Source organism: Macaca mulatta, chromosome 14, assembly GCF_049350105.2.
Source record: "Macaca mulatta isolate MMU2019108-1 chromosome 14, T2T-MMU8v2.0, whole genome shotgun sequence".
NCBI lineage: Eukaryota > Metazoa > Chordata > Mammalia > Primates > Cercopithecidae > Macaca > Macaca mulatta.
In genome coordinates, this window is record NC_133419.1 from 124,785,364 (window position 1) to 124,857,452 (window position 72,089).

General features: G+C 38.7%; 4 protein-coding genes across 4 annotated transcripts; all 4 read right to left on the reverse strand.

Annotated features, from left to right (window-relative positions):
• Window positions 1–11,881: 11,881 nt before the first annotated feature.
• LOC715587 (olfactory receptor 8C8-like) lies at window positions 11,882–12,838 on the reverse strand. Its single transcript, XM_001105864.5, has one exon. The coding sequence runs from the start codon at window positions 12,812–12,814 to the stop codon at window positions 11,882–11,884; it is 933 nt and encodes a 310-aa protein (XP_001105864.4). The 5' UTR covers window positions 12,815–12,838.
• Window positions 12,839–17,523: 4,685 nt separating this feature from the next.
• On the reverse strand, window positions 17,524–19,943 carry LOC715628 (olfactory receptor 8B3). The gene is made up of 2 exons (XM_015116163.3): window positions 19,818–19,943; window positions 17,524–18,490 (listed from the first exon to the last, which is right to left on the reverse strand). The coding sequence occupies exon 2, from the start codon at window positions 18,471–18,473 to the stop codon at window positions 17,532–17,534; it is 942 nt and encodes a 313-aa protein (XP_014971649.3). The 5' UTR covers window positions 18,474–18,490; window positions 19,818–19,943; the 3' UTR covers window positions 17,524–17,531.
• Window positions 19,944–45,167: 25,224 nt separating this feature from the next.
• Window positions 45,168–46,097, reverse strand: OR8B4 (olfactory receptor family 8 subfamily B member 4). The gene is given in 1 exon segment (NM_001194324.2): window positions 45,168–46,097. A coding segment is annotated over 1 exon segment (930 nt).
• Window positions 46,098–68,582: 22,485 nt separating this feature from the next.
• OR8B8 (olfactory receptor 8B8) lies at window positions 68,583–69,524 on the reverse strand. Its single transcript, NM_001193494.2, is given in 1 exon segment — window positions 68,583–69,524. A coding segment is annotated over 1 exon segment (942 nt).
• Between the last annotated feature and the right edge of the window lie 2,565 nt (window positions 69,525–72,089).

Here is a 72,089-nt window from a genome sequence, read left to right on the forward strand (position 1 = left end):
TGCAGCTCTGCCTTCCCTAGTTTTAGAACTTCCAATGGCTCTCCATTACCCACTGAACAACTGAAACTATATAATCAAAGTGTAAATTTCAAAGCTATTATTCAGTTTCGATTAAAATTAGCAAGGAAATTGAGTCAGATTATAGCTAATGAGAAGCCATGAAAGAACTATTCTGATTAATTGAAGTATTTTGAGCACATCTGGTATTGTATAATTTCTTATTTTTCTCACAAATATGGGAAAAAGAATATTAGACAATGTTCATGTTTCTGAGTTTGTAAGAGTGCACACAAAAAAACAAAAAACACTAGCCAGGGGAGGTTACATTTAAAATTTAATTTTAAATCTTCACAAGCTCTCCTTCTCATCATAATAAATTACAGTGTTTTCTTTTCAATGTTTACATAAAACAATTAAGAATATACTCCAAGATGTTCATCTGTAAAAATGATACGTTTTATTTACTTTCTAAGAAACATAAACTTTCAACCCACGTTATCAGTTAGAAAAAAATTTCTTCAAATTACAGAATCTCTTTAAAATAGGAGCTCATTTCATTCACATAACAATAAATCTAGAGGCAGAGTGTCCCAGTGTTGATTCAGCAACTAAACCCTCTCATCAAAGACCCATCCTCATCCATTCCACTGTCCTCAGTCTGCTGAACTTATTCCTCAGGGTTTTCACTTTATGTTCACAAAACAGCTGTTATAGCTCCAAGAACCACCTGTATCCAAAGAAGAAAGCAAAAAAAAAAAAACAACAAAAAAAAACAATGCAGAATAACTCTCCTCACGTATCCCTCTCTTTTTATTCTGAGCTAAGTCTTCTCCAGAAGCCTAAAAATGACTTCCTTCTATGTCTTACCAGTCAGAAATATGCCACACAGCCAACCTCGTTGCAGGGAGGACTGTCAAATGATTATCTCTTATTTTCAGCCACTATCATGAGAGAAATTTTCTGGCATTAGAGAGAAGGGAAGGAACAATGTCTACTATAGGCAGGACGCCAACATCTTCTACCTCAGTCAGAAAGCTTGTGAAAAATGTTCGTAATAGGAAATTGTGTTTATTCAATTTAACTATAGAGTATACTTGTTATCTGTTAAGTGAGTTACTCTTTGAAGCTTTAAATCAAATCAGCTGCCCTAGCATATTCAAACAATTATAAAAACATTTATGTGAAATATATGTATACATTGAGTTCGTATTTACACACACAGTCCTTATGTAATTAAAAGAAAAAGGAAATCATTGTATGTTTATAGAGGGTTTTTTTTATTAGCCAAAAAGCCACAGACTCTCTGAATGTTTTCCAACTCCTCAAAATAAGGGTCATTCCCAAAGGACATTATTAAGAAAGTAAAAAATCCCACAGAATGGGAGAAACATTTGTGAATTATATAATCTTAAAAGACCTAGTATGCAGAATGCCTAAATAACACTTAAAACTCAATAATAAAAAGACAAAACACTCAATTTTAAAATGGGCAAATGATTTCAATTGACATTTCTCCAAAGAATATACACAAATGGCCAATAAGTACATCAAAAGATGTTCAATATTATTAGTAATTAGGGAAATTCAAATCAAAACCACAGGAAAATATTACCTCACACACACAAAGACAGCTATAATTTTAAAAAAATAATAAAACCACATGTTGGTAAGGATGTGAAGAATTGAAACCTTTGTACACTCCTGGTGGCAATGCCAACTGACTGCAACCACTTTGGAAAACGGTCGTGCAGTTTCTCAAAAGGTTAAACACAGGATTACTATTTCACTCAGAAATTCCTCTCAGTTATATGCATCAGAGAAACAAAAAACATACATTCGCATAAAACCTTTCATATGAATATTTATAGCACCATTGTTTATAATTGTCAAAATGTAGGAAAAAACACCAAATATCTACCAACTAGTAATCTGGTAAACAAAATGTGGTATATTCACACAATGGGATATTATTCTGCAAAGAAAAAGAGTGAGTAGTGGTGAATGAATGAAGTATCATTACAAGTTAAAGCATGATACACCTTGAAAATACATTAGATGAGAAAAAGTAGTCACAAAGACCATTGTTTTATTATTTATTTTATAAGAAAGATCAGAGGCCGGGCACGGTGGCTCACGCCTGTAATCCCAGCACTTTGGGAGGCCAAGGTGGGCGGATCACCTGAGGTCAGGAATTCGAGACCAGCCTCAACGTGGAGAAACCCCGTCTCTACTAAAAATACAAAACTAGCAGGGCGTGGTGGTGCATGCCTGTAATCCCAGCTATTCGGGAGGCTGAGGCAGGAGAATTGCTTGAACCTGGGAGGCGGAGGCTGCAGCGAGCCGAGATCGCACCATTGCACTCCAGCCTCGGCAACAAGAGTGAAACTCCGTCTCAAAAGAAAAAAAAAAAGGAAGAAAGAAAGAAAAGAAAAGAAAGATCTGGAATAGGCAAATTTACATAAAAAGAAAGTAGATTGGTGGTTGCCTAGGGCGCAGGTAGGGAAATAGGGAGGTGACAGTTAAAGATGTGGGGAATGGTGGGGGTGAGAAAAATATTCTAAATTTGGTTATGGTTTTGCTTGCACAATTCTGTGAATAAACAAAAAGCTGTTGAATTTTACCCTTTAAATGTGTGATTTATACGGTATATGACTATTTTGATTAAAATGTCACCAGGGAAAAATAGTAAGCTCTTAAATAACAGAAGATGCAACAGAAAGAAAATCAGAAAACTTTTGGAAGGAAAAGAAAATGTAAACACAAAATATGTGTAATGTGTTGAAATAGAATACTTACAGGTCAATTTATGCCACCTAAGTGCCTACACAGGAAAAGAAGAGAAGTGTCACATTAGAAACTGAAGTGTTCACCTTATGAAACTACAAAAAGAACCCCTAGTTAAATTCAAAACAAGCAGAACAATAAATGATAACGAAAATGACCAAAAAATCAAATGGGAAAAGAAAGATGTATAAAATTGATTAACCTGAAAGTTTTCTTTTTTATATTAATAAGAGTGATAATCCACTAACCAGACGTGTCAGATAAAAACGAAAAAAGACACACATGACTAAAATAGGAAAAATGAAAGCTGTTCCCTCAAATCCCATAGATATCAGAAGAAAAGTAAGGGAAAATTTTGTAATTTTTAAATTTATGCTAATAAACCTGACCACTATTGAAGGATAAATTTATTGAAAGACACGAACTGCCAAAATTCACTAAAAAAAAAGTAGGTAACTGGAATGGCCCTATATATATTTTTAAAGTTGAATTTTCAGGCCAGGAATGGTGGCTCATACTTGTAATCCCAGCATTTTGGGAGGCCCAGGGGGGCAGATCACCTGAGGTCAGGTGTTCAAGACCAGCCTGGCCAGCATGGTGAAACCCCATCTCTACTAAAAATACAAAAATTAACTGGTTGTGGTGGCATGCGCCCGTAGTCCCAGCTACTCAGGAGGCTGAGACAGGAGAATCGCTTCAATCCGGGAAGTGGAGGTTGCAGTGAGCCAAGATCATGCCACTGCACTCCAGCCTGGGTGACAGAGCAGGACTCTGTTTCAAATAAAATAAAATAAAATAAATAAAAATTAAATTTTCAGTTAAAAACTTTTCCACAAGTCAAACTCCAGACCCATGCAGCTTTGCTCTTAAATTCTACCAAACATTTACAGATGAAATAATACTCAGGTTACATGAACTCTTTGAAAAATTAAAAAGGATGGAAAACATTGCAATACATTTTATAGACAAGAATTTTGATAACAAAAGCAGCAAAGTAGTTATAAGAAAAAAAAACAATAACCTTCATAAATGCAGATGCAAACTTTTTTTTAATTTTAGCAAATTGAATTCAACAATGCATAAAACAAAAATACATCATGGAAAGTACATTTTATTTTTGGTAATGCACAGCTGGTTTAATTCTGTATATCAATATAATTCACCATAAAAAAGACTACTAAAAAATACAACTATATGATCATCTAAATAGCTGGGGAAAAAAGCATGAAAAACTCTAAATAGAAGGGGGCTTCTTCAACCTGATGAAGGGCATTTACAGTTAACTTCACAGTTTAAGATGAAAATGAATCCCTTACCCCTAAGAGTGGAAACAAGAAAAGTATTTCCACTCTCACTATTGCTATTTAATATTGTACTCAAGGTTATAGGCAGTAAAACAAGGCAATAAAAATAAATAAATGGCAGATAGATTGGAAAAGAAGAAATAAGATTATCTCTATTAGTAAATGACATGATTGCCTATATTTTAAAATCCCCAAAAGTCTAAAAACTACTACTATGACAACTCATAAGGTATTTTAGCAAGGTCACAAAATATAGCATAATTTTTTTAGTTATTAGTAATAAACAATTGGAAATTGACATTTTTAAAAAGCAATACCGTTTACAACACCAAAAATTTAACCCATAATGAGGAAAACATCAATTTGTAGGAAATATCCAGAAATGACACATTGCTAGTATTAGTAGATATAGACAATAGCAGCTATTACCAATATATCCCATATGGCTATGAAATTGGAGGAAAGAATTAGCATGTTAGTGAAACACATGAAGGAGATTACCAAAACCAGTAAGCATTTCAAGAGATAAAACATAAAATGATTAAAATAAATAATATACAGTATGGGATTAACAGAAAATTACTGCAGAAGAAATGATTAGTGAACTTGGGAGCATAACAAGAGAACACAAAGAGGAAAGAAAGACTGAAATAAATCAACAGAGCACTAGTGAACTATGAGACAATTTCAAGTGACCCAATATATGTGTAATTGGAATCCCAAAAAAGTAGAGTCTTAAAAAATATTTAAATAACTAATAGCCAATATTTTTCAAAATTTGATGAAAATTACACACCTATACAGCTCCAAGAATCTCAAAATAACTCTGAGCAGAAGAAACATGAGGAATACTTCTCCAAAGTACATAATAATCAAATTGATTAAAGCCAATAATAAAGAAAATAATATTAAAAGCAACTGATGGTGGGTAAGAGTTTGGGAAGAATATATTATATACAAAATAATGAAGAGAAGGGTAAAAACAGGGCTTTTGTCAATACAGAATAAATCAGTCAACAGTCATGCAACATCTTTAAATTATTAAAAGAAAAAAACACTGTCAACCTAGATTTCTATACCTAGAAAACATACCTTTCACCAATTAAAAAGAAATAAACAGGCTGAGCACATTGGCTCATACCTGTAATTCCAGCACTTTGGGAGGCTGAGGTGGGCAGATTGCTTGAGGCCAGGAGTTCAAGACCAGCCTAGTATTCCTGGTTTTTCTCAATCCTTTTCCTGGCTCTGCCCCCTCTATATATATTCCATTCTAACCAGGTTTCCTGCTTATGAGTGAGCCATTGAAAGTTCAAGCCCAGGGTTGCTATCCTCTGTCTGGCAAGGGTGAACAGTTGAAAAGCATTATCACAAAATGCCTCAGATTTGCTGAGCCTGATTACCAAGGTTGTAAAGGCCCACCTCACTAAAATTCAAGGAGAGCCAGTGTGACTGTCCTTCCAAATCAAGGGTTGACTAGAGAATTCCCTGAGTCGGAACAGTAGAAATGAGAAGTCAGTGATGGAGGCAACTTAGGAAGAGGAAACATTTTTAAAAGAGAGAGATAATTGTGAGTTGCTCAATAAACAGATAAGCTAAGAAGACTAATGCATTAATTTTAGGCAAATAAGATGGATCCAGTTCACACAGAAATAATAATGTGCATTGAGAAAATCTGGGAAGAAAAGAATCTTTCTAAGTGCTTGCAAAACTATGAGCCCAACAGAAGCTGGAGAAAACTCCTCAGCTCTGGAAACTTATTTTAGGTTGTATATATTTACCATTATTTTGTATTATTTCTCCAACAGCTTCTTTTTGAAAAGTCCAGCATGAAACTGTTGTATAGTGATAATTAATAAAAAGCAAGGTCCCGGACAAACTAAAAAAAAAAGGCTATTAACATATTTTGAATGGACAAAGTGTAATGGTTCAGGTATAGGAATTAAAAGAAGGTGAATCAAAGGGACACAGGAAAATTCAGAGGGAAATACCTGTGACAATATATGTAGCTATCTAATCTCCTCTAGGTATTTTCTGTCCTGTGTACATTATTTACATGATTCTGTATAATGTTAAAGTCTACCAAATATGTAATGGAAAGAGACTTACAAAAACTCACAAAACTGAAATATACAGCACCTCACTTTCTGAATGCTAAATATACAAGTATTTCTTTGGCTATCAACAAAAGTTGAACTACGTAGTAAGCGCACCCAGTCCACTGGCCCTAAATTGGACTAAGCTATTTAACAACTTAACTATCTCATATTGTTGGATTAGGTGTTGGAGACCTAAACAAACACTTGGGGAAAAATGTAGTGAAAAATACTTAATAAAAATGTCTGGCAATACTTTATCAACTCGGTAGTGATTATATTGACTGTTTTCATTATTCATTAAATTATAAATGAATATTTTGGGAAATTCATTTCAATGCATATGATAAATTTGTTGATAAAATAAGGAAACAGAGTCCTTTCAGTATGTATCATATTAATGTAAATTATTTAAAACCCAAAATACACTTAAAATCAGAATTATAATTATTTTACTTTTATTAGATAACATTTTCAAATAAAATATCTTCATAACAGTCAATAAAAATTTGTGCTTGCTTCTGGAAAGTAATTTTTTCTATCAGGTTTGTGAATAAAGCTTGTAATTACTGTATGAGAATTCTTAGTAATTATAACTAACAAATATTTACAATCACCACCAACAACAAATTTGAATGTAAAAGTAACAGAATTTAAAATTGTTTTGAAAAAAATAGCCAAATATTTAAAATTGAAATCCCATTCAAACAAAGCAAATAGTCTTTTCTTTCATTGACAAATTTTATTTTGAATCAGTTTGGAACCAGCTTCACTTTTTTGCTTAATATTTCCAAATAACAAAGATACCCTAATTTTCAGAAAACTTGTGCATTTTTAGACCAGTCATGCTAACGGATGATACTAACAGAATACACCAGCTGGAAATGGGCAGAAGTATCTGATCTGGGAACAGAGAGACCAGACCACAGACAGAAGCATTTAAGGCTGGGCACTGTACTTCTTGAGCACCTGACAACCACTTCAGCAAACCCCTGGGCCTCTTGTTCACAATAAGCTCTGTCACCCTCTGCATGTGACAGTTGTAGCTGGTATCCAGGGGTGAAGCATCTCTTTGGTTGGGATTTTAAAGTGGAGCAATGAGTGCTATCTTGTCTCACTGCTCTTGCTCCTACCAAAGCCGTGGTGTGCCGTCACATCAGACCTCTTTACTCTTGACCACCCAGGAGCCCTTCCCAAGCTAAATCTGCCAGAGCAACCAGACTGAAACTCCCAACCTGATTATCCTAGGCTCAGTACCTTAACCTCAAACCCCTTTTGCCATTCTATCTGTTATACGGTAGTTAGAAAGCTCTGTCCCAATGTATTTTCATAAAGGAGAAAGAATGAGACTTTTGGAAAGCAAAAAGGTACCTCAAAACCTTTTCATTAATAAGTCAGCCTTGGTGCTATGTCAAATCCAGGACCTGATAACATTTCAATTCCTTTGGGTGATGAAATGAACTTGGTTGGTAAATAGGTACCATTTCATGAATCTCTAAATATAATTTCTAATTTAATGTTTTTCCTGAAAGTTAAACCTTGGGATATTGCCCTTTTAAGTTTGTGCAACAAAATCTGTGTTTAAAATATATATAATTAATATAATTAAGCTTTTATGTAAAAAAAGAAAGGTTTTATATGTCTTTAACATATATTAGTATGGTTTTCCAGTTTTAATTGTGTGTATGGAGAAACTATGATACAACAAATAAGAAAGAAGTATTTGACAATATCTATATCTTTACCAAAGTACACATATAAAACTTATAAGCATTCAATAATTTTAAAATAAGCTTATACATTCGAAAGTTATTTTATATCTAATTTTCTCAAACATTAATTTTTTGTTTGAGATGGAGTTTGGCTCTTGTTGCCCAGGCTGGAGTGCAACGGAGCCATGTTGACTCACCACAACCTCCGCCTCCCAGGTTCAAGTGATTCTCCTGCCTCAGCCTCCCGAGTAGCTGGGATTACAGGTGCGTGCCACCACTCCCAGCTAATTTTGTATTTTTAGCAGAGATGGAGTTTCTCCATGTCAATCAGGCTGGTCTTGAACTCCTGACCTCCAGTGATCTGCCCACTTTGGCCTCCCAAAGTACTGGGATTACAGGTGTGAGCCACTGCGCCCGGCCTCATTATATTAATTTTAAAAGATAATAAACTTTAATTTAAACTTTAGTTATAAATATTATTAGAAGTGGTTTTAATTAAAAAGTGAAATCAATTACATTTGCCATGTCAACACAAGAAATTCAACCTATAAAATAAGCCGGTTGACTTCACAGAACTAAGTCAAGCTATTTTCTGATTCATTTTCCATGAGAGAGTGCTGGTGACTATAATACAATACTTAGATCACAAAGTAATTCCATGCCTGCAAATCACATTTTACTTTCTTTTAAGTACTGGGTGGTTATAGACATGAATTTTATACACCTCTTTCTATGTCATTATTAGAACATGAACTTCTAAAATATGTGCTTTAAAGCAAAATCCAAACCAAACAGTTATAAGGTTTCTCTTTAACCAGGCACTATAATGAATGTAGGCAAAAGAAAGATAGAAGCAAATATAGATATTCAGATTCTGCTTCAGGAGTAAAAGTTTTAAACAAAATTAAGTAAGTGAGATAAATATACTAATGAATGTAAAAACTTGACTCTTCACTCTAACACCAATAATTTTAATCACATAGAAGTAAAGTACTTAGCCAGCAATATCATCTTCTAAGGCTATTCTCACAAAATGTTTTAGAACTTTTCAAAAATTATGGTATCTTTGTATGAATATAAAAATTACAATGATAATTAATCATGTCCCCTACCTATGATATATCCTTTGAGGGGCATCTTGCCCTGAGTTCATTCAAGGTAGTAATGATGCAGGATTTTTCTCAACCACTTTGCCAACTGGGGACCTCCATGGCTTGTGACACCCCCTACCCCAAGCCAGGGCCTTACTCAGCTCGTGTCCTGCCACTAGAGGCACCCCACCCACTTGGCCTGCCTATCTTATAGATCGTACCCACATCCAGCAGTTCCTGAGCTCTTGTCCCATGTCCAAGAAGAATGAGGTTACACTGATAATTCAAAGGGTGAGGATGGGCAGAGAAGAATTTTATTGAGTGACAGAACAGCTCTCAGCCAAGGGGGGATGTGGGGAGGTGGCCCCCCACCACTGCATTCTGGTGGTTTCTCTCCCAGTGTAGCTGGATCCAGGGCTTCTTATGGACTCAGAATGGGGAGTGCATGCTGATTGGTTTGTAAGTATGCAAAAAAGATTAAAGCAAAGACACCATTCAAAGGTGGGCAGAAAACAGTGTAGAAAATCAAATGGGAAAGGGTAGGTAAATGTAAAATACATGAAGTGTGGGGATCAATCAGAGGAAAGTGCACTAGAAAGAAAGACAGGTTCTCAATCCAGTCCATGGATTTCACTTGTAGCTTGGCTTTCAAGCTTTAAACTGTCTTTGGCTTGAAGGTAGGGTTTCAACCAGGGACCTGCCCCTATCTGCCTAGGCATTTCTGCCTCCTGCCACTGTCAGTAATAGGCAATAGACAGTTTAACTTCTGTGTGGAGCCTATTTTCTATTCTTTTTGTTATGAGTAACTATTTTTGTTTCTAAATGAAGGCATATTATCTAATAGGCCTGTACAGTACGTACACTACTATGGAAATAGTGACATGCCTTTTCAGGAAGGCTTGACCCAAACTCCTCAGCCTCACCATTCAGGAAATTATCACTATTATTAAAAGATCTGGATGAAACATGTCTTTGGAGCTCACCCTGTTTACCCTACCTTAAAATCAAACCTTTGCAGAGGCAAGTGTATTTTTCTAGTTGGGGATCAAAGCCTTGAGGAGCATCTCTGTGCTGTAGGCATTTTGGCTGAAGGCACCATCATTCCCATACAACCCCCACCTTCCAGTTCATTCTGAAATAACTCCCCAGAAGTCCTCTTTCTTCCCAGACTTCTGTTTTTCAATTTATTTGTGGGACGAACAATAGTTTCAAAAATCAGGCCCTGCATCATAAGCTGTGTGACCTTGAGCAAGTCACGTATCATTTCTTCATCTGGAGAACAAGATAAGAAGATCTAAATGTAAAGGGATTTGTTAAAAATGCAGCACACAGCATGGGCCTCAGATTTCATTTTTTATTGTCAGAGGAAAAAAAAGTCAAATTTACATATTACAAGAATAAATCTCAATCAGGCAAATTTGTGCCATATAATTTTGGTTGCTTTTTAAAAGAAGTATTAGATCTCTTTTTCAATAAGAACCCCTGTTACACAGCTAGGTAGACAGAAAATCTTGACACTCATTATACATGGCACTTTATTCTTTTGCCAAGAATATCATTGTAAAACTTTTAATCACAATCACAATCCACAGAGATTGTGGACATGAATAAGGTGGTAACAATGTCAATTCTATTACAACAAAATGTAAGTTGACCAATGTATTGTCATTATATTGGTAGGATTTGAGAAAGGTGGATAGAGTTGTGAGCCTAATCCATCTGTAAACATCTGTAAGAATAGAACCTTGGTGCAAGAAGGTGTGCAGTTCCATTACAGTTGTGAGGCCAGAAATCCAGAATAAGAACCACTCTTAAAAGAACCCTGAAAAATTCTGGAGATTTTTACAACTTTACCTTGTCCACAATTGTTGTCATCCCTTCTGTCTTTTAATGTAGTTATAAATAATAAAACTAATGAAACAAGAAAGAACTCTATGTAATTGCTTCAGAGAAGGCAAGAAAAAAGTGAATTTGTCAGACAGCATCCACCTCCCTGGCATACCATCGATGAGGGTGACACTTAAGAAAAAAATAGTAGGTAGATAGGAAAGTATATCAGCTCAGCATCTCCATCTGGTATTGTTACTGGCTAATGTTGTGAAATCCCAGGTTCTTGGTGCCATGAACAAAGAATTGGACATGACACACATGCATATAGCAAAGCAGCAAAAGGTTTATTAAGCACAGTATGATCCGCAATGGATCAGGCTGACCCATGAGAGGTATCAGCCCTGGTTTATTACATTTCATGGCCTTTTACATGTTTTTATCATCACTTGCTTAACCTCACCTTCTCTCCTGTAAATGAATTGCTCATCCTTGCCTTTCCCTCATTGTGCCTTAACCTTACTTTATTTCTCATAAGTTAATTGCTCATCCTTGCTTAACCTTACTTTATCCCTTCTGACCAAATTGCTCATCTTTACTTTTATTTCTCACGACCAAATTGCTACAAGTCATTCCAACTCACTTGCCTTATATTACATGTTCCAACTCACTGCTTACTCCCTCATCAACTTGCTGCTTACGCCCTTATTTCGTATGTTCTATTGCTGCTATCTTGCAGGTTTTGCTTTTGCTATTGCTTAAGCTAGCCTACGTCCAACAGGTCCCCTTCACCCCCGACTTCACCCCCAACTTCCTGGGCTATTCTCCTGCCTCAGTATGGGGAATAAAGTTCAGGCTTGGGCCACCTTGGGATGGAGGATGATTCTTCTGTCCAAGGATAGACCCACAGAGTTACATTGCATAGTGGGAGAAGAAAGGCAGAAATCTTGCTAACAAGACTTTAGAAAGAAAGAAGGAGAGAAGGAAAAGAAGAATAGGAGGAAGCAGATAGAGAGGAGAGGAAGACTCAGCAATTGGAAAAGGGGCTAAGGCAGCACCATTGCCTCTACTCAGTTTGTAATTTTCTTTAGGGTTTTCTTTAGAGCAAGTTTAACATCCTTGTTCCTGAGACTATAAATGAGGGGGTTCAGCATGGGTACTACATTTGTGTAAAACACTGAGAGAAACTTCCCCTGACCCATAGACCCATCAGATGATAAATTAACATGAGCGAGCAGCCCAAATCCATAGAATAGGCCAACAGTTATTATGTGGGAGCCACAGGTACTGATGGCTTTGAACCAACCCTCAGCTGAGGACATGTGAAGGATATTGAAAAGAATCAAAGCATAAGAGATTAAGATAATGAGGCTTGATACTATCACAACTGTGCCCACAATAACAGACGTCACCAGCTCATTAGCATAGGTGCTGCTGCAGGAGAGCTGGAGCAGTGGGAAGATGTCACACATGTAATGGTTGATGACGTTGGAGTCACAAAAGATGAGCTTCATCATACATCCTGTATGGACCATGGCGCCAGCAAACCCCATCACATATGAACCAAACATCAGCAGAGAACAGATCTGAGGGGACATGGTGACTGTGTACAGAAGGGGTTTGCAGATGGCCACATAGCGATCATAGGCCATGGCTGTCAGCACATAGCACTCAGAGTGGACAAAAAAGCAGAGGAAAAAGAGCTGAGTTATGCATCCTGGAAAGGAGATGATGTTCCTCTCTGAAATAAAGCTCATCAGCATTTTGGGGGTAAAGACAAATGAATAACAGAGATCAATGAAGGACAGATTGAAAAGGAAAAAATACATGGGAGTGTGAAGGTGTGAATTCAGGCAAATTAGATTAATTAAACTCAAGTTGCCCACCATGGTGGTCATATAGTTCACCAAGAACAGGAAAAACAGGGGCAATTGGAGCTCGGGTTGGTCTGTTAATCCTGTAAGAATAAATTCTGTCACTGAAGAGTCATTTTCCACAGCCATTCACTTGCTGGGTGTGATCTGTAGGAACAGGTGTAGAAAACATTAATAATGGACCCTCACTCTTTATCTCCAGAGGGAGAGCTGAATCTACTGGTTTACAAACCCAAGGGTGTCTGAAGACACATAGCAAGGCATCCAAGGCTTAATACTTTCTATGGTGATTCCTGAGAATTCCCTTTTCCTGCCTTTCTCCCCCATCATGTTGTGTGTCTGTCTGGTGAGAATGCTGGTAGACCTCCCAATGCATCTGCACATTATTCCCTTCCTTCTCCTCAAGTTTCTCTAAGGACTAAAGCTGGAAAAAGCAATAAATTGATGGTATTGCCCCAGAACTTTTGATTTATATAGTTTTGAGCTTGAAAGGAAATTATCAAGACAAAAGTGATTCAATGCTTACCTTTCTATGTTTGGAGGACTAACTGCTGAAGGACCATCAGAGTCCTTCCTACCCACTGTCCTGAGAGGGTCAAAGTTACTGATGATGAAGGCAGTAATTGTCAACAGCATAGACCTCCATCTTCGACATGCTAGAAGAGGTATTCTAGGGAATATGCCATAAAATCTGTTTGAGAATTTTCCCAGAAGGTTCTCCTCTCTTGTATGCAGGAAAACAACCACCTTATAGGAGCCTCCTAAAGTCAGATGACTTGAATAAAAATCTATTTCACGTCCCATAGTTCTGGGAAAGTTGATTAGAAGCACAAAAAATTATTCTCCACTTTATGATTTCCTCCCAAGTTTAATGAGCCCCTTGAGGGTAGATATTACCAAGACTGTGTTTACAACCTGTGTCACAGATCCAGCATCGGCTCCTTTGGGACTCAGTGTTCCACTCAATTTATAATTTGACATCAAGAAGTCCTAATTCCCACTGCAGAAGGGTGAGCGCCTCCCTTCGTAATCATCCCCTGGAGTCTATGCACAATTCTACAGGAGAAATGTCCAGGGCACAGTCACTTGCCATTTCTGCTACCTTCCTACAAGACCCCAGGATTGTGTTAGTAAAATATTAGATCATAGCTTTAACACTATACATGCTTGTGGAAACCAACACAATAGAGATGTAGCCAAATGGTTGAGGGAATGGGAGCAGGGCCTCAAGTCAGGCTGAGTTTAAATCCAGGCTTCTTAACTTTCTCTGAGACCTCAGACAAGTGATAGAACTTCTCTGCCCCTTGTATATGTGTATTTGTATCTATATAACCTATGCATATCTATAAACTAAGGCTAATTTTAAAAAGCTATCTCATAACGTTTTGTGGGAATTACATGAGTTACACATAAAGTGTTAGAAATGTGCCTGACACATAACAAGAACCTGGTTGGTGTTGGCACCCCTGCCCCTGTTACTCGTCCATATGTATATAAATCAGGATTTATTGATCTTGGTGCTTTTTACATTTTGGACAAGTTTAGGTTGTGGGGCTGTCCTGTGTAGCACAGGGCTCAAAGCACAGCATCCCTGACCTTACCCGTTAGATGCCACTGATATTCCCCCCACCACACAGACACACCAATCATTAAATCAAAATTTTCTCCATTGTCAGACATCCCCTGGGGAGCAGCATTGCCCATATTTGAGAACCGCTGCTCTGTCTCTATAGCCTGCACTTCTGCCATAACAGTTTTTTAGAAAGTTCTACTTTATGTCTATTTATGTGTCTCAAGTTCAAAGTGCCCCAAATTGAATTCAGTGTTTTCTTAGGCTTCCCAAGGCTGCTCCTTCTCACGTCATCATTTTATAAATTATTTTTACCACCATCTGGGCATATAATCCACAAACTAAACTTAAGCACCTCCTTCTCCCTTACTATCTCTTCCAGTCTCCAAGTCCCAGAGAATATACCTCTTTGAATGATCTGGACTTTCTCTCAATTCTACAGCTTTCGTAGTCCCTCTTCATCTCAAACTTGGATTACTCTAAAGGTTTTCTAACAGACTCCTTAAAGGTGAGAATTTGGACCTTTCAGGTCTGTCAACACCACTGAAAACACACACACACCTCCTCTTCCTGCCCCCCGTACAAACTCCTACCAATAGGATTATAATTATAAATTCGGTTTTAACAATATACCTGTGTTATGTTATTAAGCCTATTTTTAAACACTATTCACAAAAAATTCATCAAGTACTATAATTGTTTTTCTTTTTTTCCTATAATCCCATATATTTTTCCTTTTTTCTTTATATATTCTTATCTTTTTTTTTTTTTTTTTTTTTTTGTAAATCTCTTCTCAGTACATGCCCTCATGGAGATACAATTTCATATTTATTTATTTATTTTAGACAGAGTCTCATTCTGTCACCCAGGCTGGAGTGCAGTGGTATGATGTCACTTCCCTGCCACCTCCACCTCCCGGGTTCAAGTGATCCTCCTCCCTCAGCCTCCCCAGTAGCTGGGATTACAGGTGTAATCCACACCCACCTAATTTTTGTGTTTTTATTAGAGATGGGGTTTCACCATGTTGGCCAGGCTGGTCTTGAACTCCTGACCTGAGGTTATTCACCCATCTGGGCTTCCCAAATTGCTGGGATTACAGGCGTGAGTCTCTATTCTGTCCCATGGACTTGTTCACCTGACTTTATAACAAAACTAACCTGCGTTGATTGTCACAGCCTTATACTAACTTTTAAAATCAGCTAATGTAAGTCTTCTTTGTCATTTAGGGTCCCCTAAGTAGGAGATGTCAAGAAATGATAAGACCTCCAACATATACTTTGTTATACATGCCTATTAAGGATAAAATTGGAGGAAGCAAGAGTCAGCAACGAAGGCCTCAGATCAGGATGAAAGTCACCTATGAAGGAGAAAGAAATGGAAAGTTCGCATAGGAAAATCTCAGACCACAGAGTAGTTCTAAAAAGTCTTGGTTGGGAGGATAGGAAGTCTCTAAACAAAGATTTCCTATCAGAAAAGATCCATGTGAGATGGAAATTGCCAGCTCTCTTTAAGTCCCACCCGCCCTGCAGAGTCATTGACTGAGGGCATCTCAGAGTAAGAATGGACTCTGCCTAAACACCATGGTGGATCCAAAGAAGTGCAGCTATAGACTTTCAGTCAGCCGTGCACGCCACCGATAGGTCTCTTGATAGGGAGCTGAGCAGTTCTTCTCTGAGGCTATCACAGTTCACCTCTAAAAACATAAATTAAACCCCAATGTTGTTCAGATTTATAATTGTCATTATTTTTATATGTTATTAATTATTAATTAAAATAATACATTTATTGTTGGTGTTCACAAGCAAGGTACTCCAATTCAGCCAGGCACGGTGGCTCACACCTGTAATTCCAGCACTTTGGGAGGACGAAGCAGGAAGATTGTTTGAGGTCAGGAGTTAAATTTTTTTCTCCAAATATTTAAAAATTAGAGAGGCATGATGGTGTGTGCATGTAGTCCCAGCTACACAGGAGGCTGAAGAAGTCTTCTACTTCATGCTATACACAAAAGTTAATCTAAAAATGGGCCAAAACCATACGTACAAAAAAACGTTTAAACTGTAGGCTGAAGTGGAAGAATTACTTCAGCCCAGGAGTTGGAGGCTGCAGTGAGCTATGATTGAGCCACTGCACTCCTATCTGGGTGACAACCTTTATATAAAATGTGTTTCATGTCTTAGTGGTGAGATAAAATTTAAATAGGCCCACAAAATATTTGTAGAAATATAGTTTATTAACATTAATATACATTTCTTATGATAAACCACATTGGATAAGGAAAAGGTTGTATAAAATATTTCTGCTAACTTGATGTGTAGTATTTACCTATAAGGAGTAAAAAAATAACATTTACAGTAGGAACTACATGCTTTTTTCAAAATTGTCAGTGCTGTTTTAGATAGTAATAAATGAAAGTTTTGTAATGTAATCTATATTCCCCGTTATTGGAATCCTGAGGTGCAAATGTATTATTTCTCTAATCATCCTCTGTTAACACTGACTTTGGCAATAAAAGGTGGAGATACACATATTCTTTGCTATATCAAATGGACTGGACTGATAGAGGTTCTCAGAAGCAAACGGCATGTGGTACAAATTTTGCCATTCTCAAAGGGAACAAGAAAAGTCAGAATAATAAAAGGAAAAATGGTGAGAACATAGAACAAAAGGACAAGATCACGGGGATCTGATTCTGCTTTATGCTACCTACATTTGTAACAGAGACATTTCATTAAATCCAGCTGCCTGTATCTGTAACAAAGTTGATAAAAATAAAAATGCTTCTATCATATTTGGCACTTCTGTGTTTAGGTGAGAAAGCCATGACTTTGACATTTTTATAATTCACGAAATTTACCATATTTGTCCAGTTAAGAATAGCCCAGGAGAGAGGAAGTGTATAAAATGATAATGAAAAATATCAGTGCATTATGTTCCTTTTACAAATATGCCGTGACCTATTTAGTAAAATTGTGAGAAGTGCCAGAGATGCAAAAACAAAAAAAAAAGAGACAAGATGATTGCATAAGAGAAATGATAAGACAAGTTTATTAAATCACACTTAACATCATCTGTAGAAGCAACAAAATCTCTTCATGAAAAACCTAACATAAATGACGAGTTAATGGGTGCAGCACACCAACATGGCACAGGTATACATATGTAACAAATCTGCACGTTGTGCACATGTGCCCTAGAACATAAAGTATAATAAAAAAAAGAAAAACACTAATAAAAATTTGAAGTCCTTCAATTGCTTTACATTATTACTGCTTCTAATTAGAATATCTTTCTTCTCTGAATTTTAATCAGAGCTTTCCTCAGTGCAACTTTGACATCCTTGTTCCTCAAACTGTAGATCAGGGGATTGAGCATGGGCACCACATTAGTGTAGAAAACAGAAGAAACTTTTCCCTGCTCTGTAGATCCAGGAGAATATTTAAGATACATGAATGCTGCTGACCCAAAAAACAGAGACAGAGCAATGACGTGAGAGCTACAAGTACTAAAGGCTTTTGATCTTCCTTGAGTGGATTTGATATGAAGAATGCTAATGACAATGAAAACATAAGAAATGAGGATGATAAAACTGGGTACCGTGATATTAATACCCACAACGATGAGAACCACCACCTTGTTGACATAGGTGCTGGTGCAGGAAAGCTGGAGGAGGGGGAGTATGTCACACAAGTAATGGTTGATGATATTAGCACTGCAGAAGGTGAGTCTAAGCATGCAGCCGGTGTGGGCCGTGGCTCCAGCCAATCCCATTGTGTAAGCAGCAAAAGTTAGCATGGAACAGACCTGATGGGACATGGTGACCTTATACAGCAATGGATTACAGATGGCCATGTAGCGATCATAGGCCATTGAGGTCAACATGTAGCATTCAGAGATGACAAAAAAGAGAAAGAAAAACAGTTGAGTCATGCACCCTTCATAGGAGATAATATTGTTTTTTGATACAAAGTCCATTAACATTTTGGGAGTGAAAACAGAGGAGTAACAGATATCAATGGAGGAGAGATTGAAGAGGAAATAGTACATGGGGGTGTGGAGGTGACAATTTTGGCTGATAAGAGTGATCAAGCCAAGGTTGCCTACCATGGTGACAATGTAGATCACTAGAAACAGGAAAAAGAGGGGTTGCTGGAACTCCAGACGATCTGTTAATCCAGCAAGAATAAATTCAGTCACTAAGGAGTTATTGTTAGCCAGCATTTTTTGTCTTCAAAACTCTGGGAAGACAAAAGAAAATTCCATTAGTAGGGAACACAGATTTCTTTTCACAAAATCTCATTCATGAGGAGGGGACTCAGGCTGTAGGAATTTGGGTGAGTTCCTCTTTGTTTCATGGGGTCTGAATGTGCTGAATGTACTGCCACACCCACTCCTCAACATTTCAGTCACTGTCTTTTGTCTGCACAGGGTGAATGTGACAAACAATTGCTCCGGTCCTTACTAGAAGACAGGTGAAGTAGCTGAGGCACAGGCCTACTTGCTGTTGAGCTTGGGTTGTGTGGATGTGTCTCATCTCCCTCGCTTCCACCTGGCTCTTCACTTCCTAGTTTCTTTTTTTTTTTTTTAAGACATATTTTCACTCTTGTTGCCCTGGCAGGAGTACAATGGTGGGATCTCGGCTCACTGCAATCTCTGCCTCCAGGGTTCAAGAGATTCTCCTGTCCAGCCACCTGAGTAGCTGAGATTACAGGTGCATGCCACCACCCCAGCTAATTTTTGTGTTTTTAGTAGAGACAGGGTTTCATCATATTGGTCAGGCTGGTCTTGAACTCCTGACCTCAGATGATCCACCCGCCTCAGCCTCCCAAAGTGCTGGGATTACAGGCATGAACCACTGTGCCTGGCCACTTCCTAGTTTCTCCTTATGTTTCCATTATTCTGCTAGACACTTCAGTTTCCTTGTGATGTCCACCAGGTAAGGGAGGATTCCTTTAGGGCAGAGACCATGCCCATATTCTGTTTCCTAGACAAGGGTCTCCTATAGCATTTCCAGATACCTTACTGTAAGAATCCATGAAGTCACCAGGTGATAACTGAAGACCCTTGGTAGTTGAAGCCTTATGATTCACCACACACAAATCACATAAGTGTTTCTGCACATTCTCCTCTATTCCATCCTAGCTAGACAGAGGATGAAGAAAGGAAGCTGAATGTGCTTCCACAGGTCTTTGTAGGAGGGCATGAGAGAAACATAATTAATTTGGGTACAGTCATATTAGTTGTTAAGTTTGTAAAATTTTACCAAACTGGTATTTTTATGATACTTAAACTCTTCTATATGTATAGCACCTGTCAATATATTTTTTAATTAAGAGACAAATCTCCTTTCCTGACATTCCTCTGTTCTGGATGTTTCACTTGTAACTGCTATTGCTATCTTGATTACCAGGCTAAGAATGAATCCAACAGAGAGAACAATGTGAGAGAAATGCAAGCCCTAGAGTCAGAGCTCCATACCACTAAGTTTCTTGCTATTGAATAGAATTCTTTTCCCCATTTTTCAGCAACATCCAGGAGGGAGAAATAGAAGCTTGATTAACTCACCTCCCTTCCACTGAGAGAACTCAGTGCTGACCCTTGATGTGTGTTTCACCTCCACTGCCCTAGAGGAAGAACTGGCTGTGAAGGTATCTATTTTGACCAGATGTAGTCAAAGAATCTTCTTCTCCCTTCACTGGTAAAAGGATTGAGGATAGATCTCAGACTCTGAATGTTCTGGGAGTCATTTTGAGGTGTAGGTCAAACTATTATTTATAAATTTGCCAAGAGGTTTTGTTGGAAAACCGGACTTCACACCAGAGCTACCATGTCATAGAGCACATGGCATTTGCTCAAGGCTTATAATTCTTTTGGACCTGATTAGATATCCAGCAGCAAGTCTCTCAGGACCTCCCCGACCTGACAAACTCTGCAGGGAAGGAATTATATGCCTGTGTTTACAGCCTAATTTGTTGTAGTAGATGTAAACTTCTCATCAGGGATTATGCAATCCACAGGGCATAGAAGAAAGAGCCTCTGCTCTCATGTATAAAGATGTAAATGTAATGATTGTCAGAATTTTTGCTAATTGTAATCCTATGTAGTGTATTAGCTTTAACAGCAATGTATGTATAATTTAGTAAAGTTTATTATTATGCTCATTTTTAATATTGAGTGATTTTAAATAATCCATTTTTACTTTTGCATACTTCATAGGCAGAAAGAAAAAGGATACTTTTCATTGATTTCAGATTTTTTAAATAAAAATTTTGTTAACAGAATTAACCTTGATTTCATAAAAATGTATTTACCTTGGGTTGCTCTAATTCAACATGTCTTTGCCTTTCGGGTTAAAATCAAATCCATAAGAAAAATCAGTATTCAGGGGCCCTCATTTCAAGACAGTGTGACTTCAGAATTTCCCTGTAGGTAGGAATTTGTGCTTGTGAGAAGGCATGTATTTTTTTTTTTTTTTTTACCTTTTTACTTTAAAATTACTAGAATCACAAGAAGTGGCAAAAGTCATACATAGATTCCCTTGAACCCAGTTTCCTCACTTAGAGACATCTTCCATGACTATAGGACAATAGCAAAACTAGGAAATTGACATAGGTTCAATAATGTTAACGAAACTACAGACCTTATTCAGTAGTTTAATATGCTTGTATGTATGTATGTGTAAATCTATGCAATTCTATCCCGTGTACATATTTATGTAACCACCACCTAAGTCAGGATACAGAAGTCTTTTTTTTTTCTTTTCTTTTCTTTTTTTTTTTTTTTTTTGAGACAGGGTCCTACTCTGTTGCCCAGGCTGGAATGCATTGCTGCAATCACAGCTTACTGCAACCTCCCAGGCTCAATAGATCTTCCCACCTCAGCCTCCCAAGTAGCTGGGACTACAGGCACGTGCCACCGCCATTGGATAATTTTTGCATTTTTCATAGAGACAGGATTTCATCATGCTGCCCAGGCTGGTCTTGAACTCCTAAGATCAAGCAATCCACTTGCCTTGGCCTCCCAAAGTGGTGGGACTACAGGAGTGAGCCACCATACCCAGCCAAAGATATCCATCTTAAAAGAGATGTATAAATTTTTATTTTTTTATTTTTTATTGGTAATTATTTTATATATTTATGGGACACAATGTGGTGTTCTGATAAATGTATACATCATGGAGTCATTAAATTAAGGTCATTAACATACCTATCAACTCACATACTGATTTTCTGTAGTGCAAACACTTACAATCTACTCCCTTAGCAATTTTGAAATATATATTGCATTATTATTAACGATACTCTCCAGTCAGTGCAATAGATTTCAAAAACTTATACCTCCTTTCTAACTAAAACTTTGCACCCTTTGACCAACATCTCCTCATTACCTTCACCCCCAGCCTTTGGTAACAACGATTTTTTTTCTTTTTCTTTTTTATTATACTTATTTATTTAAAATAAATAAATTAAATAATAAAATAAATAAATAGATTAAATAAGATACTTATTTATTTAACAATATCTGAAACCAGGTCTCACTGTCACCCTGGCTGGAGTGGCATGATCTTGGCTCATGGAAGCCTTGGCCTCCTGGACTCGAGCAATCCTCTTACCTTAGCCTCATGAGTAGCTGAGACTACAGGCGCCTGCTACCACACCCAGCTAATCTTTTTTATGTTTGTAGAGACAGGGTCTCACTGTTTTACAGGTTGGTCTTGAACTCCTGGGCTCAAACAATCCTCCCACCTTGGCCTCCCAAAATGCTGGGATTACAGGTGTGAGTCATCACACCCAGCCTAATTTTAAAATTTCTCTAATTTTTATAAGACAATATTCCACAAATATATATATTCATAATTATTAATGAAAATTTGTACTTTCTTTTGGAACATAAAGTCTTTACATCAGGCTTTGTGCTAGAAATAGTTATTTGCAATGCTTTTCAAGAATTTTTAATGAGTGTATCTCTAATTTCTTTTATAGTCACTGTTTTATTTCACATTGACCTGCTATAAGAGAATACCTAAGACTGGGTAATTTAAACAGAATTTTCTGGAGTTGGGAAGTCCAAGACTGAAGTGTCAGCATCTTGCAAGAGCCTTCTTGCTGTGTTATCACATAGGGGAAATGCAGAGAGACGGGGGGAGAGAGAGAGAGAAAGAGACGAGAGAGAGAGAGAGAGAGAGAGAGACTGGAGCTGAACTCATCCTTTTGTAAGGAACCTACTCTTGCTATAAAGGCATTAATTCATGAGAGGAGAACCCTCATGGCCTAATCACCTCTTACAGGTCTCATCTCTTAATACTGCTACAATGGCAATTAAATTTCAAGATGCATTTGGGAGGGGACAAACAATGAAAACACAGCAATCATCATCAATGAGAAATTATATATAAAAAGTGGTGAGAGTTTTCAATAATTTGTACCACCATTTAGAACTTTGCTATTGAAATCAGAGTTTAAAAATATAAGAGGTTTTTTCCTTTCTTTGGCATATTTAATGTTGAATCAGTTTGGAATCAGTTTCACTTTTTTATTTCAAATATTACAAAACAACAAAGAAGTTCTAATTTGTAGAAAGTGTATGCATTGTTAGAGTAACCACATTGCAACCAGCTTAACTGCCACCAAAAGGCTCCATCAGCTGCTATAAGAGAATATATGGACAGAAGTATCTGATCTAGGATACTTGGACAGAAGTATCTGATCTAGGGCTTCTGCCTGGAGCAGTGGCCATAGGATTTCTGGCCTGGTCTCCCACCACCACGGAAGGCAGCACCTAAGGCTGAGCACTGTGCTTCTTGGACACCCAAAACAAAAGCTCCATCAGCAGCTCCATAGGTCTCTTGTCCACAGTGGTCTCTGTCCTTCTCTCCATGTGACAGCTGTAGCTGGTCTCCAGGTGGTGAAGTGCCTCTTTGGTCAGGCTGTGAAATAGAACAGTGAGTACCTAACTTGGCCAACTGTTCTTGCAGCTGAGCAAAGCATACTATCAGATACTCTCCACCCTTTCCCTCCTGAGAGCATCTTTTTAGGTTCTGTAGCCTCTGCCTTTCACATATATTCTTATAGGGCTTCTATATGAATAAAACTTTCTTCCAATTAAAATTGTATTTATACAGCTGGTACAACAGAAGGATAACAAGGATGTATGACAGTACTCCTATCTTCAAGAAAGTCACTAATTTGCAGATACGATACTTCCAAATATCCACAAGTTGGTTTTAAAAATGCGTCATATTCTAAAATAGTCTTACTTCAAATCTCAAATTATATTAGTTTTTAAACCTACATTTGAATATTTAATCATTTCAGTTTTATGTAAATTATAGCTTTAATTTTAAAAATTGAAAATTTTTGCCAGGATGATGAAAAGAGTGGACCTGTAATATAAGTCTGTTGATTCACAGCAGAACTAAGCATTTTGCTGACTTATCCTCCACCAGGGGGTGCTGGTGACACGGATATCGTATTCAGACTGCAAGGTACATGCCAAACCTGCGACTCATATTTCACTTTTGTTAAGTACCAAGGATGTAGTCATGGATGCTGAGCATCTTTGCTTGTCTTTTGTAAAATGTGAAGTTTTTAAAGATGTGCTGTCGAGCTAAACTTAGATCAAACCATTTTAAGCTATTTAATCAGGCATCTTAATGGATGTAGGAGAGAAAACAGTAGAGGCAGCTATGAGGCCTTCAGATTTCTGCATGGTAGAGTAAGAGTTTTAAACAAATCCATTACAATAACGTAAGTTTACCTAATAAATGTATATAAATGATGCTTCATTCTTACAGCAAATTTTTTAGTCAGATGTAAGTAAAGATCTTAACTGGTATAAATACATTCTAAAGCTGTTCTTACAAAGCAGTCTTTTCAGCTTTCTCAAAAGGTAGTAGTATCTTCTGACAAAGATAAAAATTGCACACATAGGGAAGCTCATTATCCGGAATCAGATATGTCCTTTAAGGAGTATTTTTCCTTGAACCTTTTGAGAAGTAGAAACGGACAGAGAAAATTTTTCTTGTGAGTAAGCCACAAAACATGAAGATTTTGTAAAGATTCATTTTCTATGATTTGTGTTATAAATAACTCATTTTTTTCTGTTTCCAAATATAAAAACATATTATAATATGTAACAGACTTTTTAAAGTACACCTGCAATTCTAGAGATTGTGTCTTGCTTCACTAAGGAGCCTTGTCCCAAATCTCTGCAGCCTCACTATTTCTGGAAATAATCACTGTAATACAAGAATATGATGAAATGTTTCTTTGTAGCAGACTTTGTTTATCCCATTCTAAAATCAAACCTTTCTAGGGCCATGTGCATTTTTCTAGTTTCACATCAACAACTAGTCCATTATCTCTCAACTACAAGCATCTTGGCTGAGAACATTATTCCCACAAAGACCCCACTTTTAGGTTCTTTGACAAAGATGTAAAAGAAATATAACTGAATTGGCCATCCCGCAAAAGAGATGATGTTCCTCTCTGAGATAAAGCCCATTGGAATTTTTGTGGTACAGACAAATGAATAGCAGACATCAATGAAGGATAGAGTGAAGAGGAAAAAGCGCCTGGGGGTATGAAGGTGAGAATTTAGGGACATGAAATTATGTTCAAATTCTCCCCACGGGGACTACATTAAGAATGAAACACTGGGGCAGCTGGAGTTTGTTAATCTCACAAGGATAAACTCAGTCACTAAAGAGTTATTTTCTACTGCCATTCATTTCATGATATGATCTATAAGAACAGAAGCAGGCAATAACATTAATGACAGATCCTCCCTCTTTGTCGCTAGAGGGAGAGCTGGATCTGCTGGTTTGTCAGCTCAGGGTTGTCTAAAGACTTACAGCAAGGCATCCAAGGAGGAAGACTTCCTGAGGTGGTCCCCCACGGCCTGAAAGTCCAGATTGTCCTTCCCTCTTCTCTCCCTCACCCATGTCAGTTTTTGTAGGTCTCTAACCAGAGAAAACTGCTTGTAGACCTTTTGCAGTTTCAGCACTTCCTCCATCCAGCCAGGGCTGTCTCCAGAGTATTCCCCTAGAATCTTTGATTTATGGGTTTGGAAGGAAATTGGCAAGACAAAGATGATTTAGACATTCGTCATTTTTCCTAGAGACCCTACCGATGCTAGGCCTCGAGGGCCCTTCTTTCCCATTGTCTGGAAGGGGGCAAATCTGATGATGCAGCAGGCAAGAGCCATCAGCACAGTCTTCAGTCTCTGACAAGCTAGAAGAGTTATTTGGAGAATTTTCCACGACTTCTATTTGAAAACTTGCCCAGAAGGCCCTCTTCACAAGCAAGCAGTAAAACAACTTTTGAAGCCTAAATGGCTTGAATGAGAATTTGTTTCATGCCCTACAGTTCTGGAGAAAGTGATTCAAAGCCCAGAGAATGATTATTTCTATTGCAATTTCCTCTAAAGTTGGATGAGCCTCTTAAAGGTTTATATTACTGAGCCTGTGTGTATATCCTGTGTCATAGACCTACCCTTCAATCCTTCCATACTCAAAGGTCTCACTCAGTTTATAATTTCATGTCAGGAAATCCAGTCTCCGATGCAGAAGAGTGAATGCTCCCTTTGTCACTTCATTTTCCCCTGGAGTCTATGCATAGCACTACAAAAGGAAAGTCCAGGGATACAGTCACTTGCCATTTCTACTACTTTCCTACATGCCTTTGGGATTGTGTTAGTAAAATAGTAGATTATAGCTTTGACACTATACATGGTTGTGGATTTCTCCTCTATAAAGATATTTGTAGCAAAGTAGATAAGAGACCATTTAGCTACTTTGTAGCTAAGTCAGACTATCTCCATTTAAATCTAGACTATTTCTCCACTTTCTAACTGTGAGATTTTAGATGTTACGTAACTTCTTTGACCCTTGTTTCCTCCTCTGTAAGATGAGAATAGTAATTGATTGCCTTGCGGGTTAAATGATTTAGTACCTGGAAAGTATTAGAACACTGCCTGGAATATGGAAATAGTCTGGTATGTGTTTGTTCTCCTCCTCATTCATATTCATCTATATATACAAAATGTGAACATTTTCCCTGCCTGCTCCCTGAACACTTTTATTTTATGTGTATTTATGTGCCTCAAGTTCAAAGTGTCCCAAACTGTAGTCAGAATTTTCTTACGATTTCCAGAACCGCTCCTTCTCTGTTCATTATTGTCTAGATTACTTTCATGATCACCCAGGTTACTAAATCTAAGCATCTCCTCCTCACTCTTCTTCTTCATCCAGGCTCCATGTCCCAGAGAAGCTATCTCTTTGAAATCTTGCTCTGGTCTTTCCTGTCTAATACATTGCTTTTATAAGTCTCTCTTCACCTCCTGATTGGATTACACTTGGTTTACTAATGTGGGTTCTTATGGAATAAAAGAATTTGCTCTTTGTAACCTCCTTCTCACTACACACACACACACACACACACATCTTCTCCTTGCAATATGGTTTATAATTATAAATTTGGCTAGATAAATATTGAGTAGTTGCATTATTAACACAATTTTAAACACTATTTACAGATAATAGATCAGACACCAGAATCATTTTTATTTTATTTCCTTTTCATTTTCCATGAAGCAAATATTTTGAAGGGCTCTCATTTGCTTTGATAGTCTATGATTTCTTTGAATTATCCTCATGACCGCTTCTCCTTTTGTATGTATCTTTTCTCACCATATATAGTTGTCACCATATGATGTTAGCTGATATTTCAAATTTTCATCTTCTCAAAAATCTCATCCTAAGAAACTTGTGACCTACTACAATGTTAACAGGATTCCTCTAGCTTTATTGAAAATCTAACATTTTGAGATCTCTTGTCACCATCTTTCTGGGAATTCTCTTCATCTCATACCTGTGTTAGGTAACCTGTTTTCTTGACTCTATGTTTTCCTGTTTCTTCATTTATCTCTCCATTTTTAAAGTGAACTTCATTTTTTAGAATAGTTTTAGATTTATAGAAAAACTGCGAATATAGTACAGAGAGTTATCATATACCCCACTCTCAGTTCCCCTAATATTAAATCTTACCTTAGTATGGTACACTTATTATAATTAATAAGCCAATGTTGTTACATTATCATTAACTAAAGTCTGTATTTATATAGCCTCAGTGTTTATCTAATGTCATTTTTTCTGTTCCAGGTCATCCAGGTTACTCCCTTACATTTAATTTTTAATTCTCCTTAAATTCCTCTCAACTATAATAGTCTTCTTCCTCATTTTGATTGAAAAATGTTCTATTAATTTCCAGAGAAAATATACATGGAATGCAAATTTTATAGAAATTGCCTCTCTGAAATTGCCTCTCTTTTTTTTTTTTAACCATCTTCTTTGATTGGCAGTGGTAGGGTTTAACTTCCAGTTTAAAAGTTAATTTAAACTTCAAGTTTAAAACTTAATTTTTCTGAGAATTTTGAACATATTGAGACAATGTTTGTACTGGGATTGCATTAAATCTATAGATCTAATAGATGGACATGTTAATAATACTGTATCTTCCATTCCATGAATATCATGTATCTTGCATTTATTTATATTACTTTTTCTTTCTCAGAGCAAGGTTTTAAAGTTTTCAGTTTAGACATTTGCACATATTTCATTAAATTTATTCCTAAGTTAGTTTGGGATGCTATTATAAATGATGTATTAATATAACTTTCCAAATTTTTGTGGCTAGTATATAGAAATACAATTGATTTATGTTTAATGACCTTGTATCCTGAGACCTAAATTCATTTTTAGCTCTAGTATTTTTGTTCTGTAATTTTTAAAGAATTTTCTACATAAGCAATTATTTTAGGTGAACAATGCTTATTTGTCTTCTTCCTTTTCAATCTGTTGGCATTTTAATTCATTTTTCTGTCATATTTCAACAAACTAGGCTCTTCACCAAACATAGAGGAGAGAGAATAATCTTAGTTTGTTTCCAGTCTTTTGGGGAAAGTATTCAGTCTTCAACCATTAACTATGATGCAAGATATAGTTTTTTAATAAGTTTCTTTTGCTAAATTGAGAACATTCTCTCTTCTGTTTTTCTGACAGTTTTATTGTAAGTGGCTCTGTCCATGGCTGAGAGGAATAAAGGTGGAGACACATTTTCATAAGGAGCAGAATGGGGTTTTCTCGTCTAGAGGTGGAGAAATCTGTCTAAGAAAAAGTCACATAGATTCAAGTACATCAGAAAAATTGAAAAAGAGGCACAACCCCTGTGACCCCTTGGATCCAGACAAATCTGAAGCAAAATGTGTCCCTAGGAGGCAGGACTCGACTCCATTTACTATTTTAGGGAGCTGCCCTTCATATAGATTGAAGACTGACTGAAGCAGGAAAGAGGCACCAAAAGCACTTCCCCATAAGACATGTCCACCAGTGCCATGAAAATTTACCGTTGCCATGGCAACACCCAATGTCATCACCCCTTTTCTAGAAATTTCTGAATAACTCATCTCTTAATTTGCATGCAATTAAATGTAGGTATAAAGATGACTGCAGACCTACCTCTGAGCTGCTGCACAGCGCACGCTGCCTCTGAGTAGCCCTGCTCCACAAGGAGCGGTACCTCTGCTGCTGCCATACATTGCCACTTCAATAAAAGGTGCTGTCTACTACCACTGGCTCATCTTGGAATTCTTTTCTGAGCGAAGCTAAGAATTCTACCAGGTTAAGCCCCAATGTGGAGGCTCGCCTGCCCTTCATTACTTGGACTTTCCAATTAAATGAACTTTTTTGTTTAAACTGATTTGGCTCAGGTTTGTTAAATCTGAATTACCAAAAGTAATTACTGAAAAGCAATCACTTAAAATTAAAAGACTCTTAATATATTGCACTATTGTACCTTGTGCAAATTTCTGTGGCAATGCTTACTTCCATTTTTATGAATAGCACTGTAGCAGAAATAAATTTTACATTAAGAAAGATCTGTATTTGAATCCTGGCTCTGTCATTAGTTTTTGCAACTTGGGCAAAAGCATTTAAACTAAGCCTCGATTTATTCCTGTGTAAAACAGAGATACTTGTATAGAGATTTTAAAAGGTAAGTTAATAAAAGAGCTTAGCATTGTTAATACCAGTTACCCATAAGTTGTGCAATTCTGTTTCTTCTGTTGCTTCTTCAATTAGACTAAAGGGCAGATCTGTATGTTATCTCCTTTTATGTTCAGAGAGTCTTGATACTTAAATCCTCTACGGATGTTTATTTCATGAAATGAATAAGTAAAAGTTCCAAAATAATCAGATACCTTACTTGTGGAGTTTAGATCTCAAGGATCCTTTATCTAAGCAAAGGCATATTAACTGAGGAGAGGAGGGTTTTTGCCAATAGACAGAATTGTGCAGGCTTTGTGTGCGCACAGACTTCACCTTAGAAATTTAGCCAGAGGACTTTGGGTTAGAGAAATACAGTTGAACTCATCCATTTTAACCACTGCTACTTTCTGAAAGGCCACTAAAATGTTAATGAAGGCATTAAAAGGCAGAAGCACAAACATGTTTCATTAACTTACTGGGACAAGAACACAGGGGAAAGACAGCAGGAAAAAAAAATCAGAAAGCTGGAAGGCACAGTGATAATCAGTAACTGATTCGGTGATTCCCAGAAAGCTGAATTCAGAGCTCCATAGTGGAAGCAGATATCCAGATTATGTCATAGCATGTCTCACATGCTCAGTAATGTGGTGGCACAGCTCACCTCTGAAAGTAGGGGTGATGGTGAACATAAAAACAGGAGGGCGGCTTGAAAGTCTGTTACAGAAGTAGGCAGATCCCCAGATTCTCTCCTCTACTCCGTGCATCCAGAAGAGTGATCCTCTTACACCCCAGTAGAAGACTGGAGGTTTATTCTGTAGAGATGGAAAATGAAGCATCTCCGGAATAGAATGCACTTGAGTGTGGAGAAGTACTATACTAAAACTGAGGGAAATAATTGGCAGTTCACATACTGAATGTTACTGTATCATTGAAATATGAGTATAAAATAAGGACACTTTCAGACATGCCAGGTGTGGTCAAGACATACAAAGTGTGGGCAGGCTAGATGCTCCACAAACTCATTTTATCTTCTTCCTGATCACAAAACTAGAATACTTTTCCCAGAGTCCCTTTTGCTTAAGCACAGCCATAACTGAGTTCCAGTCATGGAGGATAAGTGGAAATCAAGTGTGTCAGTTCCAAACCCACAAAAAACTTCACTTCCATCTTCTCTCACGATGCTCCCTCTTTGGCCACACTGATGTCGAAGAGCATGTGTTGGAGATGACAGAGCAACGTAAGAAAAGGGTTGTGGGTCCAAGTTTATTATTTTACGGAGCTGCCCTCCATTTAGAAAAACTTACTTTAAACTTTATATGGGTAAGATGGAAACTTTTATTATATTTAAGTTATGTATATTTGCTTTTGAACACCAAATTTTGTAAGTATGGAAAGATGATTTAAACATCAGAGGGAGAGTATTAAGATGAATTTATTTTAAGTACATAGAAAACTGAATGAAAAACCAAAACCATAAATATTCTAGAAAGAACAAAGTTAGTGAAAGAAAAATGATCATAGCACATTATAGTGTTTATATATGCAAAGCATTTACATTCTTATAATTATGTAAACACTGAATATGAATCCAACTAGAAAAAAATAAACTGTATTGGGAGAATAAAGAGAATAGGAAGTATATTTGTGTTGAAGGGAGATAGAAAATGAAGTTAATTCTAATATCCTAAACTGAAAGTCAGTTAACTTTTTATTTAGGCCTAATACTGAAAAATCAAGAAGCAACTGCATATATTTAGTGATAGGGTGATAAAGACCAGAAAAAAAAAGCCAAGATCTGTTTTTAATAGGACCATAGAAAATTATAAACAAGATTGAATTCTTGCCACTAGCATACTAGAGGCCAGTCCTTAGCTTCATTTCATTAGTTTCATTTCTTATGCCCTGATCCTCTTCAATATCCTCCACATCTCATCAGCTGAAAGTCTTCAGCACCTGTAGTCCCCACATAATAATTTTTGCTGTTGTCTATGACTCTACATTATTCACACATCTCAAAACCTTTCCTGCTGATTCTTGGAGCCGGGGGAAATTTTTTACTCTGTTTTTTTTAAATCTCTTGATATCATGAACATGTTCTCATATCAGTAGATATTTTTCTTGAGGAAAGCACTGTTTAGGATGTCACACATTCTCTCTTCCCTCTTAGGCTTTTCACTGTTTCTTCCCTCAATGCTGTTTCCCCTGAAGAGCTTTCTTTTACCACATTCTCTTATCACCACCACCATCTCTCTAAACTTAGCTCGCTCTCTCTCTGTCTATGTGTGTGTGTGTGTGTGTGTGTGTGTGTGTGTGTGTGTGTGTGTATAATCATATTCTATAAGGAAAATACAGCTTCTTAGTATTGTGGGTTTTTTAAAAATGATTTAAGTCCATGATGCAATGATATGGTTCAAAATTCAAACGATTCAAAAAGGATATGCAGCGGAAAGTCTCCTTTATGTCCCTGTCTCTCAGCCAGCTAGTTGTTCTCCCTGGAGGCAACCAGTGCTACCAGTTATTTTATCAATGCTATTAGTGATATTTTGTTGATATACAGTCCTATGTTGCTTAGAGCCTAGGACTATGTTCTGAGAAATGTGTTGTTAGGTGATTTTGTGGCTATGCAAACATCACAGAGTGAATTTACACAAACCTAAATAATACAGCCTACCACACACCTAGGCTACATGGTAAAGCCTCTTGTTTCTAGGCTACAAACTCCTACAGCATGTGACTGTACTTTGTACTGCAGGCAATTGTAACACAATGGTAAGTAATGCTGTATCTAAACCTATCTAATCATAGAAAAGGTACAGTAAAAATACGGTATAAAAGATTAAAAATGGTACACTTGTATAGAGTACTTACCATGATGGAGCTCGTGGGACTGGAAGTTGCTCTGGGTGAGTCAGTGAGTGAGTGGCAGGTGAACGTGGAGACCTAGGACATTACTGTACACTACTATAGACTTTATAAACACTGTACATTTAGGCTACACTAAATTTATCTTAAAATTTTTTCTTTCTTCAATAATAAATTAACCTTAGATTACTGTAATCCCAGCACTTTGGGAAGCCGAGGCAGGCGGATCACGAGGTCAAGAGATCGAGACCATCCTGGCTAACACAGTGAAACCCCGTCTCTACTAAAAACACACACACACACACACAAAAAAATTAGCCAGGCGTGGTGGTGGGTGCCTATAGTCCCATCTACTCGGGAGGCTGAGGCAGGAGAATGGCGTGCACCCGGGAGGTGGAGCTGGCAGTGAGCTGAGACTGCGCCACTGCACTCTAGCCTGGGCGACAGAGTAAGACTCTGCCTCAAAAAAAAAAAAAAAGAAAGAAAGAAAGAAAGAAAAGAAAAGAAAAGAAAAAGTACACTCAAAAATAATGATAAAAGAGTAGAGTATAGTAAGATTAATACATTAACCAGTAGCAGTCATTCATTAGTAAGTATTATGTACTGTACATAATATGTGCTATCCTTTGCTATGACTGGCAGCACAGTAGGTTTGTTTACACCAGTATTACTACACATATGTGGGCAATGCGTTGTGCTATGTCTTTACCTTTTGATGACTATGACGTTGCTAGGGGATAGGAGTTTTTCAGCTCCATTATAATCTTATGGGACTACCATCATATGTGCAATCTGTCATCAACCAAAACATCATTGTGCAGTGCATAACTGTATCATGAAATTCACATGCATTATCCCACAAATTTTACACAAACAGTAGTATACTGTACGCACTGTTTGTCAACTTGCTTTTTATTTCCTATCTATCACTTCTTGAGAAACAACTGAAGAATGAGTAAGACTTAGGACCCAGGAAGAGTAGATTCAGAAGATTAGTAAAGAGGAGTCCCAGATATCTGTGCAGTCACCATACGGACCAACCAGGCTAGACTGGAACAGTGGTGTAAGAGAGATTTTTCCACTTCACAACACCTTTTGGAGATTATTTCATACATAAAGGTAGTCTTCATTTTTTATACACCTAGATAGCACTTTTTGTACAGATATCTGAAAATGTATTTGATCTGTCCTGCTTTAATGAATGAGTAGGTTAATCTCAGTCCTCTGTTATTATTTTTTAATGTAATGAGTAAACCGATACATAAATCATTAGGCATATGTATACGGTTTCCTCTCTGTCCAAATCCATGCACCTATTCTTTTTCTTTTCCTTTATGGTTTGACTCTAGGAATATACTTTTCTTTTCTTTTTTTTTTTTTTATTTTACTTTAAGTTCTAAGGTACATGTGCACAACGTGCAGGTTTGTTACATATGTATACATGTGCCATGTTGGTGTGCTGCACCCATTAACTCGTCATTTACATTAGGTATATCTCCTAATGCTATCCCTCCCCCACGCCCTCCCCACAATAGGACCCAGTGTGTGATGTTCCCCTTTCTGTGTCCAAGTGATCTCATTGTTCAGTTCCCACCTATGAGTGAGAACATGTGGTATTTGGTTTTCTGTTCTTGTGATAGTTTGCTGAGAATGATGGTTTCCAGCTGCATCCATGTCCCTACAAAGGACACAAACTCATCCTTTTTAATGGTTGCATAGTATTCCATGGTGTATATGCGCCACATTTTCTTAATCCAGTCTGTCACTGATGGACATTTGGGTTGATTCCAAGTCTTTGCTATTGTGAATAGTGCCACAATAAACATACGTGTGCATGTGTCTTTATAGCAGCATGACTTATAATCATTTGGGTATAACCCCAGTAATGGGATGGCTGGATCAAATGGTATTTCTAGTTCTAGATCCTTGAGGAATCACCACACTGTTTTCCACAATGGTTGAACTAGTTTACAGTCCCACCAACAGTGTAAAAGTGTTCCTATTTATCCACATCCTCTCCAGCACCTGTTGTTTCCTGATTTTTTAATGATTGCCATTCTAACTGGCATCTCATTATGGTTTTGATTTGCATTTCTCTGATGGTGAGCGATGATGAGCATTTTTTCATGTGTCTGGTGGCGGTATGAATGTCTTCTTTTGAGAAGTGTCTATTCATATCCTTTGCCCACTTTTTGATGTGGTTGTTTGTTTTTTTCTTGTAAATTTGATTGAGTTCTTTATAGGTTCTGGATATTAGCCCTTTGTCAGATGAGTTGATTGCAAAAATTTTCTCCCATTCTGTAGGCTGCCTGTTCACTCTGATGGTAGTTTCTTTTGCTGTGCAGAAGCTCTTTAGTTTAATTAGATTCCATTTGTCAATTTTGGCTTTTGTTGCTGTTGCTTTTGGTGTTTTAGACATGAAGTCCTTGCCCATGCCTATGTCCTGAATGGTATTACCTAGGTTTTCTTCTAGGCTTTTTATGGTTTTAGGTCTAACATTTAAGTCTCTAATCCATCTTGAATTAATTTTCGTATAAGGAGTAAGGAAGAGATCCAGTTTCAGCTTTCTACTTATGGCTAGCCAATTTTCCCAGCACCATTTATTAAATAGGGAATCCTTTCCCGATTTCTTGTTTTTGTCAGATTTGTGAAGGAATATATTTTTCTTTATGATACTGGAGCTGAGCCTCTGGAGATTAGATTTCTACTTTGCCAGCCATCTTACTATTCAGTTCCACCAATACTCAATGCTTCGACCAGAAATAAAAAGCACCTTAAAAATATGAAAATAAATGAAATATCAGTTTGGGAGAAATGACCTGAATCCTTGATATGATTTAATCACATGCAATGAAAGACAGCAAGAACAACATCCCCAAATGTTACAGTTGATATTATGTAAATAAGCCATAAGTTATAGCCAGAGTTAAAAATGTCAGTCAAATGTATGAACTTGTGTCTTTTGGGAGAAATCCTCCATTCAGTGTCATGTTGGAGGGACTCAACGCCCATTTTCCCACTGCAGAAACCATGTAGGAGATAAGGCCCCTCCTCATACCACCTGGCAGCCAGAAAACAGGAACCTTGACCTAGGTCAGCAGGACCTACGTGCATGCTCCCACCTGAGAAATTAATCTGCAATGATACAAACAAATGGAACCATTGAGAACCATTTGCATGGCTTCTGCAAGATCCAAGGATAGTGTCAGATGCATAGCAGGGGTGTGGCATTTTGGCCAGACTGTTCTTGCTGAAATATGTCCTGGTCTTGGCCTCTGGGGATGTCTTGGTTCTTACAATTCTGCAAGTATGGTTTTACAACCCACTCCAAATTACTTTGCATCCCCAATATTCTTTCCATCAACTCGTACAGTTGCTTTCTGTTACTTGTCAGAATAAACACAGATGCTCTGTTGAGAACTAGGAAGATGTCTGCACTGTTCAGTGCTAAATCCCCAGTGCCAAATGTAAGGCCTAGTACCTTGTTGGTGCTCACTTCAACAATGTTTTTTTGCATGGATAAATGATTAATTTTTTTAACAAGTAGAAAAAGTACACTCCAAAATAAAGATGACTATGACAATGCTAGGGGATAGGAATAAAATTGCCCACCATCCAAGAAGTGACAGATAAGCATAGGAGGTGGGAAATGAGGGGCCAAAAAGGTGGAATTCTGTGTCAGGAGCTGGTAACAGAGCCTTGGGGAATGTGTCTGTATTCCACGTACTGTTCTTGAGCCCAGGAGAGAGAGGGCAGCAGGCTGAGCTGACAGAAATGCCAGGGAATGAGCACTGAGTCCCTTTCTCCCCCTTCCCCCTCCAGAGCAGTCTACCTCCTCTGACTTTGGGGGAAGGAGGAGGCTGCAGGAGAAGGTCAGTCAATGGATGCCTGGAAGACTAGGGCACTGCTGGTGAGGCAACTGGTTCCTGAGCACAATCAGATGTTTTTGGAGACTCTCAGAAATTCTTAAAGGGACGTCAGAGGAGTTGGATTCCTGCATTAGTTAGTGGGAGCGCAGGGAGATGAAAATTATCTATTTTAATGAATTATCTGTGGTTTTAATATCTTGAGATTAGAGGTTAAACACTCTTGCAAACACTAGTGCAAATACGCCTGTGCCTGGTGAAATATATTTTAAAACATCTCTGTCAGATGATCATTTAGCTTTTGCCTGGATATTTCTAGTCATGATCACTTGAAGGAAGTGTCTTTTCCAATCCTCAGATTATAAATATCATAGATCGGACAAAGATAACTTTCCTAGACTCTATTAACTCATCAATGACTTTTAAAACCCACTAAACCCTTCAAAATGTTGCAAATAAGTAAAACAGCAATTGTTTTTAATTCACAAAATCCTTATATTCCTGTGGGAGATAAAGATCATCATTTAAAAGTGCACAACAGTCTTCTTGGTGGAAATTAATTATTATGGAGAGACACATTTTCTAATCACATTGGTATTAGAAGAGCAGTGCATACAGTATGTTGAAAACGCCTATATTTATCTTACAAAAAGTTATGTGTTTTAATTTTATAATGCTTATAAAATTGTAATGTGTTTTTTAAAATATACTTTTTTAAAATGCCTGGCCAGTACAATAATGAAAACATAACCAGAGTGAAAAAAAATTGACACCGAACCAGGCAATTCACTTAAGCAGCCACTAGGTTGTGCTGGTGATTCAGTAACATTGCATAAACCAAAAAAAAAAAAAAAGAAAATTTTGTTTGAGATTTCGTTTTTCACATCTTTCTCTGGCCCCTAACATGTATAGCCATGGATTTTACACAACTCCTTACATGAAAATGTAAACTCCTTGTTAAAACATAAACTTTTTTAAAAATCTGACCTTTGGAGCAAAATTTAAACCGGTCGAGCATATTTAATTTGCAAAACTTGTTAAGCACTTTCTCTATTGTACAAAGGAGAAGAATGGCTAAGACATGACAAGTACAGCATAAGTCATATACACAAATATAAGCAAAAAATTCCAATATAATAGATCACTGTAATGCTAGCTCTAAGTATTTTTGTTGTTTTGCTTACTGTTCTATTCCAAGACGTAGAACATATTAGGAGCACAATAAATGTTTGCTGAATGAGTGAACAATTAGGTGAATTCATGATTATACAATAGCTGTATAGTCTATGGTCTAAATGTATTCCTATAAAACAGTGTTTATAATCATCTTAAAATCATTTGATAAAAATATAAACTTTACAAATCTCTAAGACTATATATACCAAAGAAATAATAGCCTTACTTTCAACTCGTTGGAATAAATGATGTTAAGAATATAGTATCTATCTTTTGCCTATTCTCACCAGAACAATTTGTATTACTAAGTTGTATTACGAAATTGTTTGTACTTATTTCAATATATAAAGTAACATGATAATGTCTTTTATTTTAACTGTACACAATGTTTCTAAAGAGTGACACATTCCCAGAATGAGGTTGGCTTCACTGTGAGAGCTACTGTTGAAAACAAACCATGATTAAATGTTTCTTTGTAGCAAACCTTATTCTTCTAGCCGTGGGGACAAACTCTTTAAGGATACCTGCATGTGTCCACTTTGGCGTCTAAATCCACACAGATTATTTCTCACATATAGGGATTTGGAACACCGTTTCTGTGATCACTCTTTCATGTTGATTGCCAGTTATTTCTCCAGATTGCCATTCTCTACTTTTCTATTTCTCTGTTTCATACTATTTCTTTCCACTCCTTTCTGGAATGCAATGTGTCTTGGTGCAAAAAAAAGCACAGCAGTTGGAGCCAGATAAAGAAAGATTTAAAAATGGAATCTGCCACCTTCTGGGGGACCTTCAGCAGATTCCTTAATTCTGAATATCAATTTACTCCTCTGTAAAAGATGATAGCCAACAGAATGCACGTTATTTCTGCCTTCTAAGAAGCACGACAAGTGGTGGGAGCTACATGGAAAGGTATTCAATCTGCTCCACACCGTTTCAGGATTAGAAGATCGTTTGTGCTAGGAAACTGTCTGCAGTTGAGAAAACAAAGAAAATTCATTCTGTAGACAGCCCTTTGGTCCTTAGCTAAAGATAGTATGCTGTTTTTCACTCTATCAATTATGGAGCCCAGAATATTTATTCAAAATTTGGAAATAGCTAGAAGATAAGAGAAGCTATAAATACACATGAACAAGGCAGTAACAATGTTATGCTACACCTAGTATGCCATGATTATATTAGTAATATAATATAAAAAATAAAATTCTGTGAATTTTTCTCAAAGACCAAGAGTACTTTGATGAATGTCATAGATTCTTAGAAATAAAAGGAAAAAGAGCCAACAAAATTTTTAGCTCTAGGTTAGAAAAGGAAAAAAAAAAAAAAAAGGTACAAACTTCAAAGTAGTTCTATCAAGTCCTTTTTTTTTTTTTTTTTTTCTGAGACGGAGTCTCGCTCTGTCGCCCAGGCTGGAGTGCAGTGGCGCGATCTCAGCTCACTGCAAGCTCCGCCTCCCGGGTACACGCCATTCTCCTGCCTCAGCCTCCCGAGTAGCTGGGACTACAGGCACCAGCCACCACGTCCAGCTAAATTTTTTTTGTATTTTTAGTAGAGACGGAATTTCACCGTGTTAGCCAGATGGTCTCTATCACCTGACCTCGCGATCCACCCGCCTCGGCCTCCCAAAGTGCTGGGACTACAGGCGTGAGCCACTGCGCCTGGCCAAGTCCTATTTTATAAAGCAAATTTAATCAATAATGGGTGATAAATTTGAATAAATATCTTTTTAGCATGTATGGAAATGATCACTTGATTTTTATCCTCAGCTGTGTTTTAAAATATATTAGTAGATTTCCTAATGTTGAATCGTCCATGCATCTATGGAATAAATCCCACTTGGATATGATAATTCTTTTTTCTGCTGCTGAATGTTTGCTAATATTTTATTTAGTATTTTGTGTTGATATTCCAAAGTAATATTTGTCTGTGGTTTTCTTTTTGTGTATGCAATCTTCAAATTTTGTGCTCACTTTGTAAAAATGACTTTGGAGGGAGTTTTTCTTCTGCTTTAAGCTCTGAACCATTTTAAATACTATTGGAGTTATCTCTTCTGTGGTAGACTTCTCCTGCGAAACCATTTGGGACAAGTAATTTTTGTGATATAACTCTGACAACTTTTTCCATTGCTCCTATGGAACTGACTCTTTGGATTTTCTATCTGATCGATGATTCATTTTCTTTAATTTATATTTTTCCAAAAAATAGTCCATTTCATTCAGGCCTTTTATTTCACTTGACTAATGCTCAAAAATGTCCTTATTTTAATATCCTCTATTTCTATGGTTTTCTCTCTTTGTAATTTCTTATTTTTTCTTTCTTTTTTTTCTCTGAATTAGGATAGATAGCAGCTGATATATATTACTAATGTTGAAAGAACAAGCTCTTGAATGTATTTATTATCTCTACTGTTTTTGTTTTCAAATTCAATATTTTCTGATTTTAACTTTATTAATTCCTACTCTGTTTTCTTTTAATTTTACTATGTCTTTTTCTGACCCATTAAGTTAATGGTTTAATTTATTTATATTTATTGCTTGTTTAATATAGCATTTAAAATTATTTTTCTGTTTAAGCTGTATACTGTCTCATAAATTATAAAAGGTTACATCTTCATAGCTTTTTTCTAGGCATTCTGCAATTTTATATTTTTTCTTTGACTTACAAGTAGCTTAAAAGAAAATGTTAAATATCAAAGTAATAAAGTATTTTTGCTTTCTAATTATATAATTACGCTTTAGTTTTATTGCATGATGATCAAAGAACATTGGTGGGACTATTTTTAATATATCAAATTTATTGAGGTTTGCTTTTGTGACCTAATATTCATTCTTTATGTGACTGTTTTTGACCCTTTGAATAAAAGGTATGTTTTTAATATCTAGGACACAGAACTACACATACACACACACATACACATAAAAAATTGGATGTTTATATAGAAAAAACTAATTTGTGTATGTAATTAGATTTATCTCTCTATTGTCTTTTTGACATTTTCCACATCTTTTATCTTTTTCTATAAACCTGCTTTATCACAGACTAAAAGCTGTAATTTAAAGTTCCCTTCCAATAATGTTTATTTCTCTTGTAGCTCCTGATGTTTTACTTTTTGGTGCATAGAAAGTCATAACTATTACATATTTATTGTAAATAGTATCCTATAACATTATAAAGCTTTTGCATTTAACATTTTTTGACTGAATTTCCATTCTGACAAATTCAGCGTGTTTGTTTGCTTTTTTGTTTATATTTACCTGTTATTTATTTAACCACCATTTAATTTTCAATCTTTCTGAATCACCTGATTGTAGATGGGTTTCTTGTATGCCACATGGAGTTGTATTCTGCTCTTTGATCCAACCTGACTCGTGTTCTTTTAACGAAGAAGTTAGAACATTTACCTTTTTAAAATAGATAAAATTGTGTGTATTTATCACATACAGCGTGATGTTTTGAAGTACATTTACAATGTAGAATGGCTAAATCTAGCTAGTTAACAAATACATTGCCTCACATGGGTGTCATTTAATACACAGTCCCCCCTTATTCTCAGGGAATATTATTCTAAGACTCCAGTAGATACCTGAAATCACAGATAGTACCAAACCCTATTTGCCATCAACCGGAATACGATTTTCTCTGTTCATATCTTCCACATGCTATTCTGTGAAATTGTGAGTCCCCTAGCCTAAATTTTCCTGTCAAATTTCCTTATTAGCTCACAATGAGCCCTCTGTCCATGGCCCTTGCATTTTAGTCATGGTTCTCCAGAGAGAAAAAATCAACTGGATTTGATAGCTCAGAGATATAAATGTGGATTAGGTAGACAGATAGATAGATAGGAGAGGATTTATTAGGAAAAATGACTCAAATGATTATGGAGGCTGAAAATTTCTATGACAAGCTGTCTGCAAACTGGAGATTCTGAGATGCCAGCAGTGTGGATCAGTCCACGTGTGAAAACCTCAGAACCACGGGAGCCAATGGGGTAACTCTCAGTCCAAACCCAAAGACCTGAGAATCCAGGGAACACTGGTGTTAGTCTTGGAGTCCCAAAGCCAAAGAGCCTGGAGTTCTGATGTCCAAGGACTGGAGAACAGTTTCCCAGCTCCGAGAGAGAGAGGAAACCCTTTTCTCTGCATTTTCTGTTCTATCTGGGCCCCCAGCCGATTAGATAATGCCCACTCACATTGAGGGCAGGTTTCCCCCACTCAGTCCACTAACTCACATGCCAACCTCCTCTGGAAACACCCTCACGCTCACACACCCAGCAGTTCCCTAGGTGTTCCTTTATTCAGTCAAGTTAACACCTAAAATTAACGAGTAGAGCCCTATTTGAGTTGCACTTCGTGTCCTCTCAGACAGTTTATTCTTCGCATGGTTTCCAATAACCCACTAGCAGAGCAAGAGGGTTCATTTCAAATCATAAGAAAATGAGAGCTTCAATTACCAGAAGTCCTTGTGCTAAAAGTGCAGAGACAGCTCTAATGTGGGAGATTTGGCAATATTAATCACTCACTCCCGCTTTCCTGTGGGTCTGATTAGTGAGAATGAGTGGAGCCAAAAGAGGATGAAAATACCATTGCATCTTTATTCATAGCCATGCTGAAGAGGCAAAGATGTCAGGACTCACACCTCCCTCTCAGAACCCGGACTCTAACTTAACCCAGTAGGAGACAGGAGTAGAGGTTGGGATTGAAATAGCTCAGATCTGGATTGTCCTCACCATGAGCTTGCCTTACGTTACTACCAATGGTTTGGTGATGAAGACGCTGGGCACATTTCCATCAATGACCAACTTGTCAGTCTCTTTCAATCTTACCTGTCCAATTAATCTAACCTTCTCTCATGGAGTGGACCAAGTAAGAAAGCAAAAATACAGAGAGTGTATTCACTTCTGAATTGTTCCCTCCTGGCAAGTGGTATTCTATCCTTTGGTGGATACTGCTAGTTGTCTACACAATAGCCATGTTAGCACCTTCTTCCTTAGCAACAAAATTCTACTTTTTAAGGATGATAATGTTATCAAGTGAAATGCTAAGTTTCTCAGCCTTCTTTGCAGGCAGGGATGGCTAATAACTTTTCAGTAGCAGTCATACATTAAATAGGTGAAGTATGCATTTGCTTATGCTCACCCCTGTGTCTTCCTGCTGCTTGAAATATGGACAAAATCTTAAGAGCTCTGGTGGCCATCTGGAATTCATGATGCATTATTGAGAATGAAATCTCTAGCTAGACAGAAGAGAAAAAAGATAGAGACTGAGTGCTTGATGGCTCAGCACTGTCAAATCAGTCCTGGACTGCCCACCTCTGGATGCCGTTTATGTTGGAGGACAATAAACACTTACATGTTTCAGTCACTGCAATTGGACTTTTGTTACCAGCAGCTGAAGTAGTTTGTAAATGATACATTTCTGCTGTGGAAGTGTGAAGGGAGAAAGGGTGCTATGCATCTAAGCTGAGAGTTAATGCTGAGTCAGCCACGGACATCCTCTCATCTGCCTCATGAGTGCAGGGAAACGACCTCCTTTTCCTTCCAAAGATCCACTGGAAGTTCTCCTTGTACTCTCGCTCTTCCTACTTGGAGGGTCACTTACCTGTCTTCTCCCACATGGTTAGAAATGTGAGAGACAACAGTTTACTCCTCCTGATACTCCAAAACTATGTCATCACTTAATCGTTACATAATTCTCTTTGAACATCAATGTTAGCAATACTTGCATGTTTCCAATTTACAACTGATTACAGATTCTGACTGTAGCTAAGGGTCAGAGTTATAGATTTGAAAGTCACCATCAAATGCATGGTTGTTGAAGTCACCTGAGTCAGAGAGATGCCTCAGGAAGAGCCCAGAAGAGAAGGACACCAAGAACTGAACCTAAAAGAATCTAAACCTTAAGAAAGCTTCCTAAAGAGAAAAAAGTAGTCTTGCTAGAAATTAAAACGTCATGATGTGAGGAGATGACAGAGTTGTGGTCTTGTGACAGAAGGACTCACTTTAGGACAGATCTGACATTCAGTTTCAAATTATGTCTCTGTTACTGGAATGCAACAGCCCTCAACCCTGCTTCTATTTGTTTAACACTGTGAGAACAAACAATTCCTTAATGTCAACCCAAAACAATATGCAAGATGATCCATCTTTGGTTTGAGACAGAAGTGCAGACCTTCTGAACTTATTTAATGTTGTATTTTCTGTGGGAGCAATAGATGCTCTTATTTGACTGTTACAAGAGCCAAGAAAAGTCACTCTGAGTTTTTATCATGTCAGATCCTCAGTCACAAAGGAACTTCCTTCCAAAAGATCCAAGCCAGTGTCTGATTAAGTCAAACATACCTTCACGGCTACTCACCCCAGTGCCAATATGGAGTGAATGCAGGGAAAGTTATTCTTGGACTTTAATGCATTGATTACATAATTGTTCCTTTCCATTCATATCCTATGCCCTGACTTAGTTCTTGTTCCCACTCATTTATACCAATGGTAATTGGGTTTTTTCTTTTTCCATATCAAAGTAGATTTACTTTTATCCTTCCTTATTCTTGATTCTTTTCTAATATCCCAAGACCCCCATGGACCTAGACACAGACAGTCCACTGGAGGGTGGGATTCAGCAAGGCCCAGAGGACTGACCAGCAGTGGTTGAGTAAGGTATTAAATCAATTCCAATAAATGAATTAATATATTTAAGATATCTCAAACAGCGCACAAACACATAGTGCAAGCTGAGTAACTGTTAATTGTCATAATTATCGTAATCAAGGCATAACCCAGGTATCAAAGTTTTTTTCCTCCAAAGATCTTCTTCCTCTAACAGACTTGGAGAAGATAGAGTTTGTCTCACGTCTCCTGTCGGTCAGCCCTGTGCTGCGAGTGCTTCTCTGCCCTGCTCTCAGCTCTCCCTCAGAATGTCTCCTGGCCACAAGCTGGAGCACCAAGCTCTTCATTGTAGAACAACAGAACCTTTAGCAGAGTAATTCAGAGTGGTCTTTTGCACTCAAAATCCAGATCCCTTCCAGACTCCCTGAGAGTGGGAAGTGTAATATGACTTCTCTTTCTTTCCGATTCTGTATTGATTAATTGTAATACACACACACACACACACACACACACACACACACACATTGTCAGAACTGTAACATCTAAATCCACTTTAAAGAATAAGCAATCTTCCTAAAATCCAATAGTGTGCTCAGTATCTCCAGAGCAAGACAGAGGCCACATTTTACAGATCATGCAAATCTGTGGAGTTCTTCTTTGTTTTTTCTTCAACCTGAGTCTCCAGAGCCAAAGAAATTGGGTCAATTACACAGGATCACTTACCCCTGATTACCATTCCAAGGCCCAGAAGTTTTAAAACTTTGAAATAAAAGATTGGGATTTGATTTATACAGCAGAGCTTATAACCTTATACAGCAGAGCACAGAAAATTCTTGCATGAGGGCTTCTCTTATGTACATACATATATATGAAAAGGAGGGTTTATGATCTTCCTGACCAACCAACCTCCTGAAGGGCTGGAAGATTATGTTAGCATTGGCAACAAGGTATCTACCTTTGATCTTTAATAAGTCTGCTCATGTAACTAAAGAGAAAATGTTCCTCAACCTTTATACCATCACCTGCCCCTTGTTCCAGCCAGAAACACTCTTGCTCAGAAAAACTCATTTAGCCTACCAAGAAAAGAATGGAAGGCACGGAGCCTCATCTTACTCATCTCTTGGGCCTAATACAGAGTTCAGTAAACAAAAGGCATTTCTTAGGTGCTAACTCGCATGCAATGAGCCAATTTAAGTGTTGCAAAATAGTATAATCCTCAAGGAGAGTATAGAAAAGAGATTTCCAATTTTTAAAAGTGGAGAGAAGACTCTCTTTGAAGAGAAAGATTAAAATTCCACCTATAGATAGAAAGACACTTGAGTATCATGCTTACCAAGAACCAGTTGCCAGTGATACAGAGAGACCCATTAGAAGGGCACTCTCTTCAGGGTTTTGCCCAGGGCAAGTTTAACATCCTTATTCCTCAAACTGTAGATCAAAGGGTTAAGCATGGGAACCACATTGGTATAAAAGACTGAGGCAAATCTGCCATGGTTCACAGAGCTGGGAAAAGATGCTGTGAAGTAGGTGAATGCCCCTGACCCAAAAAACAGAGCAACAGCAATTATATGGGAGCTACATGTGCTAAAGGCTTTGGATCTGCCCTCTGCAGAAGGAATACGGAGGATGTTGGAGAGTATCAAAGCGTAAGAGATGACGATGCTTAAGCTGGATAGCGTGATGATTACTCCAACAACAATGAAAAATACCAGCTCATTGATATGTGTGCTGGTGCAGGAGAGCTGCAAGAGGGGGAGAACTTCACACAGATAATGGTCAATGACGTTGGAATCACAGAAGCTCAATCTCAGCATGCTTCCAGTGTGGGCCATGGCCCCAGCAAACCCTACCACATATGAACCAAACATCAGCAGAAAGCAGACCCTTGGGGACATGGAGACCATGTACAGCAGGGGGTTGCAGATGGCCATATAGCGATCATAGGCCATTGATACCAACACATAGCACTCAGAATTGACGAAGAAACAGAAGAAAAATAGCTGAGTCATGCATCCCACATAAGAGATGATACTTTCTGACACAAAGTCATTCAGCATTTTGGGGGTAAACACACAGGAATAACAGAGATCTATAAAGGACAAATTGAAGAGGAAAAAGTACATGGGGGTGTGAAGGCTCGGATTTATCCCAATTAGGGTGATCAAGCCCAGGTTGCCCACCACAGTGAGCACATAGATCCCTAAGAACAGAAGGAAAAGAGGGAGCTGGAGCTCCGGCTGTTCCGATAATCCCACAAGGATAAACTCAGTCACTGAGGAGCTGTTTCTCAGAGTCATTCTCTCCTGGCGAGTTGTCTGGGGAAACAGAGGGCAAAACACAGAGTCATGACAGGCATAAGCATGGCTAAGGGAGGAAGGCTCTAGCAGACCAGCCAGTGTGCAGATGCCCTCTCTTCCGTCCTCCCTCATCTACACACCTGCCCACCCTGAGGTATGGACGTGTCTGTGAGAGGATTTCAGCTCTGCTGGGCCGATCATGAATTCAAGCTAGCGTCTCTTACCAAGAATTCTGTCTCTGCTTGAGAGATGAGGAGGGAGACAACACACCTGAATTGGCTGCCCGGGGACTCTCAGAAAGACACCCTGAGAACTAAGAGTACAACCTGGGCCGCTGCCTCAGGTGCTGAGAGACCAGAGCTCTCAAGGTCCCCAGGATGCCCTCCCATTCTCTGCCTCCATCTCCCAACTAGATAGTGGATTTCCATTTGGAGAGAAAGCCAGGAGTTTTCCGTACTGGCTCTGCACATCCCCCACCACCCCCGCCTCCTCAAAGATCCTCCACTCCATCTCACTTCAGGGTCAGTGTTGAGAGCAGAGACAGGATCCGTGCTTCCCAGAGCCCTCGGTTGCGGGTTTCAAAGAGACCATCAGGAAAGACGGGATTCAGACCTTCACTTTCCTTTTCCTGGGCCCCACTCAGTGCTGGGCCTCACGCCGTCTCCTTTTCCATTAGCCAGAAAGAGAAAATGGTGCTGCTTGTGGAGAAAGCACACAACCTTGCTTATTACCTCTTTTGACTCCCTCGGTGCTGAGAATCAGAGCTTTTACAGACCCCAGGCTTCAAGGTGCTCAAGGAATACACCACGGTTTCTGTTTGTGGATTTTCCCAGATGGTCTCAGCAACTTCAGGAAAGAAAACTAGGGACTCTCATTTTGACCAGAACCCCAGTCATATCGCAGAGGAATTTAAGCTGTTTGACAATCTCAGGGAACTGATTAGACACAGTTTCCCCTGGGAATTTCTCCAAGATCTGTCTCTATAGGGAAGGAATTGCACTTTGTTTACAGCCTGGATAACAGTGCTTATCTAGCATCTTGGGAGTGGGGGCTCCACTCAAACTTTCCGTCTACTCCAGGGATTTCATGTTACTCAGTGCTGAGTTTGGGAACTCATTTTTCCCTTTCTTATTAACTCTCAGAGCCTAAGCTTGAATTTAAGGATGAATAACCCCAACCTTAGCCACCATCTCCAAATCTTCACAGGGAGCTATGAGAGTAGGACCCCTCAAAAAAGGTCAGATCAGATCTACAGAGAGCACCTCAGACAAAAGGCTTCTTGGACCATGAGCTGCTCAGAACAGAAATCACACCACCTCCACCACAAACACCACCTACTTGCAGCTCTAATAAGGGCCACAGACAGGCCTTTACTATATATGAAGAGATTAAAATATCACAACACATATGCAAGAAAGCGCACACACACACACACACACACACACACACACACACACCCCTACACAGAGTTACTCTCTAGGCATGCAGGCTTAAAGTATAATGGGAGATGGATGTGAGGGTTTAATCCTGCCATTTTTCAGATGACAAAGTTGCTCTCCATATGATCTGCTAGATGAATATTTTAAGAAAAATTCAAAGACATGGGAGCATCTGCATTTGTAAGTTTCACTAAGCTGCCTAAAATAATCCCAGTTCGCCTGGGACGGTCCTGACTTCCACTCTTATCTCTGTATAATTATTAAGAGCATACCCTTTCACTCTCAGAAGCATCTGGACTTGGATAACAAATTGTATGATCACTGGATAAAAAGAGCAGAAGTAGGCGGGGCGCGGTGGCTCAAGCCTGTAATCCCAGCACTTTGGGAGGTCGAGGCGGGCGGATCACAAGGTCAGGAGATCGAGACCATCCTGGCTAACACGATGAAACCTCGTCTCTACTAAAAAATACAAAAAAAAAACTAGCCGGGCGTGGTGGCGGGCGTTTGTAATTCCAGCTACTCGGGAGGCTGAGGCAGGAGAATGGCGTGAACCCGGGAGGCGGAGCTTGCAGTGAGCTGAGATCCAGCCACTGCGCTCCAGCCTGGGCGACAGAGCTAGACTCTGTCTCAAAAAAAAAAAAAAGCAGAAGTATCTTTTCAGGTCCTCTGGCCCCCAATGTCTCCTAAATCCACTGACTTTCATCCCCTTTTGGACAGTCTCTGTATTTCACCCTCCTTAAGCCCACCTTTCTGGACAACCAATGTTATCTCTTAAGGAGAACCAGTCTTCAAACATGGGAAAGGCATTAACTGCAAGCTGCTTCTGATTTATACCTAGCCCCAAAATCCTAAAGCAAAGAAGCACAACCCCTAGTTGTCTGCCTAAAATCAGTGAAAAGGAAAAAAAGGGGGGATAGGAATTACCCAGGTATAAGGAACAACTATTAGTACATTGTTGTACACCACTGTATGTGGGAACAGTAAATTGGTTGGCAGTACTTGACAAACTTGGACATATGCATACATTTTGACCCAGTGGCCTACCACTAAGTGTATACTGAATAAAAATAGGTATGCATGTTTACCTAAAGACATGCCAAGATTTTGCACAGCAGCATCGTCCTTCATAGCCACAAACTGAAATCACCCCATCTGTCAGCCAACTGTAGACTGGATAATAAATGGTAGGATGTTAATAAAATAAAATTCCACATAGCCATGAAAGATAATGACATAGATAAATGTCACAAACCAATAGGGAGTGAAAGGAGCCAAGCACAAAAGAGGGCATATTTTATGATTTCATTTATATACACTTTAGAAACAAGGAAGCTAATCTATGGTGCTAGAAGTCACACAGCACTTCCTCTTGGCTGGGCAGGCAGGGGCTAGTGACTGGAGAAGGATTTGAAGGGTGCTTTAGGGTTGTTGGCAATGTCTGGTTCTGACAGGGGTGCTGGTGACACAGATGTATGCAGTTAGCAAAAATTCATCAAGCTCTATCCTTATGTTACACTTAAATAAAAAGTTTATTTAAAACGTAAGTGGAGAACAAAAAATAAATCATCCTACCAAATTAGTTTAAGACAAAAATTACTCAAAAGCTTTGAGCTATAATTCCCCCATTTGTAAAATGGATATTTACTGCCCTGGCAACTCAGTATAGTAGAACGTGCAAGAAAAATAACACCGTTTATGTTTCTTTTCCATCTTATGTCACTTAAAATTTAAAAAAAAACAAAACATTTTTTAGTATAAAAGGAGGAAATCAAGAGAAAAGAGAATTAATGCATATGGAGCAACTACAGAGTGCCTGGCCTTATGCTGGATGTTTTCTGATGTAATATGTTGTTTATAACAACTATACAATGTGTATGTGAGTGGCAGATTGCATTTCCCTAGTATGACTATACCAGTGAACACACACATACACAGTCACACATGTATATACCTTGCATCCCACATGCTCTTGATATAATAAGACTGAAACTCCTCCAATCAAAAGATGAGGCCTATATGCCCTAATTTTGCCTCTAGGCAGGGACTTGGTATTTTTCCAATCAATAGAGTATGATGGAAGTGATTCTATGTGACTTTCAAGGTTAGGTCATAAAAGGGTAGAGCCTCCACCAGGCATGCATTCTCTCTCTCTCTCTATATATATATATATTCTCTCTCTCTCTCTTCCTTCCCCCCCGCCCCCCGCTCCCCGTACTCCACATTGATCTCTCTTTTGACATCCCTTAACCTTCAGGAAAGTCATATCAAAACCCTCTGGCCTTGTCACAAGATAAAATTACATAATTACATGCCATAGGAACTTAACTCTTGTTTATGTCACTTACCCTATAGGAAAATTGCTCTCATTATACAGTACATTATTTCATTTAAAGTTGTGGTTTCCAAGCACCTACCAAAAATGTTGAGTGCGGACTTACTGTACACTATAAGGTAGCAAGTGGGTGGTCATTTGTCCAGTGTTGAGGAGCAGGAGCCCCTTAGGACCGACATGCCAGTGAGTGGACACTTGGAAAAACACTCAAGGGAAATAGCCAGGGGACTCACCAGGACAGGTATGGATCACTTGGCCCAATTCTCCCGCACTACCAAGAAAGTCTCCTTCCGGTTCCGTATCTGAATAATGTTTATGAGGTTTACTTTTACGAAGAAAACAAGCATTGCTTTTTAGTACACATAATTCCTTACCCATTGCATTTTCCCACCCTGAATGGCAGTTTATTAGGTATGCAGCAATGGTCTAACAATGGAAGAGAGAAGCATTAGAGTAGACATCAATTTATTAATCGTCCAACAAATATTTATTAAAGCTAGTTATTTCCAGCAATATTGCAAATGCTATTGTATTAGTCAGGGTTCTCTAGTGGGACAGAACTAATGGGATATATATATAGAGAGGCATTTATTAAGTATTAATTCACATGATCTCAAGGTCCCACTATAGGCTGTCTGCAGGCAGAGGAGCAAGGAGAGCCAGTCTGAGTTCCAAAACTGAAAAACTTGGAGTCCAATGTTAGAGGGAAGGAAGCATCCAGCACTGGAGAAAGGTGTAGGCTGGGAGGCTAGGCCAGTCTGTCTTCTACATTGTTCTGCCTGCTTATATTCTGATCTCGATGGCAGCTGATTAGACTGTGCCCATCCTAGATTAAGGGTGGGTCTGCCTTTCCCAGCCCACTGACTCAAATGATAATCTCCTTTGGCAACACCCTCACAGACACACCCAGGATCAATACTTGGTATCCTTCAATCTAATCAAGTTAACACTCAGTATTAACCATCACAGTTATATTCAGAAAAAGTTCTCAGGATAAAAAAAAACAAGAATTCTGGACAAAATATTAAAAACATCTATTTGTTCACATTTGAGCTGCCAAAAACTAAGTAAATATCTGTGGGAGCAAAAGAGAAGTAACAAAGTAAGACTTCAGAGGGATGCGCAAACCCCAGAGCTAGAGTTTGCCTTTGGGGAACTAGCGGATTCCTGGGGAGCAGAGTTGGGGTTTAATGAGTTAGCTATGCAGGAGATAAAAAGATAAAGCCTGGAACTTTAAGCAGGTTGGAAGTTTGGAACCATGACTGACTCATAATACTGACTTCCCAGAAAAAAAAAAAAAAATTCTCAGTGGCTAACTTGGAGAAAAAATGCCCACAGCAGGAGTCAGCCTAGAAGTATAACTGACTTGGCGTTGGCTCTAGAATGGCAGAAAAACAGACAAAATAACCTCTGACAATTTCTAATCACCTCTGTGTTTCAAGTAAAAAATTCATATTACAAATATAACAATAACAAAAAGTTCTTTCTGGAGAATACCACTTAAATCCAGATATGAAATAATTTCCCCAGATAAATATCCAAGGATCATGAGCTTGTTGGGAAAATTACTAAACAAACACAAAATAATCCACCATCAATGAGACTCACCAGGAATGATAAAACACAAATTACATACCTAGCCAAACCTGCAAAATTACTAGCTTGTCAGGGACAGAAAACAAAATATATGTATATGATATGTTTTTAAAAATTATAAAAGCAAACAAAGTATAAAGAAGGAACCAGGGGCTCGTGGAGCAAGATGGCCGAATAGGAACAGCTCCAGTCTCCAACTCCCAGCGCGAGCGACACAGAAGACCGGTGATTTCTGCATTTTCAACTGAGGTACTGGGTTCATCTCACTGGGGAGTGCCGGACGATCGGTGCTGGTCAGCTGCTGCAGCCCGACCAGCAAGAGCTGAAGCAGGGCGAGGCATTGCCTCACCTGGGAAGCGCAAGGGGGAAGGGAATCCCTTTTCCTAGCCAGGGGAACTGAGACACACAACACCTGGAAAATCGGGTAACTCCCACCCCAATACTGCGCTTTAAGCAAACAGGCACACCAGGAGATCATATCCCACACCTGGCCGGGAGGGTCCCACACCCACGGAGCTTCCCTCATTGCTAGCACAGCAGTCTGTGATCTACCGGCAAGGCAGCAGCAAGGCTGGGGGAGGGGCACCCGCCATTGCTGAGGCTTAAGTAGGTAAACAAAGCTGCTGGGAAGCTCGAACTGGGTGGAGCTCACAGCAGCTCAAGGAAACCTGCCTGTCTCTGTAGACTCCACCTCTGGGGACAAGGCACAGTAAACAATAACAAACACAGCAGAAAACTCTGCAGACACAAACGACTCTGTCTGACAGCTTTGAAGAGAGCAGTGGATCTCCCAACACGGAGGCTGAGATCTGAGAAGGGACAGACTCCCTGCTCAAGTGGGTCCCTGACCCCTGAGCAGCCTAACTGGGAGACATCCCCCACTAGGGGCAGTCTGACACCCCACACCTCACAGGGTGGAGTACACCCCTGAGAGGAAGCTTCCAAAGCAAGAATCAGACAAGTACACTTGCTGTTCAGAAATATTCTATCTTCTGCAGCCTCTGCTGCTGATACCCAGGCAAACAGGGTCTGGAGTGGACCTCAAGCAATCTCCAACAGACCTACAGCTGAGGGTCCTGACTGTTAGAAGGAAAACTATCAAACAGGAAGGACACCTACACCAAAACCCCATCAGTACATCACCATCATCAAAGACCAGAGGCAGATAAAACCACAAAGATGGGGAAAAAGCAGGGCAGAAAAGCTGGAAATTCAAAAAATAAGAGCGCATCTCCCCCGGCAAAGGAGCGCAGCTCATCGCCAGCAACGGATCAAAGCTGGACGGAGAATGACTTTGACGAGATGAGAGAAGAAGGCTTCAGTCCATCAAATTTCTCAGAGCTAAAGGAGGAATTACGTACCCAGCGCAAAGAAACTAAAAATCTTGAAAAAAAAGTGGAAGAATTGATGGCTAGAGTAATTAATGCAGAGAAAGTCATAAACGAAATGAAAGAGATGAAAACCATGACACGAGAAATACGTGACAAATGCACAAGCTTCAGTAACCGACTCGATCAACTGGAAGAAAGAGTATCAGCGATTGAGGATCAAATGAATGAAATGAAGCGAGAAGAGAAACCAAAAGAAAAAAGAAGAAAAAGAAATGAACAAAGCCTGCAAGAAGTATGGGATTATGTAAAAAGACCAAATCTACGTCTGATTGGGGTGCCTGAAAGTGAGGGGGAAAATGGAACCAAGTTGGAAAACACTCTTCAGGATATCATCCAGGAGAACTTCCCCAACCTAGTAGGGCAGGCCAACATTCAAATCCAGGAAATACAGAGAACGCCACAAAGATACTCCTCGAGAAGAGCAACTCCAAGACACATAATTGCCAGATTCACCAAAGTTGAAATGAAGGAAAAAATCTTAAGGGCAGCCAGAGAGAAAGGTCGGGTTACCCACAAAGGGAAGCCCATCAGACTAACAGCAGATCTCTCGGCAGAAACTCTACAAGCCAGAAGAGAGTGGGGGCCAATATTCAACATTCTTAAAGGAAAGAATTTTCAACCCAGAATTTCATATCCAGCCAAACTAAGTTTCATAAGTGAAGGAGAAATAAAATCCTTTACAGATAAGCAAATGCTTAGAGATTTTGTCACCACTAGGCCTGCCTTACAAGAGACCCTGAAGGAAGCACTAAACATGGAAAGGAACAACCGGTACCAGCCATTGCAAAAACATGCCAAAATGTAAAGACCATCGAGGCAAGGAAGAAACTGCATCAACTAACGAGCAAAATAACCAGTTAATATCATAATGGCAGGATCAAGTTCACACATAACAATCTTAACCTTAAATGTAAATGGACTAAATGCTCCAATTAAAAGACACAGACTGGCAAACTGGATAAAGAGTCAAGACCCATCAGTCTGCTGTATTCAGGAGACCCATCTCACACGCAGAGACATACATAGGCTCAAAATAAAGGGATGGAGGAAGATTTACCAAGCAAATGGAGAACAAAAAAAAGCAGGGGTTGCAATACTAGTCTCTGATAAAACAGACTTTAAACCATCAAAGATCAAAAGAGACAAAGAAGGCCATTACATAATGGTAAAGGGATCAATTCAACAGGAAGAGCTAACTATCCTAAATATATATGCACCCAATACAGGAGCACCCAGATTCATCAAGCAAGTCCTTAGAGACTTACAAAGAGACTTAGACTCCCATACAATAATAATGGGAGACTTCAACACTCCACTGTCAACATTAGACAGATCAACGAGACAGAAAGTTAACAAGGATATCCAGGAATTGAACTCATCTCTGCAGCAAGCAGACCTAATAGACATCTATAGAACTCTCCACCCCAAGTCAACAGAATATACATTCTTCTCAGCAACACATCGTACTTACTCCAAAATTGATCACGTAATTGGAAGTAAAGCACTCCTCAGCAAATGTACAAGAACAGAAATTATAACAAACTGTCTCTCAGACCACAGTGCAATTAAACTAGAACTCAGGACTAAGAAACTCAATCAAAACCGCTCAACTACATGGAAACTGAACAACCTGCTCCTGAATGACTACTGAGTACATAACGAAATGAAGGCAGAAATAAAGATGTTCTTTGAAACCAATGAGAACAAAGATACAACATACCAGAATCTCTGGGACACATTTAAAGCAGTGTGTAGAGGGAAATTTATAGCACTAAATGCCCACAAGAGAAAGCAGGAAAGATCTAAAATTGACACTCTAACATTGCAATTAAAAGAACTAGAGAAGCAAGAGCAAACACATTCGAAAGCTATCAGAAGGCAAGAAATAACTAAGATCAGAGCAGAACTGAAGGAGATAGAAACACAAAAAACCCTCCAAAAAATCAATGAATCCAGGAGTTGGTTTTTTGAAAAGATCAACAAAATTGACAGACCACTAGCAAGACTAATAAAGAAGAAAAGAGAGAAGAATCAAATTGACGCAATTAAAAATGATAAAGGGGATATCACCACCGACCCCACAGAAATACAAACTACCATCAGAGAATACTATAAACACCTCTACGCAAATAAACTGGAAAATCTAGAAGAAATGGATAATTTCCTGGACACTTACACTCTTCCAAGACTAAACCAGGAAGAAGTTGAATCCCTGAATAGACCAATAGCAGGCTCTGAAATTGAGGCAATAATTAATAGCCTACCAACGAAAAAAAGTCCAGGACCAGATGGATTCACAGCTGAATTCTACCAGAGGTACAAGGAGGAGTTGGTACCATTCCTTCTGAAACTATTCCAATCAATAGAAAAAGAGGGAATCCTCCCTAACTCATTTTATAAGGCCAACATCATCCTGATACCAAAGCCTGGCAGAGACACAACAAAAAAAGAGAATTTTAGACCAATATCCCTGATGAACATCGATGCAAAAATCCTCAATAAAGTACTGGCAAACCGGATTCAGCAACACATCAAGAAGCTTATCCACCATGATCAAGTGGGCTTCATCCCTGGGATGCAAGGCTGGTTCAACATTCACAAATCAATAAACATAATCCAGCATATAAACAGAACCAAAGACAAGAACCACATGATTATCTCAATAGATGCAGAAAAGGCTTTTGACAAAATTCAATAGCCCTTCATGCTAAAAATGCTCAATAAATTCGGTATTGATGGAATGTACCTCAAAATAATAAGAGCTATCTATGACAAACCCACAGCCAATATCATACTGAATGGGCAAAAACTGGAAAAATTCCCTTTGAAAACTGGCACAAGACAGGGATGCCCTCTCTCACCACTCCTATTCAACATAGTGTTGGAAGTTCTGGCTAGGGCAATCAGGCAAGAGAAAGAAATCAAGGGTATTCAGTTAGGAAAAGAAGAAGTCAAATTGTCCCTGTTTGCAGATGACATGATTGTATATTTAGAAAACCCCATTGTCTCAGCCCAAAATCTCCTTAAGCTGATAAGCAACTTCAGCAAAGTCTCAGGATACAAAATTAATGTGCAAAAATCACAAGCATTCTTATACACCAGTAACAGACAAACAGAGAGCCAAATCAGGAATGAACTTCCATTCACAATTGCTTCAAAAAGAATAAAATACCTAGGAATCCAACTTACAAGGGATGTAAAGGACCTCTTCAAGGAGAACTACAAACCACTGCTCAGTGAAATCAAAGAGGACACAAACAAATGGAAGAACATACCATGCTCATGGATAGGAAGAATCAATATCATGAAAATGGCCATACTGCCCAAGGTAATTTATAGATTCAATGCCATCCCCATCAAGCTACCAACGAGTTTCTTCACAGAATTGGAAAAAACTGCTTTAAAGTTCACGTGGAGCCAAAAAAGAGCCCGCATCTCCAAGACAATCCTAAGTCAAAAGAACAAAGCTGGAGGCATCACGCTACCTGACTTCAAACTATACTACAAGGCTACAGTAACCAAAACAGCATGGTACTGGTACCAAAACAGACATATAGACCAATGGAACAGAACAGAGTCCTCAGAAATAATACCACACATCTACAGCCATCTGATCTTTGACAAACCTGAGAGAAACAAGAAATGGGGAAAGGATTCCCTATTTAATAAATGGTGCTGGGAAAATTGGCTAGCCGTAAGTAGAAAGCTGAAACTGGATCCTTTCCTTACTCCTTATATGAAAATTAATTCAAGATGGATTAGAGACTTAAATGTTAGACCTAATACCATAAAAATCCTAGAGGAAAACCTAGGTAGTACCATTCAGGACATAGGCATGGACAAAGACTTCATGTCTAAAACACCAAAAGCAACGGCAGCAAAAGCCAAAATTGACAAATGGGATCTCATTAAACTAAAGAGCTTCTGCACAGCAAAAGAAACTGCCATCAGAGTGAACAGGCAACCTACAGAATGGGAGAAAATTTTTGCAATCTACTCATCTGACAAAGGGCTAATATCCAGAACCTACAAAGAACTCAAACAAATTTACAAGAAAATAACAAACAACCCCATCAAAAAGTGGGCAAAGGATATAAACAGACATTTCTCAAAAGAAGACATGAGTACAGCCAACAGACACATGAAAAAATGCTCATCATCACTGGCCATCAGAGAAATGCAAATCAAAACCACAATGAGATACCATCTCACACCAGTTAGAATGGCAATCATTAAAAAGTCAGGAAACAACAGGTGCTGGAGAGGATGTGGAGAAATAGGAACACTTTTACACTGTTGGTGGGATTGTAAACTAGTTCAACCATTATGGAAAACAGTATGGCGATTCCTCAAGGATCTAGAACTAGATGTACCATATGACCCAGCCATTCCATTACTGGGTATATACCCAAAGGATTATAAATCATGCTGCTATAAAGACACATGCACACGTATGTTTATTGCGGCACTATTCACAATAGCAAAGACTTGGAATCAACCCAAATGTCCATCAGTGACCGATTGGATTAAGAAAATGTGGCACATATACACCATGGAATACTATGCAGCCATAAAAAAGGATGAGTTTGTGTCCTTTGTAGGGACATGGATGCAGCTGGAAACCATCATTCTTAGCAAACTATCACAAGAACAGAAAACCAAACACCGCATGTTCTCACTCATAGGTGGGAACTGAACAATGAGATCACTTGGACTCAGGAAGGGGAACATCACACACCGGGGCCTATATTGGGGAGGGGGGAGGGGGAAGGGATTGCATTGGGAGTTATACCTGATGTAAATGACGAGTTGATGGGTGCAGCACACCAACAAGGCACAAGTATACATATGTAACAAACCTGCACGTTATGCACATGTACCCTACAACTTAAAGTATAATAATAATAAATAAATTAAAAAAAAAAAAGAAGGAACCATCAAAACTGAAAGAACCCTCCAAACTTTAAAGAATCAAATAGAATTTTTAGCAATGAAAATATGATGATTAAAATTGGGACCTCTATGAATATGTTAGACAGCTTATTGGACACAAGTGAAGAGAAAATAAGTAAACTGAAGGGTAGATCTGAAGAAAGTGTCCAGAAAAGTCAACATCAGTGTGGGAGAGACTATGAATTAGAAATACAATTTAAGATATGTAGAAATAAGAAGTTTCAATGTGTGTGTGTGTGTATGTGTGTGTATACATAAGCATTTAAAATAATTTAAACCCTGTGTTTTGCTCCAAAAACAAGGTAACAATCAAAACAGACACAATCCCTGAACTTTCAAACATATAATCTAGATGGAGAAAGCTAGAAGAAACAGATACTGATGCATAATTAGAAATACAGTAAGTGTGCCAGGAAGAAGTTCTAGAGTTCTATGAAACCATTTAAAGTGGGCCCTACGAAGTCTTCAAGGTCAGAGAAGGCCTCCCCAAAGAAGTGAAATTCAGTTTTAAAGCTAAATTTAAGTAGAGATTTAAAAATATATAGCTGTTTGTTTGTGACTGTCCAGCATTGGAATTCCTTCCAAATTGAGGACTCTGCCCCTATGTGAGCCTTGGCTGGAGCAAGGACCCCAGAGAACATCAGATCTGAGCTCAGCCAGTCAGATGTTCCCAGGCAGAACTCTTGAGTTTGGGGCAAGTGACAGAAAAAAAGCCACGAACAATTTATGTTTCATTTTTGCAAAATCAAAAACAAACAAAAATCTACCAACCAATAATAAATGTTAGGTACTAGTGGTGCCACCAGGAACAATCAGTGCAGTCTAACCGGATAGTCATGTGGTATAATTTGGCTGAGATTCCACCTGTCTAGCTCCAAAAACTAGTTCCCTAGCCTGTTCTAAGATTCTATGAACTACCCCATTTATTGCTAATGAGCTCCCTTTTTTGCTAAAGTTAACCAGAATCAACTGCTGCTTGCAGCTAAGATCTCTGTCTACTAAAATAGGGACTGGTGGTTAAGGGGTCTGTGGGAAGGGAATAGAGACAGGGAAAGCATCACAGGCTGTGGGACAATTTTTTTCATCTCCCTATGATCGGGATAGGCACACTCCCCGCAATCATCTGCACAGAGGCGTGTAACAAACCCTCCTCAAAGCATGTAACAAACCCTCCTCAAAGCATGTAACAAACCCTCCTCAAAGTTTTGGTCTATTTTTAATAGACCAAATGATTTTCCCCTTCCAGGAATATGTTTGGATGTGGTTTGGAAAATAAAATAAAAAAGCATCCCAGTTTCCAAAGACTGCTATTCTTCATACTCTTGCAACAAAGTTCTTAAAACCTTTGATTCTTCAATGATTCCTTTTTTTCTAAATAAGCTAAATTATGCTTCTCAGTGGAATGAATATAAGTCTTTTTGCCAGTTAAACAGAAATGCATTTAATGAATTATCTAGCCAGGTTTTTTAATGGAATGTGGGCCATATATAAATAAAATAAAATAAAAAGATTATGTTTAAAATCTAAGGAAGTTAATGGCTCAATAACTCATTTTATTAATGAAGAATATCGAGTGTATGTTTACATTAGTCAGTGTTATGATGGTGTTCTGCTTTTCCATATGCTCTATATTCACTTTATTGGTTTCGAGATCCCTTATAAAATCAATACATGGAATAACGTTTTGCACATCTTGTAAAATTTGGAAAATAATTTTGCTCTTAAAACTATTATAGGCTATTATGGAAAGTATATCGTTGATTTTATAACAGGTTATTTTATACTAAATCTTCATTCAGAACATCTCCAGTTATTATATTGTTACTATGGAAATTCACAATCTGCTTTATGACATAGTTTTAGAAATGTATTGCTATCAGTCTTGAATAACAAGTAGAAGGTTACCAGCAGAGAAAATCAGGAAAACATTTTGAGCAAAAAGAACCACAAAAGGAAATGGAAAAGGTTATAAAGGAAAAAAAAACCACTGCAAATTTTAGGAATTGCCAAGTGACAGAGAACTGAACAGCTGTATACATGGCAAGGAGCGGTTGGAAATTGTGGAACGGGTTAATGATGAGAAATGTAAAAAGAAAATAAAATGTCAGTACCTTCCAAATTCATTGTGCTGAAGGGAAAAGTTAAGCTCTGAAAGCTGACTCACTCATGTTAACATGACTGTTTTTCTTCTCTGCTGCATGACTGTTGCTTTGTGTTGAGATGTTATACAGTAACTAAACTCCCTGTTCTTTATTCAAACTCAACTAAATGACACTGGAAATAGAGACCCCTTGTGACTGTTACCTCTTTACAATAACATGTAAAACAGCCCCCTTAGAGTGGAGCCAATAGTAGTCAATCAAATCTTGTATCTGTATGTTAGCCTTTGCATGGAAAGTGTAATCCTGTTCCGCACCTCCGTTTTTTTTCTGTATAAATTATCCTTATTTTTCACCACACCAGGAGCACGGATCACCATTCTTTGGTGTAGCTCTGCTCCCTGGACCATGCCCTCATACTTTCCATTTTAATGAACTCTGCTTAAATTAGATTCTGACCCTTTTGATTATCTTAGGGTGACATAATTAATCATATCCCTTTCTGTCTGAGACTAGAATCAATCAAAAAAATTAAAACAGCAGTAACAGAGGGGAAAAAATGCCAACTTTATTGCTGATAAAGTTAATTGGGAAACCAGCTTGAATTTGCAATAGGACCTTGTACTTCTCTCAATGCACACCACAGATTAAATTTGTTCATTTAGGTCTAAACTGAGCTGGACAACAGTTGTCTTCACTACAAAGGAGAAAGGTTGAAAATGCAAGAGATTAGTGGGGGCCCTGAGAACATACCTATTCCGCTAGGAAAAAAAAAAAAAAAAAAAAAAAAGGAAAGGGTCTGTAGGAAGAAGGCTGGGTCACCCTGAACCACAAGTTCATTCTCCCAATTTCTCATCAATCCTATAAACCACTCCTCTCCCTCAGCAGCTTCCTGATTTACCCTCTGGGACCCAAAGCCCCGCATGCTCTAGAGAATGCGAGGTGCAAAGCATAAAGGAGACCAGAATCACAGTTTGGGCCCAAATCAGTTGTTACCACAATTTGGACTTGACTGTAGCCAATGGTAAGCAAGATGGGAGAGTGCTGACATCACCAGGCTGGCCTTCTGGCTTTTAGAAATGAGACAGATGGGACTGGAGACAAAAAACCTGAACTAGAATGGTGCAAGGGATATGCAGAATTTGACACCTAAGGATAAGAAAGGGAAAGCTACTTTTAGAATTTAGAAAAGGAATTTAGGATCATCAGATGAAATGTCACTGTTACAAAGTTCTTTGCAAAGGAGGAAACTATGTTTTCTGTGAGGCGAACAGAAACATTTGTCTTTCTACTGACCTGATAGCTATAAACACAGCAAAGGAAAAACCATAATTTTGGTATATATATTTAATCATACAGAAAACTGTTTATAACATTTTACACAATGAAAATAAAATTGCAGGTCGGGTACAGTGGCTAATGCCTATAATCCCAACACTTTCAGAGACCAAAGCAAGAGGATTACTTGAGGCCCAGAGTTCAAGACCAGCCTTGGCAACATAGTGAGACCCCATCTCTACACAAAATTTAAAAGTCAATTACAAAAAAAGAAAATTGCAAAAGGGAACTTAACATGATCACATCTTTGTGTGTGTATATATATACATGCACACATATATATGTCTGTGTGTGTGTATATGTGTGTGTGTATATATATATACATGCATATATATATGCACATACATATATATATGCATATATAATTTTTGCAAACTGGTCTGTGCAATCACAACTACACAGACATACCCAGAAAAATATACACCAAAATGCTAAAAGTAGTCACATTTAGGTGCCAGGATTGTGGAATTTTTAAAAAATTTTGCTTATTGCTACATATTCCTTATCTCACATAGTCCTACAATAGTAAAACATGGCTTTTGCAAATTTTAAAAAAATAATTTTTAAAAATTAAAAAATACTGCATAATTTCAGTATTTTAAGGTCTAAGGGTTTCTTCAAAGTGTATTTAGTATCTTCTATACCTAGCAGGCATTATTACCTGGCTGAAGTTGGGAATATAACCTCAATAAACATTTTCTAAATACATTATTGCATAATCCATGTAACAGGAGATCAGTAGGTCTCCGATACATTTATATTACTGATCCTTAATAATAATGACTGAGCTAATGCTCAGTGCATTAAATAAGGAGAAAAATCTTTAATGTCTTCATCTTAGCATTTTCTTTGACAAATTGTTTCAACTGAGAGTGAATGTAGGGACTCGTTCAGCTCAAAGGCAGCAAGGATTTGGACTTTGTACAAGGTGAAAATATATATGCACCACGCGTGCTCCTTCTTGCACACCCAGACTGAGCCTTCTGGAAGGCAACTAGTGTTGAAAGTGTGGACGACTCTGGAGTCCTGCAGTCTCAATTCAATTCTTTACTCCACCACTGACTATCTGTGCAATCTTAGGCAAGTACCTTAACTTTTTACAGCCTCGGTTTGCCCATTTATAAAACAGGGACAATTATCTCATGCATTTGTACAGGAGATTAAATGAGAACTTGTATCTAAAGTTCATAAGACAAATAAAGTCTCAAAAATGTTATTATTAGGGTTTGAAAAACTCATGTCCCTTAAATATTAAATTTTTTATCTATATGTGCACATTCATTCTCAGATCAGGGTAGTATGGAAAAAAATTTAAAAGGGAAGAAGCAGGAAAGGAGTATATTACAAAATACTACAAGAATGGAAGAAGCAAATGGGACAAGCAGTCATGTCTTTGAGGAGGCCAGACAGAATGGCATTTACAACCAAATTGCATGGGTAAAATTCTCAGGGCTTTCTTTCTTCCACCTCAGGCTGATTTTCTTCTCATCTAGTCCCATCAGTTACTAACAGGAACTGGAAGAAGCTGTCATGTGAGGAGGTAAAAAGTGGTAAGAAAAGGGCCACAAGTGACACTTAGGAATCATTGGCTTTGGCCAGAGTATTGGCCCATTCACAGAGACAAGTCCATTATTTGCCCACAGACAGGTGTATTCAGAGGGACAGACATAAAAATTGTATTTTACAGACATGAATGTTCTTCCACTGAATATCTGCTCACAGAATCACATTAAATATCACTCATCTCCACTACCACTCATTTCTTAGTTGTAAATGCCATCAATCTCTAAACAGTACCAATGCTGGGTGGGGAACGGGCAGCAAGAACCTGAAATGTACCGTTTTGCCAGACAGTGATAAAGTGGTGCTATATTAAAAGGACACAGAAATCAGTGTGAAGTGGCTCCCCCTGGCCACATCAGGGACAAATTGAGCATCAGAGTAAACAATGATGATAATGAGTCATAACCAATTAGATAAAATTACAAAGCATGAGTCCATAATGACATAAATGAATGAACAAACTGATGAGAAGAAACAGTTCTTAACAGAATGCCCACTAACAAATAAAGAAGGCCTGATGGAATTAGAAAATCTTCATTTTTCAGGCATTAGAGTAATAATTGATTCAGGCACTAACTGATCATTAATAGATGCTAAAACCAATGTGTGAAAGTTTGAACAAGAACAAAATATTTGCATAATCTCAAAATATCTCCCTATAATGTACTGTGAATTGCAAAAGAAAAAGTGGCAATCTTTGCCATCAAAACTACTGAGGAATTTAGTTACAAAAAAACTCTGCATTATCAAATGCCCCAGAAGCAATTCTGGGAAGACATAAAACATACTCATTTGTGAGAATTTTTTTTTTAAAGGAAGATTTGTTCTGAGAAAGCAGTATCGTACCCTGCAAAGACAGCAAAAATGAATCAGGCTATGGTCTTGGTGGCTTTTTTCTAAGTATATTCATCTTTTCAAGGCGAGTGTTCAGGCAAGTATTCTGGGGAAAATGAGAGCTCCATGCGTGAATGATTCATTTTCTCATCATGTAAATTTTTCTTCAATGTGTTACCTCTGGGATATCAGTTTAAATGGAGAGTACAAAATGAATGCTCAATTGTTGGTATTTTATAAAATCCTTCAAAGCCCTATGTTCAATTGAATAAAGATTTAGAGCTTAAGTTACCTATTTTATATTATGCTATACATTTTACCATATAAAGGGGTGGAAAGTTGAGGTTTACAAAACTAAGGGAGGGTCTACTTTCTACTACAGCCACCAGGTGACATGAGTGTAAAGTTGGGGATCTTGAGTGAACAGGAAGCATATGATCAGGGGACCAGGGTGACGGGCATATGTTCATCAATGTGGTGGAAGAAAGGAATGAGTTGCCAGAAGGATGAAAACAGGAAAGCCCCTTTCGTAAGGCAACTTCTAAAACTGCTAGACACTCCATTCTTGTATCCAATAAATATTTGCTAAATTCCTACTCTATATATGCCAGACACTGTGCTAGGTATGGGGGATATAGCAAAACAGACACTGATGACCTTGCCTGTACAACAGTCAGAGTGTAATTTGTGGTGGGAGTACATATGGAAAAGTAAGCAAGTAACAGTCCCACACTGTCCAGCACTTACTAGGTTATGTGCCGTGTGCTGTGAAAGCACAGAGAGGCGGCACTGAAACCCAAGAGGAAGAATGGAGAAGATATTCCAGAAAGAGACCTCGTATTCATACATTACCACAAAGGCCAAGGGTGTCTGCCCTTCCTCAGATTAAACCGGTAACCAGAAATATGGTCAAGCCAAGAAAAAGCCGTTTAAGAAATAAGGCAAGTTTATTGGAAGGAAATGTAGAAGGAAAAAAACATTTTCAACGTTGCCCTGTTTTCTTTATCGATCCACATACCACAAGTAGTTGATGAAATAAAGTAATGGGAAAAAAGATGTAGAAAGGAGGAGACAATAATATAAACACTACCATCACCAAAACTAAAAGTAACACATCCCTATGAGCAGTGCCCCGGCTAGGACAGAACCTGGCCAAGAGCAGATTTTCCAGATATGCTTATTCTGGTAATGAGAGTGCACACAGAGTTAAACTTTCAAGAGGATTTTTGCAACCAAATTCAAGATTCTTGTGCAATTCAGTCAGTCTCTGTCCAGGAATATATCCAAAGTATGGGGAAAACCCAAAGAGTTGCTGAATAAGTGTGTTAAACAAGTATTATTTATAATTTGGAAAAATGGAAATGACCTAACGTACAGTAGTAGAAAACTGTTAATTACATATAATACATCCATATGATGGAATTTTGTGCAGTCATGAAAATTGAATTGGAGGCAACAGATCAGAACAAACAAATTCTTGCTGTGGGCTATGTCTTTCTTGGGGTGTACACTTTTGCAGACAGAGCTAAAGCTCCCTTGTTTTCACATCGTTACTTTCTCTCCCCCGCTTTTTTCCTAACCACAACCCTTCATATACACTTTTAGGCTTTTCTCTCCATTTATTTATCTTAGTAACAAACCCTAATTCATTCCTCTTCTAATTAATTTTCATAGTGGATATATTTCAAAGCAGGTTGTCATGACTTTGGAAACAAATAAAAAATTGTGTGTATGTATGTGCAGGCACACACAACTTGTACATGCAGTGGCTATGTAAAAATATACAGCAAACAGGCAACTATGATAACCCCTAGAAAAGAAGAGGACTGGATGACAAGAAAACTGAAGTAAAAGGAGGCTTCCTTTCACTGATTATTCTTTGGTACTAGTTTTAAATTAGTACCAAGACATAAACATTGTCGTAGTCTGTTTAATCCACTATAACAAAACCACACACCAGGTGGCTTTTAAACAACAGGAATTGATTTCTCATGTCTCCAGAGGCTGCAAAGTCCAAGATTAAGGCAGCAGCAGATTCCGTGTCTGGTAAGAGCCCACTTTCTGCCTCATAGACAGAGCCTTCTTGTTTTGTTCTTATATGGTAGAAGAGGTGGGGGAGGTCTCTCTCAGGCCTTTTTGTTGTTGTTGTTGTTGTTTGTTTGTTTTTTTTTTGTGCTGGGATTATAGGTGTGAGCCACCACGCCCAGCCTCAGGCCTCTTTTATAAGAACACTAACCTCATTCATGAGGGCCCCACCCTCATTACCTAATCACCTCCCAAAGGCCCCACCTCCTTTCAATATCCGTCATTTCAAAATCTGAAATCAAAGAAATCTACTATTTATAATCTTGTTAAACCGAAAAGCAACTCTACCTTCCTTTATACAGTACCATTAGGCTGTGGGCTTACAAACCTGAGCCATATCATTTCTCCCACCCTTTATTGGAAGGTGCAGCAGTCAGGGTTTCTGCAAAAATCAGATGATCCACACAAAAACAGTCATTGAAAATACAACAGAGAAACTATTTGCATTCGTTTAAGCAAAAGTGGCTGGGAGAAACCACAAAGGGATGGTCAAGCTCTCTGGGTTAGCAACAGCAAGGAGACATTATTACTCCTTGGCATGAGGGAGTGACACATGTGCTCAGCCTATAGCAAATGTATGATCTGGTCAATATATAAATAAACACATCTTGTAAATGGAAAGTAGAAATAATCTGATAGAATATGATCATTTTCATATAAGCAAGCATAGGTCCAGAAAAATGAAGCAATTGTGCCAAGGTCACATAATAAATTAGTGCAAGCGCTGATATGAAAAGGAAAAGGATCTGGCAGGGATAGAAACAAATTTACCGAGAATCTGGCATCTAATTATCTTAATACCTCTGAGCAAAACGTTTTTAAAGATGAAGAAATTGATGCTCAGAAACATCATGTAATGCTTAAGGTAACATAGCTGGTGAGGAGAAGCTCAGGTTCAAATTTGATTCTACCGTCCAGTTCTCTGGGCTCTGCTCTTCTTGAGTCTTTATGCTGCTCTGCCCCTGTCAATCCCATAGCCAGCTAAATTCTGTGTTGTTTATCTAGTCCATGCTGTCCAAGACTCAATCCTCTCATTCTTTTGAATTCACCCTTATTAATCTGCACTATCACAAAGAGAATACTATACATCAATCCAAACTTTACTCTTTCTAAATAGAAGAGAATCTTGCTAAAGGGAGACTCATAAGTCAACACATTTTCACAGCATTTCACATATCATTGTTTTACAAAGAAATCTACTATTTATAATCTTGTTAAACCGAAAAGCAACTCTACCTTCCTTTATACAGTACCATTAGGCTGTGGGCTTACAAACCTGAGCCATATCATTTCTCCCACCCTTTATTGGAAGGTGCAGCAGTCAGGGTTTCTGCAAAAATCAGATGATCCACACAAAAACAGTCATTGAAAATACAACAGAGAAACTATTTGCATTCGTTTAAGCAAAAGTGGCTGGGAGAAACCACAAAGGGATGGTCAAGCTCTCTGGGTTAGCAACAGCAAGGAGACATTATCGCTCCTTGGCATAAAGAGACGAGGGAGGGAGCAGTTATTACAATCCAGTAAGAAATGGGGCATTCAGTTACTGCCACTGTAGCCCAGCTGGGAGGAAGTCAGGGAAATAAATATCATAATATCACACTCCTACCCTTTGATGTCCTCTGCTGATGTTGCCATTGGTCTAACCCAACTGAAACCAGAGGGCAAGGAGACCGGTTAGGGAGTATCTCCCAGGATTCGGCATGAGGCGCCAAGGCGCAGAAAGTTGATCTATGAAACCATGCAAAAAATACCCCACATGGTTTCTGCTGCATGCAGCATTATACCATTTGGTGGTCATTCCCTCCACTGACTGATTGCTGTGTGGGTCTCACCTGACTACTGACTTGTAACACAAGGCTCTCTGTGGTTCTGAAATATTCTCCAGATCCATAACTGACCACCTGAGGCTGTGGACTTCTCCATCTTGAGATTTTGTTTTTTTGTTATTGTTTTGAGATGGAGTGTTGCTTGGTTGCCCCAGGCTGGAGTGCAGTGGCATGATCTTGGCTTGCTGCAACCTCCACCTCCTGGGTTCAAGAGGCTTTCTCCCTCAGCCTGCTGTGTAGCTGAGATTACATGCATGCGCCACTGTACCTGGTCCCTACCTTGACTTTTGAAAACAGGGAAATGCTTGTATGTGATTGTATGTGAAATAATTCCCAAATTCTGTTCTTCATAACCTTGATATTTTCTATAAGTTCTTCCACCCAGCATCACTAAAACCCTTCAAGTCCAAGTCCCTGAAGGTCCACCCCACTGTCTTAAGAGGTATCATGCATGCTGCTCTCTGGGTCCTAACACACTTCCCTTGCACCTTCTGCAAAATGCTTCAAGAATTTCCCTGGTCAGTTGGCCAAGGCCATCTCAACAAAAAATTCTGTATACTCCCTACCTACTTGCAAAAGTGTGACATTTAAAATTACCCTTTGAAAAGTTGCATGTAATTTCTGAGGACAGAATCAGATTTTAACATCCTAGGCCAGCTCACATTTGAAATGAAATCTTCCAGAGGCTGAGGGAGGAAGAAAGTGAGCCATAATGAAAAGCAGCCTGTACTGGAAATAAAGAGCCTGGATTTTAGTCACAGTTCCACTACTGAGCAGCTGAGCGACCTCGGGGAAGTTACCTAAGCCTGAGTCTATCCTCAGAAATAGCGGGCAACTGAGTGAAATGATCTTCAAGACTTACTGTGCGAGTATTCAATGCTCTTAAGAATATTTGTAAATTAAAGAACCCTTAAAATGGGGATGATGAACCTGTTTGAGGAAAAATTATATTTCTTCCATGTAACCAATGGAATCCAAATCACTTATGGGAGAAACAGTGTTTCTTTCTTGAGCATTGCCCTTTTCTCAGGAGAACGCATTTTTGTTCAAGATTTTCTTTAAAGCAACTTTGACGTCCTTATTCCTCAGGCTATAAATTAATGGGTTGAGCATGGGCACCAGAGTGGTATAGAACAGGGAAGACACCTTGCCCTGGTTCATAGGTAAAATAGAAGAGGGTTTGAGATACATGAATGCTCCTGACCCAAAGAACAGAGAAACTGCAATTATGTGGGAGCTGCAGGTGCTGAAGGCTTTGGACCTGCCCTCCGTGGAACGAATGTGGAGGATGCTGGAGAGAATGAGAGCATAGGAAATGAAGATGGTGACTGTGGGCACACCAATATCGATGCCCACAACAACAAACACTACCAGCTCATTCACATAGGTGCTGGTGCAAGCACGCTCGAGAAGGGGAAGGATGTCACACATGTAGTGGTTGACAAGGTTATTGGCACAGAAGGTCACACCCATCATACACGCTGTGTGGGCCATGGCCCCAGCAAACCCCATCCCATAGACACCCAGCAAAAGGAGCAAACACACCTGGGGAGACATGGTGACTGTGTATGACAGTGGGTTACAGATGGCCACGTAGCGGTCATACGCCATCGCTGACAGGATGAAGGACTCAGAGACAACAAAGAAAAGAAAGAAGAAGAGCTGAGTCATACACCCAGCGTAGGAGATGCTGTTCTTCTTCGAGACAAAACTCATCAGCATTTTGGGAGTGATAACACTGGAATAGCAGAAATCTATGAAGGACAAGTTATAGAGGAAGAAGTACATAGGGGTGTGCAGGTGAGAGATGAGCCCTATCAGGGTTATCAAGCCCAGGTTCCCCACCACAGTGACCACATAGAAGCCTAGAAACAGGAAGAAGAGGGGGATCTGGACTCCCGGTCGGTCGGTTAAGCCTGCGAGGATAAACTCTGTCAGGAAGGAGGAATTCTTGGCAGCCATTTTCATTTAAGGCATTCTGTGGGGACAAGGGAAAAAGTTGTTTAGAGAGAGAGAGAGACCACTGCTGCCCTCCCAGTCACCCTTCTTTCTTTCTTGAGAATAGGAGGCACACAGAGAGATTTTGAACTTCAGCAGAGGGGGCTTTGCTGCGGCTCCCTCTGGAGTACACCCGCCTCCATGGCCAGGGCAGGTGCTGCCGGGAAGGCCTCCCGTCTTTACTTTGATCCCTTTGTTGCATCCTTTCAACTCCAGTTTCTACTTAAGTTTACAGACACTGGGACCAATCTCCAGGAAGAGTCCTCGCAGAGGCCGGACCCAGTCCACCTGTGCCTGGAGACTTAGGGTTAGGGTCATCCTGGACAGAGCAGAAGGGTGGGGCGGTCTTCCCCAGGACTTTAGTACCTGACACTGGGGACTCAGGAAAAGTTCGGACTGCTCATCCAGATTCAGCCACTCACCCTCTTCAGCCCAGAGCTTCAGTGATGTACCTTTTGGTCCAGCTCTTATCTTCACTTGTTCAGACAGATTGGCTGCGGAGATATCACAGATGAAAGACTAAGCACCAGCCCTCTACGCCCTATCCCGATGGCAGCACTGGAGCCTCGGCTGCCTCAGAACTCTTTCTGAGCTACAGAACATGGCATCCGATGAGACTGTGCCCTGAGGCCTTTCTCTAGCTTGCAGAAAGGTGATAGCATCCTTACCATTATCAGTGACAGCCGATGACAGGAGACTGAGCAGTTTTATTTTGAGTTTGGAGATCTGGGGAACTGATTAGAAGTAGAACAGCAGAAGTTCACCTGGGATCACAGCCCGAAATATAACAAAGTTGTGCTCATACCCTTGATAATATTTGAACGGGCTTTTAGAAACATGCAAATATTTGCTCAATTAACATTTACTCAGAAATACACAAAGCGTTGTGCAAAAACAATAATTTACCATTTATTGCGCACTTAATGTATACCCAATGCTTTTTTCATCCTAGCATTATGCACTGACCTTAGCATGCCAGGATCCAATACCATTTTTCATATAATGCTTCATTTTAATTCTACCCCAAATTCTATGAGCTGGGTTTTATCACCCTCATTTTAGAGATGAAGTAACTCCCTAAATGTTAAATTACAAGGCCATATTATAACTAGGTCCATCTTACTCCAGATTTGGTGTTCTTAATAACTGAGTTTAATACCTCCCTGTAGAAGATAATGAAGTATGTAAAGCCCAGTTCTTGCCTTCAAGGCTCTGACCATGTCTTGAAAAAGATGCTGGAACACACATAACTAAGCAAAAGCATGCAATAACATCCAGAAAAGGCAAAAACAAAATGCTAGGCCACTCTGGTAGAAGACATTCAACCCATCACTTATATTTCAGTTCACTGCTGAGCTGCACAACCCAGTCCAGAAAACAAACCAACCTGTGTTTTCTTGAAATTTGAGCTTTACAGTAAAAATCAATCTCCATTGGTTAAGAAGAGTTTTTTTCCAAAATTGCTAACTTGTTGGGATTCCCCTAGATGGCCCCTGTCCTCTATCGTTGCTCTTTCCAGTCTTATTTTCAGCTTTCCTCAGGCTCCCATCCCCTCATCGTGAGCCTGAAGGCCTTGTAGTTTGATTCTCCTTCATCCCACGGGATATTTGCTTTCTTGTTTTGCTTGCTTTGCTCTTTTCATAACTCCCCTCTCTCATTATGAAAGTCATCCCTTCTGTGTCCCAGCCTCTCAGAGCCTTGCCCGAGCTCAGTGACAGCTAATTATCATTCTTGGAGCCCCATACATTTGAATCAGTATTTAAAAATCATCTGATCCTGTGGTTCATAAACCTGGCTGTGCAATTGAATTAGATAACTCTATGCTTATTAAAAGTATGGATCCTGCTGCCCCAGGCCAGACATCATAAATTAGTATCCCGAGGCATGGGGTTTTAAAACTTGTATTTCTCACCCTGTTGATCTGGCCCTGTTGATCTGGATATTTAGACAGGTTTGGGGTTCTCTGGCATAATCCTTTACCCTGTGTTTTCTAGGCAGGAAAGTTGAAGTCCACCAGTCAGAGTTGGTTGGTGGTGGAGTCCAGAATAAAACTTGGGTCTCCAATCTTTCCAGTTACATTGTCTGGAAGAAATTCACCTGGCCTTTAGTTTGGCTGGAATGTAGAGTACAGGAAGGGATATAATTGTGTATCAACCCTGGAATAGCATCCCAGGTTCCTACTGTGGAGAGACTTGAATGTCATGACAGAAATTATGTATGCAATGTGAATCCATGGAATATATTGAATATGAGAGTGACATGGTCAGAGTTATGGGGAGGGAGACCAATTAGCCTATTGGGCTATTGGGTGTTGATGACTTGATGCCATGTGCCCCCCAAGTGCTATGTTTAATGCGTAATTCAGACACAATGCCTCAGCTCAAAGCACCAGCAATAAGATAAAGGATGAATTTCCAAAACAAGTAACAGGTAAATGGAGCAAAAGGCCTTTCTAAGCTTTTTAGCATTCTGAATCACATAAGGCTGGCCCTGCCTTCTGGCTGTGTTGTTCTCTGCTTACTATCCTGAATATTT

Excerpts from the sequence above, each read along its gene's own strand:
- LOC715628 (XM_015116163.3), bottom strand. The coding sequence starts at position 18,473 with ATGCTGGCTAACAATAACTCCTTAGTGACTGAATTTATTCTTGCTGGA.
- LOC715587 (XM_001105864.5), bottom strand. The coding sequence starts at position 12,814 with ATGGCTGTGGAAAATGACTCTTCAGTGACAGAATTTATTCTTACAGGA.